Source organism: Dermochelys coriacea, chromosome 27, assembly GCF_009764565.3.
Source record: "Dermochelys coriacea isolate rDerCor1 chromosome 27, rDerCor1.pri.v4, whole genome shotgun sequence".
In the NCBI taxonomy this organism is placed as follows: domain Eukaryota; kingdom Metazoa; phylum Chordata; order Testudines; family Dermochelyidae; genus Dermochelys; species Dermochelys coriacea.
Window position 1 is genome coordinate 7601981 of NC_050094.1, and position 67604 is coordinate 7669584.

The window sequence follows — 67604 nt, forward strand, 5'->3', positions numbered from 1 at the left end:
ATTACATCCCATGGATCTTCATATCTTAACAAAAGCTAAATGCCCCGACCTATCATGGCCCAAGATCCCTGCAGAAGGACACCGAAAAGGCATTTGGGCCTCTGTTAAATTTGAATCTGAAAATGATATGAGCTGTGCCTGCACTGAGTTTAAGGAAGCTGTCCAAGAAGCCTTGGGAAACGGAGCCGGTAATTGGGGACTGATCGTGTTCTGCTTACAAGGCAAGGACGAGCCTGCCTCTCAATACTGTGAGAGAAAGTGGGAGATGTATTCCAGCAATGCAGGTATTGCAGACCCAAAGAAAACAGATCAGGCATTTTTAAAGGCATCTTAATTTGGGAGTGAACCCAGGCTTTGATTATGAATCCATCTGTACGAAGCCAGACATGCCAAAGAGATAAAAAGCCCAGTCAGGGGCAGAATCATGGCCAGTTGAATCCCTGCAGTATCTCACTGCCCTTTCAATCTGGTCCTGATCCCTACCTCACAGTGTTTTGTATGTGGGGAAATCGGACATTGGGCAGCTGGATGCTCAAGCCGAGGAGCCCTGTGCAACCAGCCTCAACTGGTATCTCAACCAGCTGCCAACCCTTACTCACACCTAAGCAAAGAGGAAATGGCCAGGCTTTTAAATTCCATAACCCGCTAGGATCCAGCAGCCCCCCACTTGCCTGTCAGTATTGATGATGCAGATATAAATTCGAGGCCACACATACAGGCATAGCTAAGGGGCCAGCTATGCACAATTCTTGTGGACACAGAAGCATCTGTTTCCATTACTGACCTCTCCCTCCCCACTACTAAATAGTATATTACTATTTCAGGGGTAGGAGGTGCACAACTCATGGTTTACAAAAACTATCCTATCCTTGTTAGTCTCCAAGGTGCCACAAGTACTCCTTTTCTTAAAAGTTATCCTGTTCTTGTAGAATCTAATCCATTCTTTTGGACCCAATCCTTTTATGTAGCTCCAAATGCAGAGCGGACTATTTTGGGCATGGATGCCCCCTGCGACCTTGCAGCAACTCTCAATCTTGCTCAAGGTAGTGACATTTACTGATAAACTTATGCAAAAAGAACAGGAGTACTTATAGCACCTTAGAGACTAACAAATTTATTTGAGCATAAGCTTTCGTGAGCTACAGCTCACTTCATCGGATGCATCACGAAAGCTTATGCTCAAGTAAATTTTAGTCTCTAAGGTGCCACAAGTCGTCCTTTTCTTTTTGCGAATACAGACTAACACAGCTGCTACTCTGAAACCTGATAAACTTATGCACACTCTTACCATTCCCCTCCGCAATGATACATCCCTCTCTTCGGTTGCAACTGCCAAATCTGTGGCTCTTACTTGGGATACACCTAACCCTCTTCAAGACTTATGTTCCAGATTTCCGTTTGGGCAGAAAATAAGCTGTTTTGCAGTTCAATGCCTGCTCATCTTTGTCCACCCATCCAGGTTACCAGTCAACTCCCTCCACCTACCAAGCAATACCCTCTCGAACCTGAGGCCGTGGATGCGGTAGGTAACATTATTTACTCTTTACTTCAGCAAGGCATACTGGTTTCTTGTGGAAATGCACCCTCTTAAGCCCAGGACCCTCCAGAGACCCCCTCTTGGGCGGACGTACAGGAGGGATATCAGGTCCTGGTAAGAACATACAACCCTGGGGTACTTCAGTCAAAATACTCTGGCCCGCACCTGGTGTTGGCCCATACAAATACCTCTGTGAAAGTGCAAGGAATTCCAACATGGGTCCGTAAAACCAGAATTAAAATGTATAAATAAATTCATTCTGTTTATATTGTATCCTTTCAGGTAACAACTGTGACTCCCCACGTTAATCCTCCTGGCAAACCTACCTGATGCAGCCTCCTGGGACTCGCCCTTGGTGCATATCACACAAGATACCTGCTTCAAAGCTGGCCAGTACATGCAACTTCCTGCAGGAGGCAGCGCAAATGGGTAAAGAAACCGGACACTTGGCTTACCCCCAGACCAGGCCACCTGGTTACATGGTGGTTTCATCTCACCTTCAGAAACACCCAGGCTCCAAAACCTTGATCCGACTACCGCAGCCGGGAGCAGCCTTCGGCTCCCCCCATGCGTTTCGCCAAATTGGGACTGTAACTGGGTTTTTGGCCTTACGGGATGTGGGCCCACACACATAGGACCCCCCAATTCCAGGGTGCCCTAGCACAAAGTGTTGGGAACAGGACCATGGGACACAGTGTCCGTTTGAGAACACCCCGCTAGAATACTTAACAAATTATTCTATTTCCAGGGCCTTGGATAGATCAGTTGAAATTCACAATATTTATGAGACTGCAAATGGGTTGAGAGAATATAGGTGTCAATGTGAGCAAGAGAACCTGGTTATCAATGGCATGACAACCAATATAACCGCTATTAGTATGACAGTATCTGTACATGCAGGATGGATGGACATTCCTCCTCTGTTATGGGAGCCTGGGATGGAGAGGCACTACAGTCAGGAACACTGTGTACACCCCGTTAGATGTTTACATTGTATTGCTATACGATGGTATAGTCTGACCACTTGTGGATACTCCCTGCCTACTACCTGTCCAATATTGTACCCTACCCCCTCAGACGGCATTATTCAAGTAGGCCCCAACAGAACACTTCTGCATGATGTTCTCATGGTCTCTGTTCCAGTTATATAGGATTTGTCCAATTTTTCAGCACCCTTGCAAAATGTACGTTCAGATCACCCTAGCTCCCTGCGATGGCTGCAGAACCAGCTACAGTTTTTTAATGCACCAATGCACTATTCGAGCCCATACAGCCAAAAGGATGGAACGTAGCATTCTAGGGGATGTTGGAGGACTTTTTGGAAGCTTCAACTCTATAATTAATACAATTTAAATTCTGAGAGATTATACAACTCTTGGGTCAAGGGCCAAATCACCCAAGCCCTTAGACATACCAACACTGGGTTATCTTATGCTCTGACTGCAATAGAGGATTTTTACGAAATCATTGAGAAAAACCTCAGATGCTATAGTCAACCTGGCCAAGTCACAGGCTAAAGGTCATGCTTGTAGTATACTGGCTTGTGATTTGCTTAACATTGCAAAAGAAGGTATGTTAGATGTATGCCTGGGTTTTCCTCTGTCCCATACCCTTTCCTCCCCCACTCTTGTCCACATTGCAGGTATTCCTACACAACTAATAGTAGCCTCTCTACTTTCTCCAGACTCACCCTTCACCTTCAATTTCCTTCTTGTGTATCCCTCTGTTGTTCCTACTCACGTGTTTCCTTCTTCTTTTTGTTTTAAGTCAGTTGGATATGTGGCCAATAATATGGTATATAAAGTAGGGCTGTCTGGATACTGGACACAATCCCCTGACAATGCTACCCAGATAACAACCTCTGACTGTTGCACAGAAACAGACAATTACATTCTGTGCTCCTGTTCTACCCTTTGCCCTTCTCCTCTTCTGTGGTTGTGAATGTCCTTCCTCTCGCAGATGGTGAAGTTGCTATACGAGTATCCGCTTCTCTGTGGTGTTTCCTCACCGCTGCATCTTATTACATGTACAGACCATTATTACAGCGCCAGGCAAACGCTTCCATGTGCCTGCAGATTACTGACTCATTTACCCTAGGGGATGTGCGCTTCCCCGGCTGTGTGTCACTGGAATGTCAACAGCTCCTCGGTGGTAGAACAATCTATACCTGGACAATACACCAGTTCAACTGGCCAAGAAGCTACTTCTCAAAGTGGTCCTGGCTGCTGTGTCTGCGTTTACCACTGTTCATAACCACGTCACTAAAGGTAGCATTCAAGTCCAGCTCTCCAATCAAACCATCACCCCACTGAAAGATACTGTTCGTAATGCATCTGTGACGAAGTGAGACTGTTCTTAATGTTTCCTCTGAATACTGTAGGTGTGCCTCAGTTTTCCCTATGCATTTCTTAAGTCTCTAGGTAGTGGGATAAGGGGGTGTAATTGTTGCAGAGCAAAGGGCCAGTGTACATAAATGGCTGACAGTCTGTCTCCTGGCAACTGATGGCCTGGGCCCTTTCCCCCTGCAAGGTGATAGCTAAAGGGTTGGAGAACAAAGGAATCAGGAAAAGAATGGGGAAAATCTTTTTGCCTAACAGTACAGTATTTGTTTCCTGTCCTTCACACTGCTATGTTGTTAAATGACTACATTTCAGTGGTGGGCAAAGTTAGCCTTTCCAAGTACTTTACATATACTAAACACCTCACTTTTGCTGGGTAAAGTACCTAACAAAAACGAGAATCTCTAGCTCTTTTATAGCACTTATCGGTCTCTCTCTCAGCGCTTTGCAAAGGAAGGTCAGTGTCATGATCCTCATTTTAATATGTTGCCAAATATAATGGCAATATCCGCCCACCATCACCCACCGCATTTCATTGCAACTTGCTCCTTCAGACCAGCACAATTCACAGATTAAGGCCAGAAGGGACCATTGTGATCATCTTTTGGGACGACCTGCATAACACAGGCCAAGTTGGGCTGGTCAAGGAGGACAGGGACTCTTCAGCACCTGCACAGAGCTAGGGAAATAAAAGAAATACTTCAGAAATACTTACATTTTTATTTGTTTTGGCAACAAAACTAGAGTAACAAACTTTATTTGGGTTCAAGTACAGTTTATACACACAAAAATGACCTGTCACCAGCACCACTGCTCTTGGTGACCACCAGTACAGGACCGGATTCTCAGTACTTCATTGAGAAGGAAGATCGATGATGCACATGGTGCTTAGAAAGGATGAACAAAAGGCCTTAAATTGCAGTCTGGAGAACCTGAACACCACAGTGAAGGGAGAGCTGCCACAGCAGCAGAGAGTTCTGCCAATGGCAGGGCACAGAGAGAGCGCAAGCTCCAAACTTACCTTTCCCCCTCCCATGGTAGGTTCTCGAAACAGAAACTGGCCAGCACGTTCCATGCAGTGACATTAGCCTTGCTGCAGGATGGGACCAGCCAGATAAATGGCATTTATTGTAAAATATAGTATGGTGCAGTTTCAAAGACTTTCAAAACTACATCTTACTTTTAAAAAAAATGCAGCTGGTGGCTGAGATGGCTACATGGAGAGACAGGAACAGCTGGTTAGTTCCAGAAAATTGGGGTGCCCTGCTGACCTGCACTTCAGGGCATTCAGCACCACATGGCAAGAGTTTTTTAAAAAAACAAATATCTACGGGTCTCCTTGAAGAGACGAATGCAGCCTTGCAGAGAAATCTCCTAACCTCTGAGCATGCCTGGAATAGAAGAGGACCCCTTTTTCCAGTGCTGTCTGATCTTCCATTTTCCTCTCAATAAAGCAGCAGGCTAAATCTGTTATTGCCAAAAAAGAGTGACCCCATGAGAGGAATGCCACAGTCAGAACCTGGCGGTCTAGAAGAGAATGTCCAAGTCTAAGAAGAGTTGCATTCCTTCTCCCCTCCTTTACATTTGTCTCAAGGCACCCTTGTAAAGGAACAAAACAAAGGGTCTATCTAAACAGACACACAGAACCCTCTAAACTAGGGACATTAGAGAGTCAGTAATAGGGGGAAACAATGTGTATGGAGACCAACAAATCGGGACTGACTCAGCTCTGGTGAACAAAACTCCTAATGCAGCCTATACCTGGTGCTCAACAGCAAGAGCTGGGGGGCTCCTGGCACCAAGGAGGAAACATTCAGCATTTCCTACAAACAGATCCCTTTTTCCAGCTAATTTCTGTCCAAGAGTGATTCCAGGCTCTGCTCAAGTAAACGACCAGGTGAAGTTCCTTACCATAGTCATGTAAACTCTTCTGCATGTAACATTCATCCCAGCTTCATTTGAGAGGGGCCAATAAATTACTATGTCCAGAAAGCTCCTTCAAGAGCTTTAGAACCATATATTTGCCACATTGCTCTAGAATTCCCAGTCATCCACCTCTAGCTGTTCCAGACTGGATACCAGTCCAAAAATGCCACTGGGATCCTGTGGCCGCGTACCTTCAAAGTTGGTGATTGGTGTGACAGGGCGCAGTAGTTCAGGAAGTGCTTCGGATGCACGGCGTTTGATCTGGGGGCAGAGGGAGAGTTAGTTTTGGTTTGAGCTATTCTCACATGGGGAGGTTTTATGGCATTAGTAACGTTCGACCACATGTATGACGTCACAATATAGACTGGGCTAATAGCGGCAGCAGGCCCGGGACGTCAGCAGACCCGGGACGTCAGTCAGTCTAACCCAATCTTCTGTTGTCCAAGTTAGGAGTGCTGCAGGGTTTGGCACTGTGCCTTCTAAACTTGGTGATAAATCTCCTAAGTCTTATTCTAGTGACACCTCTCTGCCAATTCAGAAACAGTGCTGGTGGCACTCTGCCACTAGGAGAGGCTGGCAGAGTTTGGGGGAGGGCAAGATCTTTGGCACTGCTGCCAGAATACCCCATCTTCCACTGACCTCAGGACTTAATGAAATCGAAAAAAGTCTTTAGGAAAGTGAGGGTAGGGGGAAGTAGGGAAATCTAATGAGATTTCTTTTGAGTATAGGTTGTAACTGGAGAAAAAAGCTAAGAAGATTTTGTGCAATAGTAGGCTGTCCCCAAACATACCCATGCAAGCCAAGCTCTTTGAAACTTGGTCCTTCCTGGCTATAGGCATTTAGCCAGAACCCCCAGTCTAAATGGTGCTTTCAGTGCTGAGCTATCCAGAGGTGAGGAGTCAATAGCAACATCTTCCCACCCCCGTCCTCAGAACTCTGCTCCCCACAGCTGAGGAAGCAGCAAGGGGGTTACCATGGGAAGGCCACTGCCCTCTATCAGAAGATTAAATGAACCACTTTACCTGCTTGAAAAAGGAATGATTCAGCAGGGTGCTTGCACTTGGCCTGTACAAAAGAGAATGAGAAGGGAATGAATCATCATACAAGAGATCTGAGTGTGATTAGCGTAAACGACACTGACTTTCTAACAGCTTTTCTGTGTGTCTTTACAAGCTCTTAAACACTCACCACCCTGTGAGATATAGGTCAAGATGATTCTTATTTTACTGAGGGGGGAAACTGAGGCACAGACAGGGGAAGTGACTTAACCAAGGTCACATAGCAAATGAGTGAAGGTGGGAACAGAATCCCAGTCTCAGGACTGTACCTCAGCCAGGGGCCTCACCCTTTTATCCACCGTAGTAGCAACTTTTATCCTCTAGGCATCCCCAGGGGGGGTTGACGAAGGAGTTAAGCGCCTTTGCCATTAGAATCTGCTTCACAAGAGGCAAAGTTGTTGGCCAGAATGACCAGGTTATCCCCTAAAGATTTCTCAAAGTGCCATGGGATCTGTAGCTCCTTTCGTGAGACAGCAGCATGAATCATAGAATCAAAGAATATCAGGGTTGGAAGGGACCTCAGGAGGTCATCTAGTCCAACCCGCTGCTCAAAGCAGGACCAATCCCCCCACTAAATCATCCCAGCATGATTGAAGATAGCGTAATCAATTAACTGAGAAGCCGTGTGATGCAGTTATCACAGGGACAATCATTGTCCTGTATACTCTTCTCCCCTGGACAGTGAAAGAAGCTATACACGGGGACACAGCAAAAACTTCTGCTAGCCCAATTATGAATAGCCTATTATAGGTACAGAGATGTTTACCACGGAGTAAGATGACAATACATGGTCCTGGCAAACTAGAAAAGGAAATGCTGTTCTTGCTCTGTTCTCAGCATTTATTCATTGAAGTCTCAAGATGAGCTCTCCTGGTTGGAGAATGAAACTGCTTCTGGGACAATGTGGTCTAGTGAGAATGGGAGTTGCCAGTCCTGAGTTAGTTTCCCCAACATGCCACAGACTCGAAGTGTGGCATTGGGCAAGACATTTAACCTCTCTGCCTCAGTTTCTCCACCTGTAAAATGAGGATATCACCTCCCAAGAAGCTTGTGAAGCTTAATAACTGAAATTCTTGCATCAGAGAACCCAAAGGTCCTATCAAAATGCTACATATTCTTACAGCTTTCAGGCTATATATTTATAGCTGTTCTGGACAGCTCTTTTGCTGTACATATGGGGCACCTCTTAACGCAGCCATGCTTTTAATCAGAGATCACTGGACAAAACGCCAATACTGAGATACAACTCAAAAGCCATGGTGAGAGATCGGGATTAAAACAATCTTTAAACCACACAGAATCCATAGTTACAGTACCCAGGCCCCAAATGGCGTTTAGAGCAGATCTGTAAACAAGCATTCCCATTATGGCTGTACCTCAAGTCAGAGTTACGCTGCAGGCACTGCTCCACAAAGTGATGGAAGTGGGATGAGAAGGTCCGATGGTAAGGGTGCAGTGTTGACTCCCCATTGGCTGCCCTCACATTGCTAACTGCCATCCCTTCACCAATCCCAGAGTTAGCACATGAGCGGGATGTTTTCATGGTCAGCTCCTCAGCTGGGATCGTGGTGGTGTCTAGCAGGCATGGAACAGTTCCGTTCAGCTTCTCCAACAGCATCTGAAATGGAATTGGATGAAATGACTCACATGCATGATACAGACTAGACACATTTAAGAGAGCAGGCAGGACTCTCTACAACAAATGTATCTGAAGTTTAAATACTCTATGCAACAATCTTCAGTTGTGTCCTGCAAGTGGTCCAGGTTCTGCATGTGTTGTATGTTCATTCAGCATTACTCTTCGTGCAGGACTTAGATACCAGTGTCCTTAGTTGCTATTCTAACATAGATTGTATTACGTGAACTCTATGGGCCAAATTCCCTTCTCACACAGGGCCCGATCGTGAACGTTCCAGAGCGCTCTCAACTTGTCAGCAATTCACAGCATCAGGCCTTTAACTGCTGCGTGGTTCCATTAAGTCACAGCAGTTACACACACGTTACAGTGCAGCATTTGGCCCCTTGCGGCAGTCATACTTGATGGCAAGTCTGTAGGTCTCCTAATCCAAGAGGCAGGCAAAGTTCTTAATTCTTTGTTATAACCTGGAATGACGCCACATCCAGTTTGTCAGGGCAAGGGCTAAGGTGGCTGTAGGGAGATCAGGGCACCTCTGCTTTCATATTAGATTCCCCTGATTTTGGATAGTTGTTCTCCCGGAGGACCTGTTGGATCCTGGTTCCCACAGCAGCATTTAGACCCTTTCATTCCTGCACCAAGGTTTCATGACGTGGCTCAATGTGAAAGTTGATTTGGGTTAAAAAGCAGAAAGGGGAGAGTAGATCAGGTGGAAGCAGCATGTCCAGGCCCCCTTTACATAACAAACCTCCAATAACCCTTCACTTATCTAGGAATGCACAGAACAATGCTTTCTGTTTGGGAGTGATGTTATAATCTGGACTGGACAGCAGAGCTCAGGAAGCGTGAATGCTCTAACTTGGCACAGATGACATGTAGCAACCCATGCACCACTGCTCTCAGTAACCTGTGTGCAGAAGGTTGTTATAAAATGTTAATCAAGTTCTGTACCTGGACTTTTGTAGCAGTAGGATGGAACATTTCTAATCTGTCTTTCAAGGTGTGCCCCAGAACCCTACTAGTGTTAAAATGTATCCCTGGGAGGATGACACCAAGATGCTCTGGTCAATCTGCAAAGGAGGACTGACTTATTTTGAACTGAATGGTCCTGCTCCTGCTCCCACTGAAACCAGTAAGAGATTTGATAAAGACCTCAATGGCAGCAGGATTTTGACTGGTATTGGAGGAGACTAACTGTAACGGTCTTCAATTCTCCGTCTCCTGCACTGTTTGTAATATCAGATTCTCAGGTTTTATAGAAATCCACACAACATGTGGAGAGAGGTATCCCTTCGAGTTATGGATTTGATTAAGATTAAAGGAATGGCTCTAGGAAAGAAAGGCAGCCCCAGGAGGGGAAAAAAGGGAAGGTTTTATTACACATTAAAAAACTCCAAAAGGTGTCAAGTCAATCAATAATAATCCTACAACAGAGGCCTTCAGAAGAAACTCCATATTTTGGAACATTTAAAAGACGACTGGAGACAGAGCACTAGAAAATTTACTGAAGGGAACAATTCTGCGCTGGTGAAGAGATAATCTAATAGATCTTTTCCAATGGCAATTTCTATGTATGCCTTTATGTACCTCAGAGATGCAGCCTCTGGTAGAGTGGAAGTCAGCAGTAGTTTAACAGGTAAGAAAGGAAAGAAAAGAGGCGAGGGTTATTACCCTTACTTTTATGCAAAGAGTGCCATTAGAGATCTTTCATCACCTCAAGAGCTCAGAATCTGTCACATCTCATTACAAACACAGCTGCCGCCAATAATTCAGTTCCTTGCTTTTAAGTATTATTGACAGATACAGAACTCAATTTCCTAACTGCACAGCATGCAGTTATAAGGCTGGCGTGGAAGGAGCGCCCAAGCAGCTTGTAAACCCTACCTGAGTAGCAGGCATATCCTTAAATGGGACGTGTCCATTTGCCAGTTCACAGGCGGTTATCCCCACACTGTAAATGTCGGATTTTGCATCATAACCCTGGAGATTCTAGAACCAAAGAGCAGGATGGAGAGAATTAGCTATAAAGTCAGTAATGTGTTATGCTTATCCTTGCAGGAATCTGATCAGGTACCTGAAGGGGAAGGACAAAAACCAACCAAACAATTAAACCAAAGTGTCCTAGTGCCCACAACGGAGTACTTGTAGATGTTTCACTACCAAGGCAACAAGGTTTGAGGTTGTTTGTTTTTAAAAGAAAATGCATCTGTCTCAGTGTTGGTGATCAGTTTCTTTGGAAGAAGACAGAAGGACTGCCCAGTGGTTAGGGCGCTAGCCTGCAACTCAGGAGATCCAGGTTTAGTTCCCTACTCTTCCATTGACTTCATGTGTGAACTGGGACAAGTTACTTAATCTTTCTATGCTTTAGCTCCCCATCTGTAAAATGGGGATAATAGCACTGCCCTACCTCACAAGGAGTTTGCAAGGACAATTAGACTGTGAGGTAATAGGGGCCAGAAAAACACCCAAGATACATTCTATTAGATACACAAAGAGAATGACCATTTAATGTAAACCGTAACACAGAAACTAGTATTTGGGGAGTGCTCCATGCAGTTCCCCTCCATGTCACACAACTACGCAGACTCCCCTCTGGAGCTTAGCCTCTGCACAGGTGCAAAACTCCAAACCCAGTGCTCTAGTACAGACCTTTCTGAAGATTTATTTTGCCCCCATTGAACACCCACTTCCCCCTTAGGCCGGGGGAGAAGAAAAATGACGCTAAAAGTCTCTACGGGTTTAACTTAGCATAGCGGCTTTAAACAGTGAGCAGCCAGAAACCCACTTATCACTGAGCAGTGTCACAGAGAGCCATAGGAACAGACTGACAACATAAGGGAATGCGTATAACGAGATCAGAGACGAGCATTATTACACTCATTAACATGCTATGGTGACAGCATTAGTGTTGTTAGCAAGGGCTCAGCGACAGACCTGGCATTCAAGATTCCACCCAGCTTTAAGAAGTCTATTTTAGCTGCTCTCCTTCCACCCTGCATGCCTATCTGTGGGAGAATAAACAGTCTTACTCCCAGTTGCCATGGAGAGACCACTGAATACAATGTCCTAGGGCAGGGGTTCTCAACCTTTTTCTTTCTGAGGCCCCCACAATATGCTATAAAAACTCCATGGCCCAACCATGCCACAACAACTGGCTTTCTGCATATAAAATCCAGAGCCGGCATTAGGGGGTTGCAAGCAGGGCAATTGCCTGGGGCCCCATGCCACAGGGGCCCCCACTAAGCTACGTTCGGCTTCAGCCTCGGGTGGCGGGACTCAGGACCCCAGACTTCAGCCCTATGTGGTGGGTCTTTGGCTTTTTTCCCTGGGCCCCAGTGAGTCTAACACTAGCCCCGTTTGGCAGACCCCCTGAAACCTGCTCACAGCCCCCTCAGGGGGCCCCAGACCCCTGGTTGAGAACCACTGCCCTATAGAATGAAAAGATGCCTCTGGGTGCAACACAGAAGGCTCACGTTCAGTGTTATGGGGGCAGTACAGCTAACGGACTGCGCTTGCCACCAGGATATGAAATGTTAAGTTGACATGAATGGGTGTCTGGCATGGGGGTCCAGAGCAGTATGACTCACTCAGGACAATAGGCCAGTTTTGTCATTAAAATGCCATTCTCCTGCTTGCTGAATCAGAGTAGCTCCCATTGAAACCCATGGTGTGGGAGAATCAGGCTCCAAGAAGATCTGTGCTGCCTTTTCCAAGAACCAAGGTACAAGTTTTGTTACACGATCAGATGCTCTCCTCAGGCTACAGAATTAGCCTGAAAATAGTTCCTTGCTTCTTGGCAAGAAATTCCAGCAACAGTGAAGGACGGGGGGGTGTGTCTGTCCACAAAAGTGAGAAAGTCAACAATGAGGAAGAAGAGGAGAGTGACCCATAAAATGACAGTAGTTCTATCCCATACCTGCTGTAAGACTTCTGGACTGAGCCATGGTAGGACCTTGATACTATACTTGGGGAAGTCGTGGACAACTCTGAGCCGCTGCCCGTGGTTGATCATGCTTAGGTTACTGCGCAGGCCTGAGAGGTACACCTTTCCATCCACAGAGATCAGGATGTGGCTGGCTTTCACACTCCTTAAAGCAAAGGGGATCAGAAGTAGGAGGTCAACACATGGTCAAGGATCATCTACCTTAGAAGGACTTTAAATTCCTTCCCAGCATCCATGTGAGAAGGTTATTTTATACAGGATTTAAGGAAGGCATATTCTGAAGCCTAGGCACTTTGAGCATCCAGTGAAAATATGTGACAGAGTACCAATAGCCTAGAATAATCAGGTTTTGAAACTTACGTCCAAGTACGTGTGGCAGCCATGTTAGTGTTTATCAGAAAAAACAAACCTGATTAAGGGTCTGGAGGCACTGATTTTAGAGGAGAGATTAAAACATCTGCTGCTTGGCCAAGTGATATTTGCATAAGTATAAATAAAGCCACACCTCTTAAAAAAAATAAATGCAACTCTGTACCATTAATCTAAAAAAGCTAGGAGAGAGAATTAAAAGTGAAAGTACCTGGAAAGTATGAAACTGTAATTTATTGGCCATTCCACTGATGAAGGAATAGGCTATCACCTCCCTAAAATGACACTGGGACTGTACAGCGAACAATGATGGAAGGATAGGAATAATGCAACCGGTTCATTCCCTTAGAGGTTGCGCTTGGATATTGTGTGATGTCATTACAACCACCTAAGATACAGATGGACCTGCTTCACTGAAGCCTCAACAAAGAGGTGTAAACTACATCAGAAAGACCCCTCTGCATGCCAGGGATAGAGAAGAATATTCACCCAAGGGAGGGCAGAGGGTTGCCTATCCACTGGAAGGGGCAGCTTTAATTCCAGTCTGGGGCTCCATGGAAGTTAGTATATCCCTTGAGTATGCCCTCTTCCCAGCCCCTTCCAACTTCCCTGGCAAAAAGGAAGATGCAGCTGTTTTCTGCTGTCAACCTCCCTCCTCTCATCTTCCCACCTTGGGGACCCCGTGGAAGGATTTACTTCAGCAAAAGCTTAACCTAGCCCTAAGTTACTACTACACTTTGCCTCAGGAACATTTTGCGATTTGTTTTTTTAAAGTACTACTTCTGTGGTATTGAGAAGTCCAGGACCGAGGCCATGGACAATGAAGCTCTCTACAGCAGCAGCAGCGCAAGCTAGATGCAAACCATATTCTTATTCCAAATCCCTTGAGATACCTAGTTCCATCTGGATGAATATTGTTTGTAAACATTTCTTACAGAAAGCAGGATAAGTGATAAAGAGAGCGATTTCCTTTTTACCTATGTACATAGCCCATATGGTGAATGTAGTCAAGAGCCTTCAGAATGCCCTGGAGGATATAAGCAATAGCCAGTTCACTCATTCCGTCCATGAAATGGGTACAGATTAAATCCTTTGCAGAACCTAGAGACAAAAACGTTTTTTGATGGAGCGGGAAAAACAGAGGACACTTCACCTAAATAAAGATGATTTCACAGAAGCTAAAGCAGCCTGGTCAGATAGCAGATGTATTCTCCTCTCTACCTACCATAAGCCATGAAGGAGGTCACTACCCATAGTTCATTGTCAGCTATGAAGGTCGCTTTATATGGCACAATGTTGGGGTGGTTGAAGAGTTTGGACACATGAAGTTCACCCTAAAAGCAAAAGGATATTTTGAATCAATACAAAATAAAAAAATACAAAACTCCAGATATGGTACAGAGGGTCAGCGCTCTAGGAAGGTTAGACTGGACAAAAGGTAGCACTTTAAGGATTGTCTGCCAAAACACTGACTTGAACCTTCTCTTCATCTGAGAAGTTCTTGTCTCTCCTTCTGCAGATAAAATGGGAAGATATGACAGCTAAAATAATCTCTCAGCAGAGTTAGATTTTCCTGGCATGAGGTCTGTGCACAGGCAATAGTTGCTTAGCACTGAATTCAGGAGCTCTTATGTCAGTGCAACATCTCTGGCAATCCCAACTTCCAGCAAAAGGGAATGGTCATGCAGGGACATTTTACATAAATTCAAAGAACACACATACTAAACCCCCACCCCAAATAGCTGTTCTGACTATCTCTGCACAAGGGCTACTTGGTGTTTACATCATGATGTGTCAACATTAATACCTATTTGAAAGAATTTACTGGAGAAGGATAAACAAATTATGGCAACAGAGCACCTGTGTTTGGAACTTGATACACTATTTCCTTGCACTAATCTTATTTTGAAACTGAGGAGCTCCTAGGATGCTATTACAGCAGTTTGGTATGGAAAGATCATTGGGTTCTTCCTCTTCAAGTGCATCCTTTAGAAGAGAAAGGATTAGATGCAAGTCTTGATTTTAACCAGAAGAACAATCCCCTTAGAACAGTGGTTATCAGTCAGGGATACACATACCCCAGGGGGACGCAGAGGTCTTCCAGGAGGTACATCAACTCATCTAGATATTTGTCGAGTTTTATAACAGGCTACATAAAAAGCACTAGCGAAGTCAGTACAAACTAAAATTTAATAAAGACAATGATTTGTTTATACTGCTCGATATACACACACACATATCTATATATCTATACACACATATCTATATATCTATACACACATATCTATCTATCTATCTATCTATCTCCCAACTGATTTACATTTCTATGGTAAAAATGAGAACATAAGCAATTTTTCAGTGCGCTGTGACACTTTTGTGCTTTTATGTCTGATTTTGTAAGCAAGTAATTTAAGTGAGGTGAAACTTGGGGGTATGCAAGACAAATCAGACTCCTGAAAGGGGTAGAATAGTCTGGAAAGGTTGAGAGCTACTGCCTTAAAATAATACTCTGCTTTCATAGCACTTTCCACCTTGGACCTCAAAGTACTTTACTAACATGAATCACCTCACAACATGCTCATGAGGTGGGCAAAGATCTCCATTTCACAGTTCAAAAAACAGGAATAGAGAAGTGACTTGCTCATGACCAGACAGCGGCTGAGCTGGTTCCAGAGAACCCAGAATACTAGAAACTCAGTCCAGTGCTCTAATCCCTAGACACTCCACCATCAGCTTCAAAATAATTTTAGAAGTATCAGCCAACTAACATTTACAAAACTATAACTCAGTCTGAAGGAGCATCTACTACCAGCACCTTACAATGGTTTATTTTTTAATTTGACCATTTCTTCATTAGAATAATTGATCTTTGTGGACCAGTAATGCAACTACTATGTTAAAACTGTACAGCATCCTAGATGCTTAGCAACAGGCACCTTAGAAAACATTAAATAACCTGCAGCTGAGATTCTAGGAGTCTTGTTCTTTCAATGTACATGAAAGATGCTGTGCCCCATTCTAAAGACTGTAGCATCACCTGCAAAAATGTCACCATCTCATTGGTGCAAGCTTCCAAGTTAATCCTTCTGACTGTGACATACTCTCCTGATGGTTTATACCTGGCCAGGTTCACAGTCATCAGCTCCTCAAAGCCATGACCTGAAAAAGAGAGAGTGAGATTAACCCCATAAGCGCGAATACAATTGACTGTGTGTTGTGGGAGAGCTTCCATCAACACTTCCTCCTTAGCAATTACCCTTATTCCCTCTCTCACCTTAATTGTTGTTGATGGTCTTGTCCAATACAAAAATTTGCCTATTCTACGTCACTTTCCAATTTCAAGTACTCTACATACAAAACCAATTACTTAAAAACCTCCTGGGAGATAGGTCAGTAATATTCCTATTTTACAGATTTGGAAACTGAAGCCCAGAGAGATGCAGTGACCTGCCAAGAGCTATGCAGGGAACAAATGGCAAAGCCAGGTATGAGACTCAAGAGTCCTAGCTGATACCCTTTTGCTTCAAGCTCAAAACCACGCCTCCTCTCATCTAGTATTTATCTTTTACTTGGATTGTAAGAGCTTCAGGACAAGAAACCCACCTTACTTTACTTTTTAGACAGTAATTTTACTACTACTAAAACAAAACAAGAAAGAAAGGATATTTTGCATTTTACATTTCAGAAAACCACCATACTAGAAAAATTCAGTACCTTACAAAGGAAACATACATGGAGAATGAAAATTAGGTGTTTTTCTGGGAACATTACCTATTATGGTGAGCAACTCATAACAGCTGCTGTCTGGTAAAAAGCTGCTCATGGTGTCCCTTTTAGGGGAAGATGCTATCGACTCGGAGCTCGCATCATTGGTCTAGAAAAGCAAGATAAAAATCAGAAACGGATATTAATTATATCTAGTAGAGAGATCATCTGTTCCACATTATATTTTTGCACATGCTCATAATATCAGGACATATTTGAGTATAAAAGCTAGCTGTGTCTGCTGTAAATATCTTAATACAAACTGAAACCTAGGAGATGTCTGGATTTTCTGGAACAAGGTATCTGCTTTCTATGACATGTAACCAAACAAGGTAATTTACCATCTACTATAAACCAGGTGGTCTTTTTTAAGACACATGACAACACTACTCTACCCCTTTGCAACGGCCACCTTTCTCCCACTCTTCACTAACTTCTGCATCATAATGTTTGCTTGTGCAGGAATGACAAACTGAAGGCCTGTCTATGGTGGGTTTTTTGCACTCTGGCAATAAGATTTTCCTGGCTGAAGTTGCTACTTTTCAGCCACTTATCCATTCATGCTATCTCTGTGGCAAAGGCTGACAAAGTTGAACTTGTTTTGCTGCAGGAAGAAGTGATGAACCAACTAAGAAAAGCCTAAGATGCATAGTCAGACACACATGGAAAGAAGCTCCAAATGGGAGCAAGAGTTTAGCTGCAGCAAAGAGCTAGTACAAATGAATACAGGAGCAGCACTCCCAAGTCTGCCAGCCTGCTTGAGAGAGGCTGTATCTTTTCATTACAACTGAGAGAGCTCCCTGCTGTATCCACATGCACAAGCTGAAAAGAGAAATGTTCTTCTCTGTTCATGCTGACTCATGCTTAAAACTGATTAAAAACAAGCTGTGCAATTCAATACACAGGCATTACCACCCAAGTTGCATTACAGGAGCTGTCACAAAAACTGACATATGATTTGATATGCACAAAAAGAGGCCACAATTTCTGGCAGCATTAGAAGCACAGTTGAACTCCAATTCTCCTTGGTGGGAGGTTTCAGAAGAGCAAGAAAAGTCTATACATAGTGTTCAGGCATGTTCCATTATTGCAGTGTATTTTGTCCTTCAGTTATGCTTATAGTTAGATGAGTGACACAGGGAGGCTCCAGATTTCTCTCTCTGCAACAGACAGACCAAATCTGTTCATTTTATGTCAACTTTGAATTAGGTGAATTTTTCTTAATCTGCCAGAAACACTAACGTCATCTGGGAACTGGAAACCCAGGTGTGTTCTTTCTGTCTCAGATCACCAGCCATAAACATTCTACAATCAGACTTTCCTGACAATTTTGCTATTGATGCATGCAGCAGGGAAAAAAACAAAAACAAAAAACAAAACACAACTCACTTTCTTGTAGCTGCAATGGAAGTGGAAACACACACTTGTTTCTGTCATTGAAGGAAGGAGGTATGATGCAATGACAAAGAGCTATTAAGTAACAAGAGGCTATTCTAACCATACCCACACTATGGCTTGATCTACACTACAAAGTTCTATTGGCATAACTATGTCAGCTAGGAGTGTGAAAAAAATTTCACACCCTAGTCAATACAGCCGTGCCAGCAAAACCCCTGGTGTAGATGCAATTACATTGGCAGAAGCGTACTTTTGGTCAGCACAGCTAATGTCCTTTGGGGAAATGGTGCAGCTATGCTGGCAGAACTCCTTTGGCTGGTATATGCTGCATCTCCACTAGGGGGCTTTTGCAAGCATACTGTAGCTAGTCTGACAAAAAAGCTCCATAATGTAGACAAGCCCTAACTGTTTCTCCAACTGGGGTCTGCGGGCCCCTGCAAGTGTACTCCAGGGGGTCTGCAGGCCTCGCTGATCAACTCAACTCCTCCCACACCCTCCCTGCATCACAGGAGCAGCTGTTCAGCGGCATGCAGGAGGTGCTGGTTGAGGGAGGAGCAGGGATGGAGCGTGCTTGGGGGAGGGGGGCAGAATCATATCCAGGGTCGCCAGCCCACTAATCAATTCCTCCCCCTCTCTCCCAGTGCCTCCTGCACACCAGGGTACAGCTGTTCAGCGGAGTGCAGGAAGCGCTGGGAGGGAGGGGGAGGAGCGGGGATGGGGTGTGCTCCAGGGAGGTGCAGAAAGAGGTGGGGAAGAGGAGGGCAGTGGTGGGGCAGGGGCGGGAAGAGGTGGGGTGGGGGTGGGGCCTGGAGCTGAACGGGAGGCTTCAGGGTCCACAAAAATTTTTAAATCAAAATGGGGATCCTTGGGTTGCTAAAGTTAGAGAACCGCTGCTAAAATATATTCTGAACACTTTAGTTATAACTTATTTAAAACAAAATTTACTCCATCTCCCAATGATTGGTTTGAAAGCATTCTTGATGCAAATATTAAATACACGCTTCTTTAAGCAACAGCTGATAAGTACACCACTGAGAAGTAAAGGGGTCCTAGAAGCATTCTGAATCCACTGGTTCTAAAGACCAAACCAAAGTTTTTTTCAACACCTTAACATTAACAGCTGACACCACTTATGCATTAGAAAATGGAGTTCTCTTTAAAATGTTATGCATAAATTTGGCAAATGATTTTAAGTTATGAAACTGGATACATAAGCTTCCCAACTCCATCAACATACCTTAGTTCTAATCCACAATGCCCTCTGTTATTCCAGTCCTGGCCTCACTTCCCACAGCTCTACAAGGCCACCTCATTACTGAGTGCCGCATTCTTTAATATTACAGTTCTAGGCTCTGTTAATGCGCCTCCATCCTGAGCCGCAGCTCCACCACCTATTCCAGTTCTGGAGATCCAGCTCACAATTCTATTAAACCTGCAGTGCTCATGTTCCAATTGTGGGACTCTCTTAAGCAGATAGCTAGAACCTGTGGAAAACTGACTGAAGCTTTGGCAATATGGATACGCGTCCACTAGAAATTAGGTTTAGACCAAACTTATCTTCATTTGTGGCTTAACGCAGTTTTAGACTAGAGTCTGAAGAAGTCTTAAGAAAATGCGATTTGGCTTAAAAACTTGCCTGGGACAAACTAGAGACTAACTGACAGTTTCTGAAACAATTATGCTGGCTAGCAAGGCAGAATCCCTAGAAAGTTGCAGGCAACAACACAGCTTTTGGAAAACTTCAACATTCTTTTATGATTATGTTAGTTACATGAGCATATGATCCCAATTTTTCTACCACAATTAAAGTACTGGGAGTCAAGGAAACCAGCAGTTTACTCTTAAGCGGGAAGAGACAGTTTAGCAAAAGGGTAAAAGTTTGCCAGAAGTCTCCAAGGGCATTGAAGAGAAATGAAAAAGAACGCATCTACTATGCACTCACTCATCTGTGTTTTGGCCACATGGCGAGTCAGTACATTTATATGTAAATGCACTCTTATTAGAGAAATGCTAAGGGCTCCAGTTCTAATTTTAGGAACATGGGTGAATAGTCTGTAGCTTGTAAAACCTACTGCAATGCATTCACAAGATGTAGGCTGACTGTATAGGTTATATACCCTGTGTGAGATCAGACACTGGGCCACTAGGTCTATATGAGATTATACTTCCAGCTGCTGATAAACTAACTGTCAAGAGGGGAAGCTACAGAACGGCAATTTCACACCTGCCATTCAAACAGGAAAAACAAATTGGGACTAAAACGTTTCAAAGGTTAAAGTCGTGTTTCAACCAAACCAGAACCAAACAGATTTGACACTTCAAATTAGAGTAAAGAGATCAGTGGTGGAAGTTTACTTGATATCAGGAACCAGACGAAGGGGGGGGGGGGGGGAAAGATGGTAGTGCGGTATTCAAGCTCTGCTCATAATTCCAGAATGGCAGGTTGTTTCTGCTAAGATGATCAACAGTGAAACAGTAGACAACAATGGCATTATTGGATATCAGAGTCAACACTCTGCTTGAGGGGAAGAGGAGAGTATAAACCTCAGAGAACTATCGTTTCAGTCAGCCTACATGCTCAAGACAACATTGTATCAAAGGTCTGGAAGCTTAGTTTAAAATAAAAAAAAGCTGAAATACTGAAGAAACTAATGGCACGACCAAATACTAGCTTGATCCAACACCTGCTTGGAACTCGAAACCTCACATCAATGAACAGGCCAAGAGTGACCGTCACTAATAGAAACTGAGGAATCTGAGTTGTTCAAATTATCTGCACATTTTAAAATGTAAGGTAACTAGAGTTATAAAAATACAAATTATTATTAGGGGCATTTAACCCTTAGATCATTTTAACTTTGAAAAATTAAAAAGGTATTCTTAAAATCTCTTATCCTCAGTGTCTAGGGCAATCAGTGCTGAATTAAGAAAAGGAGGACTTGTGGCACCTTAGAGACTAACAAATTTATTTGAGCATAAGCTTTCGTGAGCTACAGCTCACTTCATCGGATGCATCAAAATGATGGAAGATTTCCCCTATGTCAGGAATTGTAGAATCACTAAAGTTGGAGATGGGAAAGATCCATCAGGTCATCGAGTCCACTATCCTTGGCCACTGAAAGTTTGTTTCCTACCATAAATTAGCCTCAGTTCAGATGAAGCATCCAGTTTTCTATAAACTTTCTACTTTTCTCCTGAATGGAACTGGGAGTCAAGACTCCTGGGTTCTAATCCAAGCTCTGTAATACAGATACACTATACCTCCCTTTTCCCATCTGTAAAATCGGGATAATGCCTACCCCAATGAGAGAGAGGACAAGGTTTAATTTTTGTAATAACCTCAGTGAAAGGCACTATATTATTTCAGCTCATGCAAATGAAGCAAAGAGGTAAAAGCTAATCTTTGGTTCAGCCATGATTGGAATCTAGAATTCCAACAGTTCCAAATCTTTTGCTCTACCCACTATATCACACAACACTATAATTTGGCTATGAATTGAAGGCTGCTACCCATTCTTATTTCTAGATTTCCATTAAATATTCCTACCAATTCTGACTTTCACAGTTAATGCCCAGTTCATTACATTTTCCATCATCTCCACTCACCCCTGTCAATGGCAGGATTGACAGGAAAGAAACAGAGACAGATTGAGTCCCGTGAAGCAGAAAGGCACCACCAAGAAAATGAAAATTATTCTGCAGCAATGACAGCTGCTCTGAAACTGTACATTATGTAGGTGGTTTGCTTTAATACAATGCACTCCAAATTTAGCAGAAGCCAACAAAACAGATGCAAAAAAATGAAATAAATCTAACGCGTTATTTTTTAACTATGGTGCAGGCTGTTTCAAAAAATAGAATGCAACATCTGCTCCCCTTTAGAAATAATTCAGTACATTAGAGACCTTGATTCACCTCTCTGCAGATAAACATTGAGTTTGAAAACTCTACAACTAACCACATTATGCAGAAGGGGCTCTACTCAAAAGTTAAACACTGTATGAGATTGAAAAAAAAAAAGTTAAACTGAAATGTTATTTATGAAGTATTGCAAAAAAGCTCCCCGAGAGTTTCACACAGGATAACTTTTGGTGTACAGTTAAAAATAATGAAAGCTGTAAAATGAAGAAACGTGGGATTAGCTGCATGAAGTATAACATTCACTAAGGGCTAACATTTCAGGCCTTTTGGTTAGGTTTTAAATTGGACGTACGTTTAAGGAAATTAGTTTTTGAAAGATAATTGTACTGTCAATGCCATTAGGAAACCAGAGTTATACAATGGCAGCAATGATTTGTATTTGCAGAATCTAACCCCGGTGGATTAGATTTTGGATTCAATGCCTGGTGGAAGATAGGTGGTTTTGTTTTGTTTTTTACTTCCCAAGTTTCTCTTGCTCACTTTTGACTCAAACTACAAAAATTTCCTTTCCCCGATTAAGTGACTATTGCCTTGTTTCTACAACTATCTATGGGAATAAGACTTGTTTTAAATGAAAAAGTCAGCATCAATACTGCAAAGATGTCTAAAAGCCCGGAATAGCCTCCCATTTAGGCTATGTCTACACTGTACACCACTGGCGCTTTAATCGGGACCATGAATATGACAGATTACAGGTAAAGATTCAAACTGTCCTGTTTTGGATTACACTATGTATTTTTAGATGGCCATTTCACAGCTCTCTAGGGAATTAGTCCTCAAGCAGAAAAGATTTCTCTAAGCAGATAGCAGCACCTGTTGAAGGCTTAAGACTGTTACTGTGGGCTCTGAAGGGAGTCAAACAGCTATGCCAATGGGTTTTCAGCAGAAGGTGAATTCCCATTTGAAACTGAAGATTATCTAATTCTCAGTTTGATGCTGGGGTCTCTTTTGCAGATGTGGCATAGGGAAGAGAAAGGAAATCAAATTATTAAAAAAACTGGGCACTGGTTTTGAATACGAGAGCCTAAGGAATTAAATCTCAGATTTACAGCTAAAACGTCACATGCAACAGCTTCAAAACCACACACCAAAATCTCCTTTCCAGGGTGAAACTTGTTTTCAGACATGTAAAGCTAAATATACAGATGAAGTATAAATAAGGTAGAAAGAAAATCAAACTTCCACAAGGAATAATCTCCATGCAATGGATCACAGCACCACAGCCTGCAAAAATCACTTACTTTTCTCCGAGAGTCACCCAGAGGCTGCTCTGGAGTAAAGAAATTAATTGTTCACCATGTTTTCTTCAACAAGTACCCATTCAAAACATAGTTTGAATATATATATTTATGAAAATAAATAAATTAAATACTCTCAAAGCATAGTTTATGTACTGGATAGGTATAAGGATATATTCCCAGGCAAAATCTTTATCTTACAATTAACATCATAACAGTAAGTAACAGACATTAGGAAACATCAAGAAACCCAATTCTAAAAGTTACACAGATTCAAATTAGCCTTAGGTTAGGGAGATTTGTTTTGTTTTGTTTTTAGATTGTGAATTTAAACTCATTGATTAAAAAGAAATAGATTAATACATCTGATGGATTTAAATATTTGGGATAAATTATTTTGGAAGTTTAATGAGGAATGCAACCCGTGTAGAAAGTGGCAGTTAAATGCTACGTAATTCCAAATTTCCCAAGGTAACAAAAATCCACATTTCGACAAGGACACTTATAACAAGATTTCTGTTTAACTAGGGGCTTAGATAAAATGGTCTAAATTTAGCCCTGGTATAAGCAAAGTACAATTCACATTGAAATCAAATGAAACAGTGCTCTTAATATTGGGAAGAATTTTCGTTTAACAGCTTCATTTCAGGGCAAAGTTTCTAATCAGATTTGGACATTAAAACGTGACAGATAATTTTTAAATGTATTTTCTTCCTAGAAGTGCAGTTAAGTCAGAAAAACCATTGCAAAAAACCACCATCCACATCAGGAGCAAAAAGATACTAGCTACAGCTAGGTTTGAAAAAGATTCTGGTAGACCCATCCTTAAACACATCTGAAAACTGCTGCAGCTAAACTGTTTTCAGTGACTGGTTTTAGGCAGGGATTAATTTTAAAAAAACAGTGCTAGCCAAAACCATGCATAGCTTCCAAACATGGTAATAAGAAAAGGAGTACTTGTGGCACCTTAGAGACTAAGTTTGTAATCATGGTGAGAATGGACGTAGTGTAAAAAAGGTTTGATAGAAACCCCATCTGAAATGGTTTCAGAGTAGCAGCCGTGTTAGTCTGTATCCACAAAAAGAAAAGGAGTACTTGTGGCACCTGAGAGACTAACAAATTTATTTGAGCATAAGCTTTCGTGAGCAATAGCTCACTTCATCGGATGCATGCATCCGATGAAGTAAGCAGTAGCTCACGAAAGCTTATGCTCAAATAAATTTGTTAGTCTCTCAGGTGCCACAAGTACTCCTTTTCTTTTATCTGAAATGAGGTTCAACATAACTATGAAATCCAATGTGGAAAGGCAAATCTGCAGAATTTACAAGTCAAACGGAAGATTTTGCTAACTACTAATTCCACCTAGGATGTAATCATCTAGCTAGCTTCCTTTACATCATCTGTCACAAAGATTCTGCCATCAGAATTTAGCTGACAATTTTGCAAATGATGAAAGTAACAGATTAAAATCCAGTTTACACTGTTGTCTCAACCCTGGAAAGCTAAAGTGTTACTGTTTTAAAACTTTTTTTTTTTTTTTTTTGCCAGTGAAGTCAGCAGGCCAAATTCAAAGATACTCAAGGAGCAGATGTATTGTATAAGGTGGCACCATATTTACATAGTTACTTTACTGACCACAGTTACACTTAAAGGCTTCTCTTCTATCAGCTTTAATACCTTATTTTAACTAGACTCAGCAAGAAAACATTTGGAAAATTTGCAATTTCTGTAATTATCTTTTCCAAGTTCAAAATCTATATTTAACAGAGAAAAAAATGGTTATTCAGGAAAGACCAGACTGCACTAATTTACTGCATTACAAGGTTCTGAAGTTTGTACGACTACTGACTTTAAAATGAACAGCTGTACAAAATAAAAGTTTTTTCTTCTAAGTTTACTTTTGTTGGCCAATTTGAAGACACTGCTATAAACCAATTTGTTCATTCATGTAGCACATTTACTTATGCCACACTGATGGGTGCTTTCAAGTTTAAAGTAAAAGATTTCTACTGAAGCGTCTAAAGAATGGAGTACTTACCTCCAAACAGTTCAAATTCTCTCAAGCCTTCTACAATGAACTTTTCAGACACCCACCGCTAGAGAAGAAAGTCCAAAGCCAATTAGTTATTTCTTCTAGACATATTCCACAGCTCATCCATTTTTATTTTATGTCAACCAAAACAGAATCATATAGATACCTCCAACCATTCTAACATGCGTCTCCTTTGCAATGAGGGGAAATGAGCTAAAATTAATTCAGCAGCTGTAAATATTAATATTTAAACAGTAACAGACAACTGATAAACTGTTATTCTTTCATGTTCTGGAAGAAACTAAGTCAAACTATGTTTAAAACTCAGAGCAGCCATAAAGGCTGCTAGTGACATAATCTCTATCCACTCAGTTCAATTTTCGATTCACATCAAGATAGATTAGATATTAGAAATAAACTAAAATCCTGGGGGCAAGGACTATGTCATCATAAGCTTGTATAGTACTGAGTACACTGTTAACGCTCAGTAAATATTAGTCATTTTACTACTCATTTATGGCAAAAATCTTGGTCAGCTTGCTGAAGCAATCAACAGGTTTACTTACATTTATGTTAAACTACCTCTATTTGAAGCAGGCTGGTAGGAGAAAGAGTCCATATTCAATTGAAAAGTAAGCAGGATTTCATTGTATCACTATTTAGCACAATGTGAATGATGTTAAAATTTCAAAAGGGTCATTTTTACACCATTCACAGTGATCATGTCAGAGATTCTCTTCTGTCACACACACACTTTGCTGCTGACTTATGAAAACACATTCTAACCTTAAGGGACACCAGGTTTCCAGTCATAAATAAATACATTTCCTTAACTGCGTTACTGTTGCTTTATATTAAAAAGCCTTTTTAAAGTGTATTTTCATCTCTGCACATTTCATTCTCAACAATGTATCTTCACTACGTAGTTTACTTCCTGTTTAAGTGCTATACACAACAGCTTTTTTGTGGAATTCCAGCATTTAAAAGGAGCCATTAAAAAAAAAAAAGGACTTCACTTTAAGTTTAAAAGACACATTAATATATACAAAATATAAATTAAAAGACACTGTCAATTTAATTAAGTTTCAAGACATTTCCTCCATTTCTCTTTCAAACTCAGTTAAGTTTCAGCATTTGTTTTTTCTGCAATTTCTGTACATTATAAAACAATAAGTGATAAAATCATTTTGTACAATATATAAACAGAAAAAAGATGTAGTCAACAATTAGCACTATCTAAAGAGAATGAACTCTGAGCAAAATGCACATAATAAGCATTTGGCAACACATCTAGCTCACAGATACCTACATTTTAAAAGTAATTCTCTCTCATAAATCAAAATAATTGTATTTAATTAAAAATCTAGTTCTCCAGCAACAAGATAGAGTATGGTCCCAATCCTGCAACAAGAACTGTGCAGGCAGGCCCCTTTGGAGCTCCAAGGAAGTCAATGGGATGGGCTCCACCCCACACAAACTGTTGCAGAATCAGGGCTTATCTCTGTGTGTATGGAAAGATTTACAAAACCAGTTGCTTTTTGGAATAATGCTAGAAGCAAACACTCACCCTAATTCGTTCTGGGTTACTTACAAGAAAAGACATGGAATCCAGATTTGTAATGCTACTCCAAGTTCGTGAAATTAAAAATATCCTGAAAATGAGAGCAAGACAATTGTTTTAAGAAGGCAAAGCAAATGAGCTGTCTCCACAATAAGCCTTTCCCGCAAATGAGTTACTGCTCTGTTTATCTTGTTCATTCTATAAAGCATGTCTCCAGTTGCACACATCAAAACCTAGGTAGCTCTGCTGACGGTTGAAAGATTAGAGCACAAAGGTTTTGTATGAATTAACTTTAAGAAGCTCCGCCAGAGTGATGGCAAGTTTTGCAAGGTGAATTTTCCCAAACAGGTTCAGAAATATCTGAACAAACCATTTAAAAAAAAACAAACAAAACTTTAGAAAACACATTTCACAGAGGTGGATATGCAGTACAATATTTGGTAGACTACAAGTTCCACAGGGCAAGGACCCTTACCCTACATCTGTACTACAGCTGTACAAACAACAGATTACTGTTCTCTGGCGATTCAGAAAAATAGGGAAAAATCATTTCTGGTCAAACAAAACATTTAGTTTTGATTTCAAGATTTTAAATTTAAAAAAAATAAAATTAGAGGAAATTTCTAAAAGAAAAAAGTAATTTTAAATACAAAATCAAAACATTTCATTTAAAAAAAATGTCAAAACAAAACATTCTGATTTTGAGTTTTTGGTTTTTTTTAAAAGGCTTCCCACCCACCGCCACTGAAACAAGTAAGTGAAATCCACATAAATTTGCAAAATGTTTCTATGTAACCTGCATTTTTCACCAGTTTTGTTCAAATATTTCATCCAGCTCTAGCTGTACAGAACCTCACATAATGGGGCCCCAATGCTGTTTAGTGTGTCTAGGTCCTACCATAATACAAATGTTTAATAATTTCCCAGAAAGAATAGCAACAGAAAGGTACACAGCATGTTACACAACTGTTAAGAAAGGGGTTGGGAATCGGAATATCTGAGTCTTAATTCTTCTGATTGAGTCCTAATTCTGCTACTGATTTGGTGCATGACCTTGGGCAACTCGCTCACTTGCCCTGATCCTCAGTTTTCCCATCAGTAAAATGGGGATAAAAACACTTACCCACCTTTGTAAGGCCCCTCAGATTAAAGATGCTGTATAAGTATCATCATCTTGCAGGGGATACACAAAGGAAGCTTTATAAAAATAGAACTGCTGAAGCATTATATATCGTCCCCACTGACAGTTACAAGAAAAAAGTCTGGCCACTCCCCAGTGGACAAAACCACACAAGCTTACTTAATCATAACATCAACTGCTCCAGGGGGAAAAAGAAATCGAGTGAAATCCTTAAACATGACATCCATCACAATCTCTTCACCACCGAGAGGAGAGCTATACACTCTCTGAAATCCATTTCATCCTCACCCATAATATCTTTACATTAACACTTTGATGAAACCATGGGAACAGCCGTGGGTACTAGGATGGCTCTCCAATATGCCAACCTCTCCCTGGGCCACACTGAGGACGAATTTCTGGAAAAATTCACCGCAAAACTAATGATAATGATACTTCATCCTCTGGATCGATGGCCTAAACTCCCTCATAGATTTCTATCACCACTTCAACAACCAACACCCAACCATCAGACTCTCTCTAGAACATGTCAGTCTCAACTTTCTGAACACCATGATCAGCTTCAACAATGGAAACCTACAGAAAACTATATACAAGACTCCCACAGATCACCACATTTACCTCCACAGATTCAGTTATCATCCCAGACAAAACAAGAAATTTGTTATCTACAGCCAGGCGCCCAGATACCATACAATATGCACCAAAGTCCAGAATACATATCTTAACACAGAGGTTCTCAACCAGTGGTCTGGGGCCTCCTGTGGAGCCATAAGCAGGTTTCAGAGGGTTCACCAAGGAGGGCCTGTATTAGACTTGCAGGGGCTCAAGGTAGAAAGCCGAAACCCACCGAATGGGGCTGAAGCCTGGGGCTTCAAGCCCTGCCACCCAGGGCTGAAGCCAAAGCCTGAGCAACTTAGCTTTGTGGAGCCCCCTGTGTCATGGGGCTCTTGGAAAATGCCCTGATTGCTACCTCCTAACACTGGCCCTGGCTTTTAGATGCAGAAAAACAGTTGTTGTGGCAAAGGTGGACCATGGAGTTTTTTTGGCATGTTGCGGGGGGAGAGGGTTGTCTCTGAAAGAAAAAGGTTAAGAACCCCTGACTTAACACACTTAAAACAGCCTTCACTAAACAAGGACGCTCCACCAGAGAAGCAGATGACTTCATGGAATGGCCAGTCCAAATACCAGGGAGAACCTGCTTCAAACTCAGGGGGAAAAAACCCTCCACTGATCACACACTCCTAGCTGTCATCTACCACCCCACGCAAGATACAGGGTATCATCAAATAACTACAACGCATAATTAATGGAGGCCACATCCTGCATGAAATCTTTCCCAACCCCCCTCTTCTGGCCTTCAGACAACCCTCCAACCTTGCCAAGCTCAGTCATCAGAAGCAAGCTCCTCACAGACCAGAACACACCAACTAAAAACAGCACCATACCCTGCCAGAACATATGCAAAACCTACAGATATATCTTCACTTCTACAATGATCAACGCCCCCTGCCAAAACACACCTTTCAGGACCCATGAGTCCTACCCAGGCCTATCACAACATGTGGTATACCTCATCCAGTGCATCAAATGCCCCATCAACAACATGGGTGAAAAAAGACTTTGCTCTCACATGAACTCACACAGAAAAATGATAAAAGACAATAACACCCTATGACCCACAGGCAAACACTTTTCACAAAGACAGGTTTCAGAGTAGCAGCCGTGGTAGTCTGTATTCGCAAAAAGAAAAGGAGGACTTGTGGCACCTTAGAGACTAACAAATTTATTTGAGCATAAGCTTTTGTGAGCTACAGCTCACTTCATTGGTTGCATCTGATGAAGTGAGCTGTAGCTCATGAAAGCTTATGCTCAAATAAATTTGTTAGTCTCTAAGGTGCCACAGGTACTCCTTTTCTTTTCATAAAGTGATCATGTGATATCAGCTCTCTCAGTCCTCATCCTTTAAGGAAACCCGCACAACACCTTCACAAGATGAGCCTGGGAACTTAAATTCATAACTCTGCTGGACGCTTAAAAACCCTGGACAGACCAGAAACATTGGTGTTATGGCCCATTACAACAATTTGTAACACGCTATGCCGCCTACTAACCCTCCTTTGTCCTATAACTGCAAAGATGTTAATTATTCACTTCACTTTAAGTAGTCTCCTATACCACCTGTGAATCCCCTATGCTTAACAACCTGGCCTACCTTATATTTAGCTTAGGGCTTGCCTACACCAGCACTTTACAGTGCTGCAACTTTCTCGCTCAGGGGTGTGAAAAAACACCCCCCTGAGCGCTACAAGTTTCAGGGCTGTAAAGTGGCAGTGTAGACAGCGCTCCCAGCGCTGGTAGCCACAACTACACAAGCCACATTGAAGAGCTGCAGCTGCAGTGCTTTAAAGTTGCTAGTGAAGACATGCCCTTAAACATTGTGGCTACCTTTTCCAGACCTGAAGAAGAGCTCTATGAAGCGCAAAAGCTTGTCCCTTCCACCAACAGAAGTTGGTCCAATATAAGAGATTACCTCACTCGCCTTGTCTCTCTAGAATAAAAGGGGACAGGCAGAAGCTTCCCTCAATCAAAAAGAGGGAGATGGGGTGAGAGGCCCATGACAGCAATGGCTCACACTGTCCAACCCTGCAAAAGCAAGCTGGGCTCCAAGCAGGGGTAGGAGCCCGGGGGACAGCACTGAGCGGGATGCACTATGCGCTCTGGGCAAGGGGCAGCAGTGGGCAGGAGAGGTATAGGGGGCAGGGGGCACCCAGTGCAGGGGAGAAGGGACAATTATGGGCAGGGAAAGAATAAGGGGAAGATGCACACAACAGGCTGCGGGGAGAGGGGCAGGGACAGCTATGGGCAGGGAAAGGGCAGAGGGCATCCAGCACACGGGGAAGAGGTAGAGAGGGGGGGCACCCAGCACGCTGAAGGGGAGAAAGGAAAGGGGCAGGGACAACGGGGCACACAACGGGGGGGGAGGGAGAAGGAAAGGGGGCAGGGGCACCCAGCAAGAAGAAGGGGGCGGGGAAACGACAGGGGGGCACACAACAGGGGAGAAGGGGAAGGGACAAGGGGGCACACAACGGGGGGGCGGGGCACCCAGTGGGCTGAGGGGGGAGGGGCAGGGACAAGGGGGCAGGAAAAGGACAGGGAGGCACATAAGGGGGGAAGGGGCAGGGACAAGGGGGTGCACAATGTGGGGGCGGGGCACCCAGCACACGGAGGGGGGAGAGGCGGGGAAAGGAGCGGGGACACATGGGCGCACGATGTGGGGGCGGGGCACCCAGCGGGCTGAGGGGGGAGGGGCAGGGAAAGGACAGAGGGGCACACAAGGGGGGGAAGGGGCAGGGACAAGGGGATGCACAATGTGGGGGCGGGGCACCCAGCGGGCTGAGGGGGGGAGGGGCGGGGAAAGGATGGGGGCATGCAAGGGAGGAAGGGGCAGGGACAAAGGGATGCACAATGTGGGGGCGGGGCACCCAGCGGGCTGAGGGGGGAGGGGCGGGGATAAGGGGGCGGGGAAAGAATGGGGGCACACAAGGGGGGAGGGGGCGGACGATGTGGGGGCGGGGCACCCAGCGGGCTGAGGGGGGAGGGGCGGGGAAAGGATGGGGGCACACAAGGGGGGAGGGGGCGGACGATGTGGGGGCGGGGCACCCAGCGGGCTGAGGGGGGAGGGGCGGGGAAAGGATGGGGGCACACAAGGGGGGAGGGGGCGGACGATGTGGGGGCGGGGCACCCAGCGGGCTGAGGGGGGAGGGGCGGGGAAAGGATGGGGGCACACAAGGGGGGAGGGGGCACACAAGGGGGGAGGGGACCCAGCGGGCTGAGGGGGGAGGGGCGGGGAAAGGATGGGGGCACACAAGGGGGGAGGGGGCGCACGATGTGGGGGCGGGGACCCAGCGGGCTGAGGGGGGAGGGGCGGGGAAAGGATGGGGGCACACAAGGGGGGAGGGGGCGCACGATGTGGGGGCGGGGACCCAGCGGGCTGAGGGGGGAGGGGCGGGGAAAGGATGGGGGCACACAAGGGGGGAGGGGGCGGACGATGTGGGGGCGGGGCACCCAGCGGGCTGAGGGGGGAGGGGCGGGGAAAGGATGGGGGCACACAAGGGGGGAGGGGGCGCACGATGTGGGGGCGGGGCACCCAGCGCGCTGAGGGGGGACGAGGGGGTCGGAGATGAAGCGCAGGCGGCCGGGGGGAGGGGGCAACCCGCCCCGCAGGGAACACGGCAGGGGGGGCCTGTGCGGAGACGACCCCGCCGCCGCCGCCTCACTCACTCACTCACTCGCTCGCTCGCTCCTCCGGCTCCAGGGGCCGCTGCCGCTTCCCCGGATCCGCGGTTACCTGGCGAAGCGGAGACGCAGGGTGCGTGACGGGATGACGTCACCGCGCTGCTACGTGGCCTGCGCACTGGGCCTCTGACCCACCCCCGGGGGTGGATGGGGGAGGGGACAATCCCCAACCCCCGCCCCCCCCGGGTAAATAAGGGGGCCCAATCCCTGAGTCAGGCCCATAGCCACCCCCTCCTGCACAGGGTGTATGGGGGGAGGGGTGCACTCTCTGAAGCAGCCACATAACTAACCCCCCCAGTGGGGAAATGCGGGGGGGGGGAATCTTTGAGTCAGCCCTATAGGAACGCCCCCCCCCCCACACACACACACAGTGGGTAAATGGGGGGAGGGGGGCAAGTCTCTGAGCTACCCCATAACACTCGTGCCCACGCTCAGGCTGAATGGGGATGGGGGGGTGACAAGTCCTCAATGAAGGGGGTGAAGAGAACCCCTGAGCCAGTTAAATACTCTACCCCCCTTGGCAGGAGGGACGGCTCAGTGGTTTGAGCACTGGCCTGCTAGGTATAGGGTTGTGAGCTCAATCCTTGAGGGGGCCATTTAGGGATCTGGGGCAAAAATTGGGGATCGGTCCTGCTTTGGGCAGAGGCTTGTTAGACCCAATGTCCTGCCGAGGTCCCTTCCACCCCTGCTATTCTGCGATATCCCTGCTCCAGTGGAGTGAAAGGAAGAAACCCAAACTTCACCCGTAATTGGGGAATCCTTTCAGTGAAGCTCCAAGGGAGATCTGGCATTTTGCCTCAGAAAGGATTGCAGCATTGTCCAGTCTCCTATGTCTGAAACCAAATATTGCAGCCACTGGAGGTTGAAAAAGAAAAGGAGAACTTACGGCACCTTGGATATGAACACATTTATTTGAGCATAAGCTTTCATGAGCTACAGCTCAAAGTCGTCTCAGGCTTATATGGATGGGATAATAAACGTTCTCTACCCACTTTTGTACAGTAGTAGTCAAAAATAATGCAATAATTGCAAAACTAATGTTTTTCAGTATTACTAACTTTTCTTATAGCCCTAGCTTCTAGAGGCGTATGGGAGAATTTTCAGTTCCCTTTAAAATAAATTTCCAGCCCCGCTGAGGGCAGAGTAAACAAAAAACTGGAAAATGTGAGTTCATTGAGTTTATCTAAAAGCACATAAAAAGAATCCCCAACCTATTATTTTTAATCTTGTGATGTTCAAGCCAACCATGATTTTAGGTGGCCTGATGCATGCTTTTGAAGGTGTGGACTATGACATCAGAGTATGCTACGAACTTTTGTAAAAGAGATAACAATTTACAAAATCATGTTCATGAATGCAAGTTTCAACTATACAAAATTTATTCAAAGTAATTGTGGATGAGAAAATGAGCACTGGCTAGTTGGGATTATTAAAATCTCGTACTTCAAAAGTACATAGAAGAACACTCCACGCTGCAGTCAAAATTCCAACTTGAGTAGTTATTTCCTATAGTAGTACCCTGGTACCTATGGCCTGGAGGCCTTATTGGGCCCTTCAGACGTTTTAATCTGGCTCTCGGGCTCCTGCCAGGGAGTGGGGTCGGAGGCACTGTTCCCTCTAAGCTGTGTGCATGTACACAGATCCCAAACCCTGTGCACATGGTAAACACCGCACACAAAAATTTGTGGAAGAAATTTTTTGCACACAGGGCCTGTCAAAAATTAGAGGGAACATTGGTCGGAAGCTTGCTCTGCACAGCTCCCGGCAGCAGCGTCACATCCCCACTCCAGCTCCTATGTGCAAGGACAGTCAGGGGACTCTGCACACTGCCCCCGCCCCAAGCACCACCCCTGCAGCTCCCATTGGCCAGCAAATGGGGCCAATGGGAACTGCAGGGATGGCACTCACGGACAGGACAGTGCAGAGCCACCTGGCTGTGCCTCCATGTAGGAGCCAGAAGGACATGCTGCTGCTTCCAGGAGCTGCTTGAGGTAAGTGCTGCCAGAGCCTGCACACCAGACCTCCTCCTGCCCTCCGAACCCCTTGGTCCCACCCTCCTGCACCCCAGAGCCTGCATCCCCAGCCAGAGCCCTCACCCCCCCTACCCACACCCCAACCTGCTGCCCCAGCCCGGAGGCCCCCCCCCCATACCCTGAACTCATTTCTGGACCCACCTCACAGCCCATACCCTCAGCTGAAGCCCTCACTCCCAAACTCCCAATTTTGTAGGCATTCATGGCCCACCATACAATTTCCATACCCAGATGTGGCCCTCAGGCCAAAAAGTTTGCCCACCCCCGATTTACAGTATTCAGTATTATTCTCTTCCCCTCAAACTATATTCTTGATGCTATGAGGTATTAAATACCTCAACAGCTGCCACATTCACTAGAGGGGGTGGTATTATGGGACCAGGCAATGACCTTTATACCCTCATAACACATTCCATTGAAGGATCTCAATGTACTTTACAAACAAGAGGAGGAGGTAAGAATTTGCTCTAATTTTACGAAGAGGTTAAATTTCTTATCCAAGATTACATGGTCTGCATCCAGGGCTCCTGCCTCCTAGTCCCTTTCTTCAGCACAGGCTCTCCTTCATGTTAATAGTAAAACTTGTAAAGGGCTGCAAGGACCTTTTAGAGGAAAGATGTAGAGAAAATGCAACTGACTGCAAACCAAAGTACTTAGAAAATAAAAACAACAAGACACCAATGTGACTGTAGAGGTTCGTAATGCAAGAAAGCCCCTCTGTGATTCAAGAACCCATCAACTTACCGCAGCTCTCTCTTCCAAAAAGCTGGTAGGGCCACAGTACATGAAAGACATAACCCATACCTAGGGGTTGAGGGTGAGGGCATAAAAGGGATAAAAGACCTGCGGGACAGCTACAGTTGGCACAGGTCAGCTGACAGGCTCACAGGGCTCAAGTTCTGGGGCAGAAAAATCACCCCACCTTTGCAGGGTCCCAGAGCTTAGGCTCCAGTCCAAGCCCAAATGCCCTCACCAGTTCTTATGTTCCCCTGCCCCCCACCCATTGTTTAGTCTTGAGAAAAGACATGACCAGTTTTTTTTTTTTAATCCTTTCCTCATAGATCAGGTATTCTAAACAGTTTTTATTGTTCTCCTCTGGACTCTCCAGTTTATCCACATCTTTCCTAAAGTCTGGTGCCCAGAAATAGGCACAGTACTCCAGCTGAGGCCTAACCAGTGCCGAATGGAACAGGACAATTATCGCCCACATTTTACATACAACATTCCCCTTAATAAACCCCCAGAATGACTGTAGCCTTTTTCACAGCAGCATCACATTGTAGACTCATTCAATATGTGATCTACTATAACCCCCAGATCCTTTTCACCAGTACTCAGCCCATCTTGTAGTTGTACATTTGATTTTTTCCTCCCTAAGTGAAGTATTTTGCACTTCTCCTTAATGAATTTCATCTGGTTGAATTCAGACCAATTCTCCAACTTGTCAAGGTCATTTTGAATTCTAATCTGGTCTTCCAAAGTACTTGCAACCCCCCTCCCAACTTCGTATCATTTGCAAATTTTAACAGCATACTCTCCACTTTATTATCCAAGCCATTAATGAAAACAGAACCAGACCCAGGACTGACCCCCTGTGGAACCCCACTAGCTATGTTCTCCCAGTTTGACATCAAAATATTGGAAACTACTCTTTGAATACCATCTTTCACCCAGTTGGGCACCCACCTTACAGTAATTTCATATAGACCACATTGCCTTAGTTTGCTTATGAGAATATTGAAATATACAAAAATATTCCAAGAAGCAGGAAATTCAAATCCTCCAATTCTCTGCCTATTTACAAGAGTAGCCTGGTTTGCACCCAGAGATCAGCACATGGGGGTATGTCTAATTGTAGGCCTTTGATTCTTGGCTTCTTACAAGGTCCTAAAGCTCCTGATGTTCGAAAGGCTACAGCTTACGTTCTCTTCCCCACATCTGGAGAACAGGAGAATTGAACCTGTGTTTAGAGGGCATGTAAGATACTCCACCTGCCTAACTATTTTAAAATCAGATTTATCACAATAGATAAATCTTGAGATATGGGTGGGCCTACATATGGACCGTGGGATTGGGTATGGGAAGCAGAGTTAAACTGGTGTCAGAATCGCAGCTGAGATGAATTCCCTGACTCAAATACTCAATTGCGAACCCAAAAAAAAATTTGAAGGGGAGTTCAACTTAAACAGAATATGAACCACCTTCCCTGCATCCCTCCCCTCCCCACTTTGGGAGTACTAGCACCATTTTTAATTTAATGCAAATGGATTTTAGATTTGGGGTCATCAACCCTTCATTTTGCAGTGTTCTGGCCTATCCTCAGAACTACTCAAACTTCTTGAAAGTTTAGACACAACCTCTTGGGATGCTACATATATTTCTTTAATAAAATACTGTTATTTTTTCCAAGATCTATACTCCATGACTAATGAAACTGGAAAGATTTAAGATATCTAGTGACTAAAGAGAGATGCATTAAACTGTCCTGTGACTAGTCTTACCTCCCGAGATTTCACCCATGCCCTTGTCATCCAAAGATGGGCTGTTGCCTAATGCTCTAAATTCTAGAATCTCATTTTCCCCTGCAAGGTCTCAGCACTACCAAGTGGAAAGGGCTAGGACACTGATATTTCATCTATGGCAAGCAGGGTTATATACTGCAAGGATGACAAAAAGGTAATAGCTTCTCTTAGGAGACAGCACTCTTGACAATGACAAGTTTACTGGAGCAGAATGAAAAACTAGAACTCTAATAAGCTGGTTCAATGTAAATTTTTTAACATAATAGGAGTACTCATAGAAGATACGAGGGTTTAATAGAGGCTATACTCAAAAGGAACACGGAGTCCACCAAAGTAAAGAAGGCAGTTAGAATGTTTCAGTTATATTTTACTCTTTTCATAGATAGTTTGTATGAATGTTCATATTACAAAATTAGCTGCCATGGCCCAAAAGTGTATGGAACTTCAGCAAAGCATTGTATTTACTCAAAAGAGCACAAATACTTTCTTTAAAAAGAATTTTGTGAAATTGTATGACTTGCACCCTCTCAAGCTAAATAGAGCTAAAAGAGTAAAATTATACATAATTTTACGCTATTTTTGGCTTTAAATTACTTTTCAATCAGCTGTTATAAAATGATTATATTTGTATGTCTATCACATTACAGATTTTTGCATTCAAATCATTGTAAAATGTCTCATGCTGTAACAAAGGCTTTTAGTACATACTGTTTCAACAGCAGCTCATTGTTATTGCCTCAGAACAGTTATTTACACAAAGCATCAAACAAGAAAATGCAAGAGAAAGACATCCAAATTATTTCCCCAGAAAATCAACTGCAGAAAGTAGGTTACCAAAAAAAAAAAACCCTAATAAAATGCTTTCTAGGTAGGAAACATCAATAAAATGCAGTGCTTAGACAGCAGCATACTTGTACAATTGTGTCCATTTCTTCCCCCTACCTCCACACGCATCTCTCCCTCCACTTCAATCTTAAAATCCTGAAATAAATAACTATTTCAACAGATCAAAAAACTATATAACCTCTAAACATTTTTTTCCTTGCTTAGGGAAAAGGGAAGTTGCACAGTCATTTAATTGCAAATCTAGCCCCTTGCTGAACATTAAATAGGCAGCAGCTGTTATCAAAAAGAGGAAAATATTTAAGAGGCAACTTTGTACAGTTAAGAGTATTCAAATCTAGATGAAGTTGCCAACTCACCATGCATTCGCTTCTGAAGAAGAAACACAAAGTACAGAATTCACATTGTATTACGCTTTCAACATTCACAACTACAGATAAGAAACGGTACTCATGTATGCCATTCCCTGATATCTAACCGATCTACAGCTTTTATCTTTATGCCAACCATAGCATAGAATGTGCAATACTGTTTCAGTGCCCTGTGTTTGCAAAAAAAAAAAAAAAAAAAAAAAAAAGTTATCTTTCTGAACTATACTGGTTTTAAATCCCTGAAATATCCATACCGTATGTGGAAGGAACTATGTTTTGCACCTTTACAAGCTTGGTGCAGATATAGAAACACACCAATATTTATTGTGCAATTTCACTAACATGGGGGAGCTATCTTCCTCCCCCTAAATTAAGTGGAAAAAATTACTTGCAACATTAAAAATCTAAATCAAAGCACTGATGTAAAGTTACTGGTAAAGATTAAAAGTTTTATAATCTTTTTTTGTTTTAAAAATCATAAAAGGCATTCAAGGGATATTGCAAGTTTGAGTTTTTTGTTTTTTTTTTTTTAAAGCATCAGAAGTAGCAAAATAATCAAACTACCTGGAAGAAAGTTGCAGAGACAAACACCCTCTGTACATATCTGTATGTTGCTGTAATACCCAAATTAATTGTTAAGTAGTGTGGATGCAAAGAGCATTTCTCTTAATGGCCAATAGCGTTTGAAGAAGTGTAAGGTTATGAAATTAACTAGTTCTTTGTACCCTGTGAATTAAAAGTCTACACATGGCACTGAGAGATAGTTTCCCACAACGGTTTCACATGGCTTTCACTTTTATTTGCTTCATCTTCATCTGCTTCTTCTCAAGTTTTTTCTGCTCACGTCGCAAAGCAGCTTCCTGGAGAAAAGGATACAGAGAACTGAATGAACATCAGTATTCTCACTCAAAAAGCAAGCTGACAATTTGAGAAGGTCAAGATAACACAGCTAATTAACAGGTTTCAGAGTAGCAGCCGTGTCAGTCTGTATTCGCAAAAAGAAAACGAGTACTTGTGGCACCTTAGAGACTAACAAATTTATTAGAGCATAAGCTTTCATGAGCTACAGCTCACTTCATCGAATGCATCCGATGAAGTGAGCTGTAGCTCACGAAAGCTTATGCTCTAATAAATTTGTTAGTCTCTAAGGTGCCACAAGTACTCGTTTTCTTACAGCTAATTAAGGTATTGTGTTCAGGATGCAGCCTCCTCTAGAGAGTCAGACTGGCAAACAATTAACAAATCAATAAATAAGTGAAAACCAGCTGCACTTTTATGCCAGATCTCCAGCAGGAGAGAAGATAATACACTGCCATGCTTCTGGAATACCTACACGTAGCCTCAATGTATGGGAGACACTTGCTGTTAGTTCTTTAGCGGTTCTGAAAATCCATTATACCTCCAGCCGGCGCTGTTTCTCCGGATCTTCCTCGTTCATAATTCGCTCCTTCTCTGCCCGTTTCTTCTCTTCCCGGCGGGACTGGGCAGCCTCCTGCCTTTGCACGTGAGTCAATTTAAGGAAGTTCTCTTCTACTCTGGCCCTGTTCTTATCAGCTTTTTGTTTACCCTTTCCCCCAAGAGACAGAAATAAAAACAGTTAATACAGATAAATGATTGGCACTAAGGCAACAAGCAAAAAGAGGGACAATGTCTGGAATAGCTACAGACACTAAAAATAGCTCCTCCTCAGTATTTAAATGGCAGTTCTACTCTGAAAGTGATTCCACATGTATTGCCTCCAGATTAAAACCTGTCTGGTTTATGTGTTCCCCCACCCTTCTCCAATATTGGTCAGCTATACAAACTCAGGACCTAAGTATTAAACTGGATTCTTTCCTCATTATTTCAACAGCAATAAAGGTTCTGCAAGTCAAGTTAGGCCCACAGTCACACAAATACAGTCCCATTGCACCAGTGTAATTGACTGGAACCTAGTTCTGTGGGCCTTATACATGAAGGAAGAGAAGCCAGTTCACTCTCAGCTGTACTGCTTTGCAGAGCTAACAAGTGTGAAAAGCAATTACAAAAATTCTGTTACTAAAGTAAGCGAGTCTGACTAATACATGTATGGAGCAGATCTGCTGCTGAATAAAATGGGGCTACTTTTCTTTTTTTTAATATAGTAACTTTTCAGAGTGGAATCACACATTAGTAAGATATGGGCAAGTATATTGTCTCTTACTTCAAAAAAAGCTTTAAAAAGTTTAAGAGGAATTTTCCTTACGACTATGCATCCCAGATATGGAGGTTTATCATCTAAAGGCAATAAATGCAAGATCCTTAAATATCGCCTTACATCTAATTACCTCAAAATTATTTGCAAATACCCTTTCCTATGGCCTTTGTGTGCATTAGTTCTTGATCATCTGAACTCATTACCTTCTCTTCAGACTGAACTACCTCTTTTTTTTTTTTTGCAGATACTCAACTCTACACAACTGTTGCCATCTCTAATCACCCCTCTCTGCCTCCCATGGCCAAGACAGACTGTGGCTGTATCAGCTTCCTTGAGTTAAGTGTGCAATAGTTTGAATGCTTTTCTTATGCAAGAAGTAGCAGAGAATACCAAATCCAACTGATATTCCCCATATGATTTAAGGCAAGCAGACTAATCACCATAGATGTTACAGTTGAATTTTAAGGCTCCTCACCTTACAAAAGTTACCACGGGACCTTTAACCATAAGTAGTTTTATATCTTATCTGACAGCAACACACACAGGAGCATGCGACTTACTTCTCTATTTAGACGGAACTTTTTCGCTTTGTCAATAGAATAAATAACCATGTTCATCAAAGGCAGCAAAGCCTCCATATCCTTTGGGGAAGTGTTGCCTGAACCAGGCACTGTAAAGCAAAGACATTTTCAGCAGATTAATTCAGGGACATTGGCAGGGCTTTTGCTATTAATTAGAATGCCCTCTCCATATTGCTCAGCCTGCTTATAAAAGCCTGCAAAGAAAGATGCTCTAATCCTCCTTTTAAAAATGAGTTAATTAACAGAAGTATTTGCTTTGGAGATTAAATTCAGATTCTTCAGATGGCAGCAGGCACAATTCTCTCAGACGATACTTCCAGATTGATTAAGAATACAGGCTGCAACCATGTTTTTATACTGGTATGAAATTCCTGCTTTGATCATTGCAAAATACAATTTAAAGGCCACAGCTTTGCCCTCTGACAGGCCCACAGCTTCCTCTGTAGTCAATGGGAGATGTGTGTATGCATTTGAAGGAAAAATGTGGTCTTTGCTGAAAATAACTGGAAGCCCTGTGGGTTAGTTTTTAATTTAAAAGGTGCTAAGCCTGGCAGCCCTGACAGCTTCTATTAATCAAAAAACAAAAACAAAAAACCCCACACCACAAGCACAGCACAGATAGCAACAGGCATGACCATAAGCTGTCCCTCACTGTCCCAGTGCTGACCTACTGGGATCACCATTAGGGATGATATTCCATTCTTGACTTGTGGCAAGTTGGTTGTTTAGCCCTCATCGCCGTTTGTGGGATATGGACATCTGCCCACAAAAAGTGGACAGAAAACAAATTCCTTCCCCAAATACCATAAAACTGCAGTCAGACCAGAATGACTTTTGATCATTATTGACTTGGGCTGAATTTGAACTGGTGACCTAGAGAACCGAAGCTCCATTATCAATGCCATATACCACTCAGTCCCTTACGGTGCATTATTGCATCCCTTGTACTTGTTACTCAGGGATCCTGTACCTTTATCTACTTGCATTTAAGTCACTAGAAATACTGTCTACTATCCCAAAAGTGACATGCCTTGGGCACTGTGATCAGACTTTGCACAGATAAGTTATTGGAAATCTTTCCTTACCATTAAATGTAAACAATAGTGTCCTTTTAGTGTCGGGCAGTTTTAAAGGCTGACCCTCCCTGGCAGAAGAGAGGAAATAAAGGAGTAGTTGGATTAATAGGATACGGACATAACAAAATATGGACATAACATTGTACTGTGTATTTCTTAACACACACTAGACTACCGCAGAACTGATAGCCACTTGCAAACAGCTGGTAGCATTTAAAAATAATATAACTGATATTCAATTATTTTTTCATTGAAACAAAACAAGGTTTCAAACAATAGTTTCCCTGAAATGAATTTTTCCCCCCAACCAGAAGACATTCATAAAATAAGTGTTAATGTTTAAGTAAGTAGGCAGCACCACCCCACTCAGTAACTGATGGAGGCAATCCAAGATCTGATGTGCTACTGAGAAGATTCATACATTTGCTCCATTTCTGGGCTCTATGACTCATGTCACAATCGAACACGAGAGACATAGGTGCCAGAAAATTAGAAGTGAGCAGCTCCTATAAAATCCAAGTCCCGTCTATCACATAACCACCCTCTCTTCATTCAAAGCACCCCTTAAGGCCAGCTTCTCCAGCAAAATCCAGATGCCAATCCACCACAGAAAGATACTTCATTCCTGTATGGAATACTGGATCTCCAAAGGGCATTCCTTTGGAGGCATTCCAAAGGATCCTGACGCAGGGAAGAAAGGTAAGCAGCAGGATACGGACCCTGGACTTCAGGAAAGCAGACTTTGACTCCCTCAGGGAACAGATGGCCAGGATCCCCTGGGGGACTAACATGAAAGGGAAGGGAGTCCAGGAGAGCTGGCTGTATTTCAAGGAATCCCTGTTGAGGTTACAGGGACAAACCATCCCGATGAGTCGAAAGAATAGTAAATATGGCAGGCGACCAGCTTGGCTTAATGGTGAAATCCTAGCGGATCTTAAACATAAAAAAGAAGCTTACAAGAAGTGGAAGGTTGGACATATGACCAGGGAAGAGTATAAAAATATTGCTCGGGCATGTAGGAAAGATATCAGGAGGGCCAAATCGCACCTGGAGCTGCAGCTAGCAAGAGATGTCAAGAGTAACAAGAAGGGTTTCTTCAGGTATGTTGGCAACAAGAAGAAAGCCAAGGAAAGTGTGGGCCCCTTACTGAATGAGGGAGGCAAGCTAGTGACAGAGGATGTGGAAAAAGCTAATGTACTCAATGCTTTTTTTGCCTCTGTTTTCACTAACAAGGTCAGCTCCCAGACTGCTATGCTGGGCATCACAAAATGGGGAAGAGATGGCCAGCCCTCTGTAGAGATAGAGGTGGTTAGGGACTATTTAGAAAAGCTGGATGTGCACAAGTCCATGGGGCCGGACGAATTGCATCCGAGAGTGCTGAAGGAATTGGCGACTGTGATTGCAGAGCCCTTGGCCATTATCTTTGAAAACTCGTGGCGAACGGGGGAAGTCCCGGATGACTGGAAAAAGGCTAATGTAGTGCCCATCTTTAAAAAAGGGAAGAAGGAGGATCCTGGGAACTACAGGCCGGTCAGCCTCACCTCAGTCCCTGGAAAAATCATGGAGCAGGTCCTCAAAGAATCAATCCTGAAGCACTTAGAGGAGAGGAAAGTGATCAGGAACAGTCAGCATGGATTCACCAAGGGAAGGTCATGCCTGACTAATCTAATCGCCTTTTATGATGAGATTACTGGTTCTGTGGATGAAGGGAAAGCAGTGGATGTATTGTTTCTTGACTTTAGCAAAGCTTTTGACACGGTCTCCCACAGCATTCTTGTCAGCAAGTTAAGGAAGTATGGGCTGGATGAATGCACTATAAGGTGGGTAGAAAGCTGGCTAGATTGTCGGGCTCAACGGGTAGTGATCAATGGCTCCATGTCTAGTTGGCAGCCGGTGTCAAGTGGAGTGCCCCAGGGGTCGGTCCTGGGGCCCGTTTTGTTCAATATCTTCATAAATGATCTGGAGGATGGTGTGGATTGCACTCTCAGCAAATTTGCGGATGATACTAAACTGGGAGGAGTGGTAGATACGCTGGAGGGGAGGGATAGGATACAGAAGGACCTAGACAAATTGGAAGATTGGGCCAAAAGAAATCTAATGAGGTTCAATAAGGATAAGTGCAGGGTCCTGCACTTAGGATGGAAGAATCCAATGCACCGCTACAGACTAGGGACCGAATGGCTCGGCAGCAGTTCTGCGGAAAAGGACCTAGGGGTGACAGTGGACGAGAAGCTGGATATGAGTCAGCAGTGTGCCCTTGTTGCCAAGAAGGCCAATGGCATTTTGGGATGTATAAGTAGGGGCATAGCGAGCAGATCGAGGGACGTGATCGTTCCCCTCTATTCGACACTGGTGAGGCCTCATCTGGAGTACTGTGTCCAGTTTTGGGCCCCACACTACAAGAAGGATGTGGATAAATTGGAAAGAGTACAGCGAAGGGCAACAAAAATGATTAGGGGTCTAGAGCACATGACTTATGAGGAGAGGCTGAGGGAGCTGGGATTGTTTAGTCTGCAGAAGAGAAGAATGAGGGGGGATTTGATAGCTGCTTTCAACTACCTGAAAGGGGGTTTCAAAGAGGATGGCTCTAGACTGTTCTCAATGGTAGCAGATGACAGAACGAGGAGTAATGGTCTCAAGTTGCAATGGGGGAGGTTTAGATTGGATATTAGGAAAAACTTTTTCACTAAGAGGGTGGTGAAACACTGGAATGCGTTACCTAGGGAGGTGGTAGAATCTCCTTCCTTAGAGGTTTTTAAGGTCAGGCTTGACAAAGCCCTGGCTAGGATGATTTAACTGGGACTTGGTCCTGCTTTGAGCAGGGGGTTGGACTAGATGACCTTCTGGGGTCCCTTCCAACCCTGATATTCTATGATTCTATGATTCCATCTGTGTACTCCTCACCTCATGCCTTTGGGGTATCATCGGCCTAACTTTAATTTGGTAGCCCCTGGGCACAGGGAGCTTGTCTTCATATTTATCGAGTACATACACCCCATGATACTATGAAAACCAAGTCCCTAAATTTCTGGAGGACGCTCAGGAGCCTAGTGCTTTCAGTATTTTGCACACTTGCTGGTTTATACTTGCATCAGATAAAGTTGTTAGTTCTCTTATTGCAATGTGGGAATTATATGGGCTTCATAATAAATTATTCACAGCATATCGGGCTCGTGTATTGGGACAGCGTTAGCTTCAGATTATTAGATATATTGTTAGCAGGTGCCCCAAGTGACATCACTTTGAAAAAGGAGGCCTGAAGCTTTGAAAAAGTCAGCGAGTCTGTACTTCTACAACACAGGTGAGAACCATGGAGGAAAGACAAAGCTAAGATAAGAAACCAAGGGCAGAACAGTAAAGACAGCTTCATGTGAGAAAGGGTAAGTGACCCTTGGTTTTCTTAGAATTGTCAACCTCAATGAAACAAAAAGATGCAATATCATTTCTACGATTCACAATGCATGCAAACCATAGTTTTCCAGCCACGGTGTACGTGGTTTGTGATTGGTATTTCTAGGTTCTTCATCTTTACTTGACTGAGACCCTTTGCTGGCAGTTGGTCACTTCCCAAGCAGCGGTGCATGCTATACCTGGCAATTGTTAAACTGGGTGGAGCAGCCCAAGTTCCAATGAAATCAGATCACACAACTGATCAACAGACATCCCGATCTTAGAAAACTAAGAAAGCATCTGAAAATACTGGGAACTTCTGGTTACCTGCTTCACCTTTACGTCCTATTCCTATACATCTCCCCCAATGCAACAGGTAGCCTGCTATAATACTCACACAAGTATGTCAGTCTATACTTTGTCTGCTGCTCTGTTATAAAGCTATTAGAAGAGGTCTAGTTTCATACATACTCTTGCATAAGTTTTGGACCGGAGAACTGGTCTGAAAAATGGACGGACTCTATCTTGTCAGCATAGTGTGTGAGGAAATGTACCATCTGAAAGAGAAATAGAGGTTAGTTTTTTGTATAACCAATTCATCTCCAACCTGTCCCCTGAAATGGTTTGCTTATAGTGTCTCTGCGTCCTGCTTTTTGACAATTCTTGTGCTCAAGTTACCACCCTGATTTAAGTGACTCTTGCTAGAGAAGAGCTCCATGCAGATAAACTAGATCCCAGTCCTGAGTGAATGTTAGCAACTCAAGGATGCAAGATGGAAAGTTCTCATTTGGGGCATGACATTTCATCCAATGATCAGCCACAACTTCGAAGGTGTATACTGAAGGTCTTTAACACTCCACCACTTTGGCATCGCTTCTCTGCCTACTTCTGCATTGCAAATGACAGCTTAAGTCCCAAGTTTACAATTGATATGCTAATATATAAAAGTGAATACAGATGTGTTCTCCATTGACAACAGTATCCATTTTCTGTCTCTTGCATTTGCTTTGGAATCTTTGTTTCTCAGGGTTCTCTAAGGGAGAGAACTATGTGGCATTCAATTCCCTGCTGTATCATCTGTGGGAGATTCCACACTGAATTCCAGCCTTAAAATGGCCAAGCCCATCAAGAAAATGCCTGAGAGTTTCTACTGGTTCTTTCAAAGTTACCTTTGTGTCCATCATTCCCTCCGTGATCTCTCCCATCTCTGACAGGATAGCCAGCGACTCTGGAAGCCCATACTTTGCCCCAGACTTGGGTTTGTCACTGCAGAACTCACTCTATTGGAAGGAGGAGAGAAAAAAAAAAAAAAGTCTTATTGGGTTTGAATGGCGCCTAGCACAATGGGGATCCTGGACAGTACTGAAATACAAATAAACATGATTTACTGTTTCTTAATTCCATCTGACCGAGGACAGACATTTTCAGCATGAAGTACACTCCCACTATATATATATATATTTTATAGTATTCTTAATTTAGTATCTTTTTTTAAGTTTTGAGAGGTTACTTGCAGTTGATTTTTACAGATGAGATGAAAACTGACTGCAAGGATATGTGGCACCTTAGAGACTAACAAATTTATTTGAGTATAAGCTTTCGTGATAAATAAATTTGTTAGTCTCCAAGGTGCCACAAGTACTCCTTTTCTTTTTGCGAATACAGACTAACACGGCTGCTATTCTGAAACCTGTAAGGACATGCTGATATGGATATATCAGGGAACTGATCCATCTTACATTGGTTTTGGCAATATAGCAAAGCCTGTACAATGAAGTGGGTGGGTGAGATTCTGTGGCCTGCGTTGTGCAGAAGGTCAGAATAGATGATCAGAATGGTCCCTTCTGACCTTAGTACGTATGTATCTATGTAAGTGCAGCAGAAAAAACTGACCCACATCTTGCAATTTCACTTTGCTGCTGCTGTTTGGGGAAAGTTAAAAGCAGCAACAGTGGCTCTAGAGCAGTCTAGAGAGTTGGTCACATCAGGAAAGATTCTTTGAAAGTATCAAGATTTGAGAGTGGATTTTTTTTTTTTTTTTTTTTTTTTAAAAAGAGGGGATTTGTTAGTGAAAATTTAAATTCTGCAGAAATTAAAAGGTTAGGTTAGCTGACTTGTCAGAGAAAGTTCCCCATTCATCAGCAGTGAGTAGATTTTTTTGAAATTGGACAAAGTAATTGGTGCTGGATTAAGAGAGATCAAGCAAAAATTTAGAGCACCTGTCGACACATCCAAAACTCCATTTCGAGAGACCCCTTGTAAAGGTGACAAAAAGTTTCCTTTCCCTTCTGCTAAAATTGCCAATATAGAAGCAAATCAGTGCCAGTTTTAGGATGTGGATACTTGTCCACTGGGAACAAGACTGAGAATGCACTTCCCAAATTAATTCTAATAGGCCACTTAACTTTCAGTTATTCTGTACTGGCCCTGGACTTGAGCAAGCAACCTAGAGATGAAAGACTTTATACCTCATTACCAGTCACCTGAACTATCCATTTACTTCCAACTTGACCACACACATACCAGGTCCTGCATTTCCTTCTGAAGTCGCACTAAGGCTTTTCTTGTTCCAACAGCAAACACATAGGTATCCATATCTTCATCATTCATTGTTACTTTTATTTGCTGAGAAAAAAAAAAAGAAACCAGTAGTGACTGGATTTATACTATTAATTATTTGTATTAGCATGGCACCTAGGAGCCATAATCATGGACTAGGCCCTGACAATAGACTCCCCCAGCCATGGAGCACTTGCAATGGACAGATCCAAATCTTATTGTGGAACAAATGTTTTCACTCCAAAAAGTTAGCTGTACATTTTCTTTTGAAATATCCAGGTGTTCTTTCAACAGGGATAAAGCTATTCAGTTTATGTCTGGACTTAATGGCTTCTTTTCTCACTCCTAAAACTATACAGTAACTGTCCAACAAAATTAGAAAGCAGAGTTCCCAATCTCAGGGTTTATTGGCAATGGGCAAAATAGAGCTGAAGGAGGACTCAGTTTGAGCGCATACTAGATAGCCAATAGCAGACTTTGCATGCATTTGCCACTTCTGAACGAGATAGAATAAAGAATACATCAACAATAAAAAACTAAAATATAACAGAAAATATATGAAAAAGTAAAACCTAACAAGTACTACCAGAGCATACCCCCCTCACTTTTCCTTACAGCATGCCTCATGGATACTGTGTCCTCTGTATGGATGCTGGCATTTATACTTTGACATGGTGATATAGGCTCCCATTGTCCCTAACACTAACAGCTGTTTGACACCAATTAGCTTTACCAGATGCACAATACCAGGCAGATAACAGATTACCGAATGCGATTAGGCTGCACTCATAAAAGGGTTCAGAAGACAGAACAACTGTTTGAGAGGGCAAGTCACAAAAGCAAGTTTTGTCAAGATGAAGTCGAAGCATGACAGACTTGGTTCACAAAACCACATGAACAGTAAAACCCACAGATACACAAACAAATCACCAGTCATCAGAAGTTTGGTGCATCATAAAAAAGAAAGAAAAACGTGAATGGTGTTTGCAGATCGTTTCACAGAGTTACTTTGTTTGAAGGAAGAAAGCTGCGTTTCTCTCTGAAGCCACTGTCCGGCTAGTTGTGGGAAAGACCAAAAGCCTAGTAGAGTTGAAGGAATGCAACAGGAACTATGCACAGTAAATCTAAAGAACTGAGTGCATACCACTTGGTCACAGACTGGCCTCATCATACGAGCAAGTACATTCAGAAGGTCTTGCCTCTTGAGAAACTGAAAGAGAGAATGTTTTAGTACAGTAGACAGTGCTGCAGTTTTTGCATATTTAGCAATTTACTGGAGGGTAGTAGCATCTACTGGCGGGCTAAGGTCTTGTCTGCATACACAAAGATTCACTAGATCAACTTAAATATGCTTAGTTAAACTGGGGCCACTTTGTATGGACTGTTGATTTAAAAAACGGGTTATATCAGTTTAGCTTGAGCCACACTGAAGTTGCACCAGTTTAACTAATTGGTATAAAAATCAGCTTTAATTGAACTGGCACCACTTTGTGCAGAGACCAGGTCTTAGAAATCTACAAAGCTTTCCATTCTGCATTTGCTCCAGTGATCACAAAAAGCATGTATTTAGTACTACATTTATGAATCAAATATTCAGCTTAATATGGAAGACATCTGAGTTTCTTCATTTTTCATTGGAATCTGTTTCTATAATACTAAGAGCTCCTTCTGCTAAGATAGAAGTAAATGGACATTAAGATAAATAAATGTAGTTGTCAAAGTTGCAAAGGGACAGAATTTGGGACTGGCTATCCTATTGTGTCTGATGGGAAGTTTGTGGAGGTATTAGTTAGAAGTTCAAAGGTTAAAAAAAAATTGGCAAAGGCAATTAAAATGAAATTTTAAATACCAGTTTACTTTTGACCATTTTATGCTATTTTTTCATTCTCCAAGCTAAACGTAAATACTGCAAACACTTACTACTGGGGCACAGCATGGTGCTTATTATTAGTCTCATGGTTTCATTTTTTGTTTCTCAGGTGCTAGCTCAAATCTGTAGTGTTCAGTTTGTAAACACTGCAGGGAAATATTTACATCCAAGCACAAAACTTTTTTTTTTTTTTTTTCATTGAAATAGGGGAAAAAATCATGGAAATATTTCTACTTATCTTAGGTTGGACTGGCTCTGCCAAGCTAATAGGAAAAAGACAAGTTCTCCCCACCACAAGTGATGAGTACTTCACTGGTTCAAAACCCAGGACTTGATATATTCAGTGACCAAAAAAAGCACTACTAGACTAAAGGATCACTAACAGTTTTCTAGTCCAATCTCTTATCCACCATCATGACCAGGAACAATTGCCCCACACCACCAGACAGTGGGAGTTCTCCACTTTCCAGAAGTATTCATTGGTACTCGTCTCAGATCACGACAGATTGAACATTGGACAGATCTTAAAATGCTGGTATAATAATAAAAGTGACTATGTAAAAATGGCCACTACTCATTCAGCATAGCTGCTTCCTGAGTGTATTCAGAATCCAGTCTGCTGACCAGAACTTCCACATGTTAGTTAGTGGAACAATATTGCAAGATTCCCCCACCCTTACCTTTAGCTGAATAAGCATTCCCTCACAGCACACCCTGCCAGAGCACCATAAGTTATATATGTGTTCGTTTTCTTGGTTGAGCTTCCCTGTGCTTGTGGCCTCTTTATTTGTCCCATCATCCCCTGAAAGTAAGAATATATTAGTTAATAAAAGGAAGTGTAATCTAATGGTCGGTGACAAATAGTGAAATGGCAACATTAGGATTAGAATTCATGTATTCCTGGGTTATTCTATTGGACTACAGTGCCATCTTAATGCTCTCTTATGCAACTTATTCTTCACCATTATGGTCGCTGCATTTAGATAGCATTTCACCATTGGAGGGGTGGTATATCACTTCACAACATGCAGAACTGCCATTAATATTAACAAGTACGGCCAGAGGAAAGGCTATTTCTCTCCCCAGCCCATTCTCATCAGTAATATAAACCAGTCACTTTCAAAGCAGTGAACAGTTGGGCGTAGAAACTGCAAATACTAACCAACAAGGGCGAAGTTACTTTCCAGCAACTCCTTGTGAGTGTTGAACCAGGCCTGAGCTAGCCGGTTGTTTTTATTCTTCCCAATGATGTAGTTCATGATGTAAGCAAGAAGACCAGTTACCATCAAGATCTCCATGTAGTAACTCTCCCAACTGTTTTGAAGATGTGCAGGGACCTGTGGTGAGCGAATGAAGTAATTTTATTACTGGATGTAATGGATTCTACACAATCATGTGTTTTGAAACGTGTAAGTTACCAGAGAAGCTTCATCCCTGAATGACAGTGATAAGCTTTGCTAAAGCTATGCTATAGACTAGAGCCTACTTAGGGCCAACTTCATTAGTGACAACGGCTTATTTTGTACGAGCAGCAATCATGCTGGAAGATAGTTGATACAGTATTCTGTGACCTTAGGCTCCAAGCATTCACACTCTATAAACACTACTGCAATAATATTTGTACAAAATATGCCTTGTGTGGTACCATATGAAAGCTAACACCATTCTGGTTATTAATATAACTGTAAAATGCTATAATGTTATATGTGAAGTTATGAATTCCCTCTGTATGATGTTTGTAAAATGTGTTTGAACCAGACAAGACTGGGGAATAGGTAAACAGGTTTTCCCCCCCAAAGGAAAAGCCTCAATCCAGGTGCAATCATAGACAATTGGCCATCACAGTCAAGTGATCCTCCACTGGCATATTGGAAGGTGAAGGGACAGATCAATTTACATTGCAGAAAGTACCTCTGGGCAAGAAACAGCATGGAAAGTTCTCCATCAGACTCCATTGCACTTTTTGTCACAGGAGGGGCACTGAACTTTGAGAAAGATACATTTCAAAAGTTCACCGGACTATAAAAGAGGGGCAAAGAACCCCAAAATGATCTTTCAACTCTGCCGACAAAGGAATCGAGCACACTGTATTTTGTGGGAGATCCTGACGAAGCTGATAATCAGCCATCTTGCTGGAAGGAAGTGTGGTAAGAACCTTACCTTGAACCAAGACTGTAGCCTGTTAAGTTTTAGTCACTAGAAAGCGTTTTTACTTTTGTTTGTAACCATATCTGACGTTATCCCTTATACCTGACCTCACGTAAAATCTCTCCCTGATTAAATAAACCTGTTTTATTCTTAAATCTACTGAGTATTATGTTTGATTTGAAGTGATTAACTCTAGTTAAAGCAACAAGCTGCTGTGCTTTGGTCTCTTTAGAAGAGCAACGGAGCTTATTACTCCTGTGAATATTCCAGAACAGGGCTGGACATTTCTGGGTACACAGCTTTGGGGTCATTTGGCTAGTAGCAACCAAAGCTAGGAGACCAGACCGTGACTTTGGTATAACAACCAGGCTGCTGATATCAGAGTCGCTGAACAAGAACTGCTCAACACACAGACACTCAGTGCATGCTTGTACACTGGCTAGAAGCGTCTAGACATGGAGCTACAGAAGCAGACCAAGGCACACAGGATTACAAGACAAGCGGTGACACCATCTCTCGCTGGTCTGAATTGCACCCTAGAACATAGCATATGCCTAACACAAGCTCCCTAACCAGTGTGGAGAAAAGATTTCTTTTCCAAGAGCCAGACTGTGCTAACTAATAATCTCCAGTGTAGTCAGCCTAACACCTCATCGCAATCGTAACACTACTCTGTTCAGCTTCTTACACTATGCCCATCACTGCATTATCTGAGCACCACCAAGAGTATGACTGAAAGCATACAACTGTGCTGTAACCAACTTTTGAAAGCGTTTTCAGAACACAGTTAGGAGCCCTAGTGCAAATAGTGACCAAAATCTAATAGGAAGATCCTGCTGTCTTTGTGGAGTTCTCTTTTTGAAGTCATTAGAGGGTGGTTATTAGTTTTACTGCCAAGATATTGCCCCTCAGTCAAAAGAGATGATGAGGTATTTCCCACTGGCACATTTGATTACAACATTTTAGAAAAATGTAACTCTGCCCTTTTTGTCTTTTAACTGCTTTATAAAAGCCTCAGGTTTTTTTGGAATCAAGAGGACTCAATATTGTACATTTCAAATTTGCAATGTTCAACCCCCGTTACACTTAAAACGCCCAACAATTTAAATACAGTTGTTATAACTATCATTAGAACATGTTCTTTTGTTGCCTGTGTAATCAAGATACACAAACATGTTAGAGAACCATGTTTGCTGTGGTACACACTAACTAAAACGTGATTTATGATGGTTATAGCATGTTTTCTCTCTCTAACATAAGGATAAACCATATTCTAAGATGCTTTGGCCAAAACCCATGTTTAAAACACAGTTACTTTTGTTGCTGAGACATTTACTGATCACGGGCATAATATTAAGGCAATCTGTATTCCATGTGATAATAATAAACTAGATCAGAAGACACCAATTCAGTTTGAGTGCACACGAGCGGGAAGTACTAGCAGTTTTACATAGTTGTTAACACATTAAGGAACAAGCCATCTACAGTTGAATACATCAGTTTCAAATGTCATGATATTACAATCTGTGACAATCAGCATAATCCAGTGCATAGGAGCACTGGAATGGGACTCAGGAGACCTGATTCCAATTCTGCTACTAACTGTCTATGTGATGTTGGACATGTAACGTCTCTGAGCAGTTTCCTTTCCCACCCTTTTTCTTGTCAATTCAGATTGTAATTTTTTCAGGACAAAAGACTACCTTTAACTACGTCTGTACAGCAGCTGGAACAATAATGCCTTGTTCTCTGCAGGGCCCTCTAGGCATTACAATACTACAAATAAATCAGAGTGCTGAAAGGAAAGACACTCAGACATTTATACCTACATCAACAATTGTTATGGGGTCTTTGCTTTTGCTGGGAGATGCATCTGTTTTTTCTTCATAGCCTTCAAATTCCTCATCATCATATGGCTCACTCTCAGTATCTCCTTCCTAAGGGATAAGAGCACAAGCAGCCTCAACATCTCAAGCCTGAGAAGCAAGTGGCAAACACAACTGAAGTGGGACAGAAAATAAAGGGATATGCATCGTCCCTCTAAAGCAGCAGTCTCTTTTACAATGTTACAGCTGAGATTTTAAAGTTAAGAAATGAAAATTGCTGGGGTACAAGTGTTTTGTTTTTAATTTGGGACATCTCTGAAATAAAATGTTTATTCACAATTTTATGAAGATTTAACAGCCATTTTCTTACATGCATAAGGTGCCTTTCAACCCCAAGGACATCAAAGTGCTTTATAAACCAATACCCAAATGATTCTCAAAAGACTTATATTTATCACTGAAATGCACCTACCTCTGCAGTGAATCATAGCAACCTCTCAACAGGACACAGCAAAGCCTTACAAAGTTTATGATGGGAAGAGACGATGACTACATGCAATTGAAACTGTATGGGACATTTAGGGTGATTATATATTGCCTCCCAAGTTAGACCAGGACACAGAAGTTACTTTACTTCTGCAGAAGTGCCATGGGATCTTTAATGACTGCAACTGGTTGGATCTCTGTTTTAAAGTTCACTAGGAAGATGTTCTATCCAGCAGCAGAGCTCTCCCTAGCACCACAATGGGTTCACTATCTACTCTAAAGGAGGAGTACCACTTTCTGAATACCTTAGGTGCTCCTTTGAAATATTCCATCTAAGTATTGACCCTGCCAGACTCCACATAGCTTGGAAGATCTGATAGGATCACAGCATAAGCACTGCAGTGGGGTATAGTACAAGAACAATCATGGATCTTGGTTTGAAACTGAAAGGGCATTTCAAACAAGAGGCAACAAGGGGCAAAGGCATGAATTTGACATTACCTGTGCATCTGCATCATCAAAGTCCTCCTGATTTTCATCTTGACCTTCAAGCTCCACAGTGGCCTCCTCCTCATCATCTTCTGTGGTTATGATCCTCTGGGGAGATTCTGTGGTTACATCTTCAGTAACATCTTCAAACTCAGCAAAGTCATTATCATCGTACTCCACAACGTCATCTCCGTCCTCAAATTCATCGAATTTGGCCAAAGAAAAGCCCCATGGGACGAATAAAACAGCAAGGAAGATCCACAAGCTCTTCATTGTCACTGCAAAAAATTCAAATACAAAACGATCAGGTTAAAAGGGGGAATTTATTTAGTTCTCCTAAGGTTTAAACATTAAACATCTGCGCAATTATGGGAATGCAGAAGGACGGTACAATTATAAGACATTGTCTAATCAATTTCTGAGCTCAGGCTCCGTAAAAGGCAAAGGGGGGTGGATTGTGAAAAATCTAATGATTAGCACAAGAGACAGAGACAGAGACAGGACTCCTGGGTTCTTTCCCAGCTCTATCAAAGATTTTGGGATAAGTTACTTACCTATCAAAGATGGGTGAACTGAGACTTAGAGAATGTACCTCATATCATACTTACATCACATAGAGGCTCATTTGTAAAATGCTTTGAGATCCTGGCATGAAACACTATAGAACTGACAAGTCTTAAATTAAGAGGCATTAGCCCCAAGGAAAGAGATACATTCTCATACTCCTATTCCTCCCCACAACTAAGAGGAGTTCTAGAGATTTCCCCCTCCCAGCTTTTCTTAAAAAATAAACAATAATAACGCAATTCTTTCTCTACTCAAGTTTTCCAACATGCAACTCACACCTCTCAAGTTTGAGACAGGGGTCTTTGCAGTTCAGGACAAATGACACTGACATCCTAGTCCCTATATACTAAAGGCACTTAAAAAGTATACAATGGATCACATTAGCAAGTTACCATGAGCCTGAAGGCTGCATCCAATTTGCATGGCATGTAGCAGACCCTCTCACTTAATATGGAAGAGATTCCCTCCCAGACAATCATAGCAAGTAACTAGGACTGACAGAGCACTGAATTCTGAGAACTGTGGTCCCAAAGATCACAGTCTGGCTTCTCCTGCTAAAGTCTCTCACCAAGTGTTCAAAGAGACAAAATTCCTTTTTATCTTCTCTCTCACACACACACACAGGGTCGAATAATGAAATGGAGGATGTACAGGTGTCTGAGCCAAGTATGCATGCTTCTGGTACCTTTATCAAGTTTTTGCTTAACACCCAAGTATGGGTTCCCTATCTGCGTTGGTATGGAACATCATTTAAATACACACCTGATAAAGAAATAAAAACATTTGTACAAACAATGCCTAGCCAATTGGGAAGCAGTCTGATTTTAATCAAGTCAGTTTGCTTACTAAACAGTGGTGACTTATACTGAAAAACCTTCCCGCACCAGATTCCTGATTTAAAAGACACACAGCAAGGGAATGTGCACATTAAAATTAAATAGAGAAATCAACACAGACCATTGAAGCTAAAGGTGGAGTATTTGCTACTGTTTATTTAGCAAACTTGCCTATCACGGTGTCCTTAGGAACATATACAATATGTAAGTTAGCTATCATTTTATCCATGTTCGGATAAAAAGATGGACTCCCAATAAGACACTCTCTACAACAGAATCACTCATCAAATGTCCAAGTGATCAACTCTCTCCATTTTTTGTTCATTTTAAAGAACATAAAAGAGACTGCACCTGCAATGGTTATTACCCATGTACTCAGGTCACTACATGGAATAATTAGGTAGCAATAGCACCATCAATGTCACAAAATACACTTGATCTAATCATTTGAAACAGCAGAGCAGCAATCGTGTTCTGTTACTTTCAAACAACATATCCTTGATCATTCTCAGATGTGCGTACAGGAATGGGTCCTGCTGAGCAGTTTCTGCTTTTATTCTGGACCCATTTGTTATGTGTTTAACAAAGAAAACTGGGAAGAGTATGGCTGTTTCACTGGGACGGCAGTGTGGGCCATTGAATAGAAGACTGGACTGGGACTCAGGAAACTTGAGCTTTGTTCCCAGCTCTGCCACTAGCCTGTGGTGTGACCATGGGCAAGTCACTTCACTTTCAGTTTCCCCAGTCTCTACTTTGTTTTGTCTACTGATCATAAACTCTTAAAATAGTACAGTACCTAGCATAATGAGGTCTCAACTGAGGCCTCTAAGAGCAATACTAAGTCAATCACAGCACTTCAGACACTTGAAGGATTACCACTGAGTTTGATGGAAGCAAAGCTCATCTTCTTATTCTCACTGTGATGCTGTTTTAGTTACCCGAAACTAACAGAAACCATTTTTTGTTACCATAATGTGATATACCTCTGAGTACTATTTGTATGGCACCCAGAGCATTCAAAGTATTTTAGAGATAACAAATGAGTCCCTTTCTTGAAGGCCTTCTACTCTAGACAGACAGCCTAAATAAGAAGCGTACAAGGGTGCGCATGAGCAAGATACAATGCAGCTAGATGAAGCACTGAAGTTCCTTAGGAGCTCCACAAATTTTATGTAAATTGAATGAAAGAGATGATACTACTTATGAAGAGAGAATGAGCATTATAAGGGTAGAAACATTAACTCAGCCGGGCTATATGATCAGCTGAACATCCCCCATTCCTCTGGAATAGGGAATCCTGAGACTACTAAAGCAGATCCAATTACCAATTACCCTGCCACTTCTGTAAAGCCATATGAAAAATGGATTATGACTGTGATTCCCAAGAGGTATCTAACCTAATAGATTTGGGTGTCACAGTGAACATATTTTCAGCAATGGAGACCTAAGCACAAAACTGCTTGAAGCGCCGTACTTCATAGTGCTTCCTGTGTGGTCACCACAATTCATATGGTGCACCGTTTCCCCCCTCAGAGGGGACAATTCACCAGTTGATCTGCCTCTGGTAGCAAGAACAGAGGTGGCAATAACTCACAGCTTCCACCACTGAAAAATGACTCATAGCAATGCCCTGCGCCACAGGGCACAAAGCCACACTGCTATCTGGAATTTAGGACCATATATTATGGGGTGGCACTGTTTCTTGTAGGGAGCACTTACTGCTCCGGGATTAAACCTTTTCCCTTCCAAACAAGACAAGTTTCCAGGATCTCGTGAAAAGTCCTTAAACACACACAGTCACGGTTAGAGTACCTAAAATTAGCGCTGTAGCTCATGAAAGCTTATGCTCTAATAAATTTGTTAGTCTCTAAGGTGCCACAAGTCCTCCTTTTCTTTTTGCGAATACAGACTAACACGGCTGCTACTCTGAAACCTAAAATTAGCTGTGTCCCAGTTCTTAGGTGCACATCACACTCTGCTCCACCTGTCAGCTTTGTTCTTGGGAGCAGGCAGGGTCCCAAAAGACATTGCTGGCTCACCCCAATGGAGCAGCTGGGCAGAGCAAAGCTCCACATGCCCAGGGCACACCCACCATGGCTCAGAACCCCAGCACCCTTAAGGGGGTGGAGGAGTACTGCCACACACGGCCCAGCAAGAGAAATCAGGAGTTTGGAAGTCATTATCATTGGAAGTGGTGGGGGAAGGGGAAGAGATTTCTCCAGAGCAGTGTTTTTCAAACTGTGGATCATGACCCAGAACTCTAAGGCACTAAGTCACCTTGCCCTGGTCAGCACCGCCAACCTGGACGTTTAAAATCCCATCGGCCGTGCTGCCCAGCTAAGACAGGCTAGTGCCTACCTGTTCTGACACCGTGCTACACCCCGGAAGCAGCCAATAGCAGGTCCAGCTTCTAGGCAGGGGGGCCACAGGGCTCCACGTGCTGCCCACGCCCTGAGCACCGGCTCCGCACTCCTATTGGCTGGAAACCAGCCAATGGGAGTGGAGAAAAGCAGTACCTGCAGGTGAGAGTTACATGAAGCCACTTGCGCGCCTCCACCTAGAAGTTGAACCTGTTGCTGGCTGCTTCCCTGGCGCAGTGCGGTCCACGGTGCCGGGAGAGGCGGGAAGCCTGCCTCTGCCCCCTAGCTGTACCGCTGACCGGGAGCTGCGGGAAGCAAGTCCACGCCCCAATCCCCTGCCCCAGCCCCAACTTCCCCCCCCCCACCTGGAATCCCCTCCTGTACCCCAAACCCCTCATCTCCAGCTCCACCCCAGAGCCTGCATCCCCACCCCAGAGCCCCCTCCCATGCCCTAAACCCCTCATTCCCACCTCCACCCCACAGCCACACCCCTCTGCCCCGGCCCTGAGCCCCTCCCACGCCCCTGTGCCCCGGCCCTGAGCCCCTCCCACGCCCCACACCCCTCTGCCCCGGCCCTGAGCCCCTCCCACGCCCCTGTGCCCCGGCCCTGAGCCCCTCCCACGCCCCACGCCCCTGTGCCCCGGCCCTGAGCCCCTCCCACGCCCCTGTGCCCCGGCCCTGAGCCCCTCCCACGCCCCACGCCCCTGTGCCCCGGCCCTGAGCCCCTCCCACGCCCCACACCCCTCTGCCCCGGCCCTGAGCCCCTCCCACGCCCCACGCCCCTGTGCCCCGGCCCTGAGCCCCTCCCACGCCCCTGTGCCCCGGCCCTGAGCCCCTCCCACGCCCCACGCCCCTGTGCCCCGGCCCTGAGCCCCTCCCACGCCCCTGTGCCCCGGCCCTGAGCCCCTCCCACGCCCCACACCCCTCTGCCCCAGCTCCACTGGGTCGCGAGCATCAACCATTTTGTTCAACTGGGTCCCCTGAAAATAAGTTCAGAAAACCACCTGCCCCCGAGGAGAGCGCAACTGGCGTCAACATGGGGCCTGTCGACCCCGCCTGGCGGGGGACACCGAGGCGGGGGAGGGGCGGGGGGGTCCCCACTGGAACCCACAGGCCTCATGCAAGTGCAAAGGGCTCCCCCGGCAGGGAGGGGGCCCAGAGCCGCTCCGGGGTCAACGCCCGCGGCCGATTCCCAGGGCGGGGGAGCCGCGCCAGCCAGTCCCCGCCGCCGCAGCCTTTACCCGAGTCCGGCCGGCGCGCGCGCCACCTAGGCCCAGCCTCGCGGCGCTCAGCTCCCCGCCGCCAGCTGCGCAGCCTGCGCGCTTTGCGTAAGTGAGCGCAGGCGCAGAGCGAGCGGGGAGGCGGGGTTCCGGGTCGGCCGGGGCACAGCTGCCTCCAGGGAGCGGGGGCCGGTGGCTGCGGGGGCCGGGTGACCTGCTGCCCGCCGCGCGCGCTGCAGCCGGCCCCCCCTTCAGGTTGCCAGGCAACGGCGCGGCAACACAGGAGGTCACGTCGCAGCCCCTTGACATCAGTGCCACCCCCAATCCCCACGCTCCGGAAACCCCGTGGCGCTATGACGTCACCTCAAGGCCGGGCTGTGACGTAAGGGAATGCGGTGACGTCCCATCCGTGCCATACCTTGTCACCCGCGATGTCACTTTGAAACGTCACCAGGTTGCAGGGAAGCTTCGTCACGCGGTGACGCAGCCTCGCAGCAGGTCGTAGGCCCCACGCTGACTTTGTCGCACGTGAACCCATTCAGAAGATACTGGGTGGGCCAGGCCGTTGGTCCAGCTAGCCTGGCTCCGACACTGGCCAGTGCCAGATGCATCACAGGGAACGAACAGAACAGGGCAAGTGCGTGTGAGCCATGCCCTGTCATCCAGGACCAGCTTCCGGCACTTGGAGGTTGAGGGACCTGTGGAGCATGAGGTTGCGTCCCTGACTATCTTGGTTAATTGCCATTGATGAACCCGTCTTCCATGAATTTCTCCAATTCTTTTGTGAACCCAGTTATGCTTTTGACATTCATGACATCCCCGGCACTGAGTTCCACAGGTTGACTGTTAGTTGTGTGAAGAAGTACTTCCTTTTGTTTGTTTTAAACCTGTTGCCTGTTCATTTCATTAAGTGACCCCTTAGTTCTTGTGTTACGTGAAGGGGAAAGAACACTTCCCTATTCACTTTCTCCATACCATTTATGATTCTAGAGGCCTTTTATCGTAACCCCCTGTAATGAGGCGTTCGCTTGCCTTCTTAATTGGAGCTGGGCTAACAGGGGCCTGGCTCAGGATTTCCTGGCCAGCACCCGTTACCCGCCTCCCCACTTAAGAACCGCAAGGTCCGGCCGACCTCGACCCCTCTGCCTGGGGGGCTCCTCCAGGGAAGTTCCCCACTCTTGGCCAGGTGATCCCCCGGCATTCTCTCCTGCGGTTTTCTCCATCCCCCTCCCGCAAAGTGTACACTGCTCGGGGAGTGGCTGCCCCCATAACGTACACGGCTTGGAGTGGCTGCCCCCATAGTTCCACCTCTGCCTGCAGGTTGTCACACTAGTCGCACCCCCATACACCCTTCCCGTGGGTCTGCTTGCTCTGGGCTCTGTTGTCTAGGGTTCACTTCTTTGTTATTTCTGGGACTTTGCTCGTGTTCCCCATTTGGGATCCTTGGTTTAGGGATATCTGCCCCCTCCTTCAGGGCACCCCTCCACTTCTTTCTAGGTAGTGGGGTCCAGTCCCTACCTAACACCACTGTGTATGGTAGCCCCTCCAGCACCCAAACCACTTCCATTTGAAGCGGCCCCTCACTTCGGCCCGGGGAGGATCTCTTGTCCCCATGGATACACTCAAGGGCCATCCTTGCCCCCGCAATCAGCAAGTGCGGCTTCACCAGCCCCCTCTGTACAAGCGAACAGGCTGCCGCAGTATTTATCAGGCCTGTTTGGGGGTTCCGCCCAATCCTCACTGGGATGGTGTACAGTTTCTGCCCCCCTTTTGGCTCCCCAACTTGAGTCTAGCCACAAAACTCAGCCCACCCACACTCCATATCAAGGCAGTCACGTTTTGTGTGTCCAGCTCTCCCACACTGCCAGCAAACAAGCTTGGCAGGCCTCTCAGGTGCTTTTTGGGGCTCCCCTTTCTCTCTGGGCCTTTCCCGGAAAAAGGTTCCACCAGTTTCTTCCCCAACTCCTTGTCTTTCTGGGGTCCAGCCTCCCTCCAGGGACCCTCTGCCTTGATATATTCCTCAGTTAACCTGATGGCTGCCTCGACGGTGAGAGGCTGGTGACGCCTCACCCAGACGCATATGTTCTTGGGGAAACTCTGCAGCAATTGTTCTAGGACCAATGTGTCCATCATTTCTCCCACCGTGTGAATTTCTGGCCTCAGCCAGCGTGTGGCTCAGTCCATTAGTCTCTGGGCGTACACCTGGAGCCACACTGTCGCCATCCATTGGGCCGCCCGGAACTTTTGGCGGTACCGCTCCGTCGACAGGCCCACCCAGTCTAGCATGGCCGCTCGCACCGCCTCATAGTTCTGGGCTTGCTCATCGCTCAAGGCCATATAGGCCACTTGAGCCTCTCCTGTCAGGTATGGAGCCAGTTGGAGGGCCCACGTTGCCCTCTCTCACCTGGCGCCTGTGGCTACCTGCTTGAAGGTCCTGAGAAAGGCGTCCGGATCATCCGCTAGGCTCATTTTACAAAGTTCACAGCCCGGCAGCCAGGTGCAATCCCCTCCCGCAGGACTCACCACTCATTGCAGGAGCTGTTGTTGCACGCCAGTCTGCTCCCGTATGAATTCTCGCAGACTCTGCTGTTGCTCAGTTTACCAGGTCAGTAAGGCCTGTCTCTCGGCCTGGTGGGACTGCTGAAAACTTTGCAGGATCTGCTGCATCTGCTCCTGCTGTTTGACCAGCCATTGCAGGGTCTCCTCCATATCCGGGCTGCTAACCACGTTTGCTGGCTCTTGGATCCTGCACAAGCCCCCACGTGTAACGAGGTGTTTGCTTGCCCTCACAACAAATCCACCAGCAACTCCTTCTGAGTGCAATCACCAGTGCTTTTTATTTTCAGTGTTAGCTTCCACCATCTTCTATTTACAGTCTGCTCCAAACCAGCAACCTGGGGGACAGCTAGCGCCCCCCCCCCCCGCCTGCCTTCCTTATATAGCCCCCTAGCTAATAAGGCCCGCAGGTGCTTCTCTTCTAGCAATTAGGTGTGGCATACTCAGCCAGGCCCAATGAATGCTTATTAATTGGAGCTGGGCTAACAGGGGCCTGGCTCAGGACATTCTGGCCAGCACCCTGTTACACCCCCACTTAGTCATCTCTGAAGATCCTTGAGGGACCTAACTATTTACCTTTTTCATTGTGAAAACTGACCCTTTATTTCCCTTATTGACCTTTGTTTCCTATCTTGTAACCAGTTATTAATTCATGAGAGGACCTTCCCTCCTATCTCATAGAATCGGAGGACTGAAAGGGACCTTGAGAGGTCATCTAGTCCAGTCCTCTGCACTCATGGCAGGACTAAGTATAATCTAGACCATTCCTGACAGGTGTTTGTCTAACCTGCTCTTAAAAATCTCTAATGATGGAGATTCTATGACCTCCCTAGACAATTTATTCCAGTGCTTAACCACCCTGACAGGAAGTTTTTCCTACTGTCCAACCTAAACCTCCCTTGCCGCAATTTAAGCCCATTGCTTCTTGTCCTATCCTTGGAGGTTAAGAAAAACAATTATTCTCCCTCCTGCTTGTAACAACCTTTTGACTCGTGACTGCTTAGTTAGGCTTTCTGAAAGTCCAAACACACTATATCAACTGGATCACCCTTGTCCACATGCTTGTTGACTCCCTCATTGATCAGGGAATGTGATATATCCCCAGGGAGAAGTATGATGACACCCACCAGCAGCAAGATAGGTGGTAGCCTTACCATGCAGAATCCAGCTCATCATGTATTAAAATCTCACAGTTACATTTTCTGTTCAGATTAATTAGGTAAAGTTTGTAAAAACACTTGGAAAATCTATAGGACAGCATAATAAATCACTATGATTTTAATTTATTTTCACTGTTTTTTGTGGTACAGCCAGGCAGAATTTATTCCTGCAACATAATTGCTCCTCATCACTCCTATTTTTGGTTAGGAGTGTGTGTGTGTAGGGATCCTAATCTGACTATAACAGCTAAGTGTTAATTTGTATTGTTTATTCTAATTAATTCATTATTTATTAATGTTGTTGGCTTGCCCTGCGATAATCATATCGGGCCATAAAGGGAAGTTAATATTATTATTATTTAAGTCAAGGCTGAATGACAGAGTCTTGTGGTTCTCCTACTCTCATTATGTAAAAAACAACAATATTCAGTACTGCCTACCTGTCAAATATCATGAGTCAGGCCTCAAAAAATTAAGAATTTTTTTTTAATCGCTTTTGTGTCTTTTTATTTGCCTTCTAGTTTTAAGCCTTTAGGGTTCACAATTCTTTGCAATCATGAGGGATAAGAACTTCTTTAAAACAAAAGCTGAGATTCTCACATATTTACAAAAACAACGAGGAGTCTGGTGGCACCTTAAAGACTAACAGATTTATCTATTTGGGCATAAGCTTTCTTGGGTAAAAAAACCCACTTCTTCAGGTGCATGGAGAAGTGGGGTTTTTACCCATGAAAGCTTATACCCAAATAAATCTGTTAGTCTTTAATGTGCCACCGGATTCCTCATTGTTTTTGTGGATACAGACTAACACGGCTACCCCTCTGATATTTGGTCACAGATTTACGTAATTTCAGGATCTGGGGCTGTGAGAAAAATGCTAAATCTCGTGACACTCAAGATAAATTGAGATTTGGACATACTATGTTACTGCCCTATTTTGGGCCAGGGCAGTAAGGGCAGCAGCAAGCCTCCCAGCATGGGTCCACAGACTCAGGCTCCTACTAGTGCTCTAAAAATAGCTGTATAGACAGTACTGAGAAGTTGCAGCTGAGGCTGAAGCTCGAGCTCTAAAGCCCACTCCCTTCCCTAGGCTGCAGAGCCAAAATGGCCATGTCTACATAGCTATTTTAGCACAGTAGTGCAAGCCCAGCCTGCCAACCTCGGGCTAGGAGGCCCACTGCCACAGGCTGTGAAGACACACCCTAACACCACTGCAAATTAGCATAAGGCTACTACAGACTGGGACAATTGTTGTAGACTTGTCCAGCTTTTATATATAAGGCCAGGTCCAGCTCCTTTAACCAATATCTATAACAAGGCCTCACACTTCAGCTATATTCTACAGGCTGAGGGTCTAGTCAGGACTCCCTGAAACTGGCTTAATGTCACATCTGTTTGAGACCAGACACTGAGAGACATCCGGCTGCTGCAGAGATGAGGGGGAGAGGTTGATGTTTGTGTCCCACATTCACCCTGATGGGGGGGGTTTATAGGGTTTCTTAGGACTATAGCTCCCTCCCACTCACCCCAAAGGGAAGGGGGTGCTATAGGGCTGCCTCAAAGTTCATGCCTCACTCCCACTTATCCAGGAGGCTCTCTGGGTTTGCTTCAGGGCCTGTGCCTGCCTCCTCATCCAACCTAATAGAGCAGTGGTTCTCAAACTTTTGTACTGGTGATCACTGTTCCCTCTAAGCTGTGCGCATGTGCGTGCACACACAGATCCTGCGCACACGGCAAAACACCGCGTGCACATTTGTCCTGCGTCCCGACCACACATCGGTCGGGATGCCCTTTGTCCCGATACCGGGGACCCCTCACCATCACCACCAAAGTCCCAGGGCTGGTGTCGCGGCACTTCCTGGGGCAGCTCCTGGTGGCACACCTGCCCGCCAGCAAGAGCCCCTAGGCACAGATGCAGATGGGGTCTCAGTGTGCTGCACCGGCTCCCTCCTGCCCAATCAGAGCTGCGGGGACAGGGCTTGCAAGCACTGGCAGCGGGCCGAGAGCCCTCTGCGCCCCCCCCGACCCAACCCTAGGAGCCAGAGGGACCTGCTGGTTCCTAGGGTCTCTGTGCGCTGCCAGCGCCTGCAAGCCCCGCTCCGCGGCTCCAGCAGCTCCCATTGGCGCTTTTCCCGGCCAATGGGAACCACGGAGCTCACGCTTGTGGTGGGCGCAGCACGTGGGGAGTCTGGAGACACCCCCCCCACCCTCGCCACTCTGACCCTAGGAGCCAGAGACCTCAGCAGGGCTGGTGAGTGCGGCCAGGGAAGGGGGCACGGTGCGATAGAGTGAGTGTCTGGGAGGTATGTGCTGGGGTGCTGGGCTGTGAGGGTGTGGAGGGTGCTGAGCAGTGGGGAAGGTTTGTGTGTTTTGGGGTGCTATGCAGTAGGGGCCTGTTGGGGCGTGCTGGGCAGTGGGGGAGATCTGTGTGTGTCAGGGCATTGGGGGGTCTGTGTGGGGCACTGTTTAGTTGTGGTGGTGGGGCTGTGGGGAAGGGCACTGGGAGGGAGGGAGGAGAAATCTGTGTGTATTGGGAAACTAGTGAGTGAGGAGTTCTGTGTGGCGTGCTGGGTGGCTGTGGGCGGGGGTGGCGCTGGGCAGGGGTGGTGGTGTGCACAGCACTGTGCATTTGTGGTGGAAATGTGGGGGGGCTCTGGGCATAGTGGGTTCAGGGAGTGCAGGGCAGGGGAGCTGTGTGGCTCTCTTCCCCCCCCACCCACCCACCCAATGTGTCCTGATATTTCATTCTTGCTATCGGGTCACCCTATTTACCTGCCATCTATCAACACAGCCAGATTCTACTAGCTGGCAAGATGGGGACAGGGAAAGGAGGGCAATGAATCATACCCCTTCCCGCCAGCATTTTGAACATAGAACGTTGATCATGTCGAGACCCACACATCTCCTTGTAGTCTGTTCATTTGGCTGTGTACAAACTCAAGTACGTACGAATAAGTCAAAATGCTTGGCCGTAGTTGCTCAGGAATTGCAAAGATTTCCCAGAAATGAACAAATGTAAGTGTTGTTTTCGTGATTGAAATCTTTCAAAGGCATTGGACTTCATACATTTACTTGTGATGTTTTTCCATTTTCCCGTGGTTTTTTGCCACAGATGCATGGACGTGATCGGAGCTATGCACAAACTTCCCGTTTGCCGTTTTGTCGAGTCATGCTGTTAAGCGCATTGAAATAGTAGCCATATAATAAATAAATAAACCAATCTGGTAAAAAAATTAATCCCAAAATGTCACTGTCTAGAGGTCTAAAGCGTAAAAGAACAGCGACTTCATTTAAATCTGGATGGCTGGATGAGACTATAGAGACAGTTACACCGAGGTCACATAGTGTAATGCTTCGATGAAGTGAGCTGTAGCTCACGAAAGCTTATGCTCTAATAAATTTGTTAGTCTCTAAGGTGCCACAAGTACTCCTTTTCTTTTTGCTTCATGAAATATTCACCTATGATGAGGACAACAGAGTGGTTTGTGTATATTGTTGAGATGCCAGAGCTTCAGGAGACTTTTCAACAGGAAGAACGTGGAACAATGTACGGAAGTTGGATTTCTTAAAGCGTCATCTGTCCAGTAAGTCTCATATAGAGGGTGTAACAAGACGTAGAAACAAAAACCCGTCCTCACGGAGCGGGTTGCTGAGCATGATTCTTGAACGTCCAGCTAAAAAGCAGAGGAGGCAAATTAACCTTGAACACAAGCGCTCAAACCCAGAAGAAATCAAAGTACTTATTGACCGTGTGTTGTTGGCTATTAAAATGAACAGCTCAGTGCTTTCTGTTCAGGATATTAATGACCATATGGAAAAGTATGTGCGCATACCAGCGAGCTGAAGAAGTAAAAATTATGCTTTTGAATTTCTTGAAATTATCAACTGCATTGTTCAAAATGAACTCATGCATGAAATAGCATCGGCAACGTTTCATACTCTAGCTGTTGATGAAAGCACTGCTATATCCATTAACAGATACTTGATACTCTACTTTAAATATAGATCCATAAATTCTGCAGACTATAAAACTTTGTTTGGTGGACTATTACGATTGCAAGAATGTGATGCTGTTTCAATAGTGTCTGCAATCAAAGAGTTTTATAAAAAACAACTTGATCTAATGAAAATGGTGGTGATCACATCGGATGGTGCCTCTGTGATGTTGGGCAAACTCAATGGTGTGGCAGCTCAGCTGAAATGTGATATTCCACACTTAGTCCAGCAACATTGAGTTGCACACCGGGAAGACTTGGGGATTTCCGATGCATTGAAAGAGGTCAAGCTGATAAGAGACATCGAAACCTTAATGAGAACTGTCAACATGGTGTTCTGTCAGTCATCCAGGAGAAAATGCAAATTTCAGAAAAAA

At 44.3% G+C, this 67604-nt stretch overlaps 2 protein-coding genes and 2 long non-coding RNA genes across 32 annotated transcripts; 2 read left to right on the top strand and 2 right to left on the bottom strand.

Moving 5' to 3' along the window:
- The first annotated feature begins 1457 nt into the window (after positions 1-1457).
- On the top strand, positions 1458-16270 carry LOC119848979. Its single transcript, XR_005290388.1, has 3 exons — positions 1458-1522; positions 1820-1966; positions 16222-16270. It is a non-coding gene; the product is annotated as an uncharacterized LOC119848979 (long non-coding RNA).
- STRADA (STE20 related adaptor alpha) lies at positions 4577-32293 on the bottom strand. 24 transcript variants are annotated; one of them, XM_043503578.1, is made up of 13 exons: positions 32153-32293; positions 26730-26814; positions 25169-25226; positions 23134-23162; positions 16580-16682; positions 15846-15967; positions 14034-14142; positions 13786-13909; positions 12413-12584; positions 10381-10485; positions 8177-8478; positions 6825-6867; positions 4577-6063 (listed from the first exon to the last, which is right to left on the bottom strand). In XM_043503578.1, exons 2-13 carry the CDS (start codon positions 26763-26765, stop codon positions 5911-5913), a joined length of 1356 nt encoding a protein of 451 aa, XP_043359513.1. In that variant the 5' UTR covers positions 26766-26814; positions 32153-32293; the 3' UTR covers positions 4577-5910. The 24 variants fall into 24 exon arrangements, with proteins under 24 accessions (XP_043359513.1, XP_043359522.1, XP_038241404.1 ...); XM_043503587.1 differs by having other exon boundaries at positions 26754-26814; positions 32153-32292; XM_038385476.2 differs by having other exon boundaries at positions 8237-8478; positions 26754-26814; positions 32153-32290.
- On the top strand, positions 6523-15004 carry LOC122457691. Its single transcript, XR_006277366.1, has 3 exons — positions 6523-6533; positions 11741-11744; positions 14856-15004. It is a non-coding gene; the product is annotated as an uncharacterized LOC122457691 (long non-coding RNA).
- A 4775-nt stretch (positions 32294-37068) lies between the features above and the next one.
- CCDC47 (coiled-coil domain containing 47) lies at positions 37069-59866 on the bottom strand. Of its 6 annotated transcripts, none has more exons than XM_043503573.1 (14): positions 59538-59866; positions 55493-55862; positions 54546-54811; positions 53562-53669; positions 50747-50921; positions 50265-50386; positions 48859-48924; positions 47679-47780; positions 46325-46435; positions 45627-45712; positions 41775-41833; positions 40669-40778; positions 39332-39499; positions 37069-38792 (listed from the first exon to the last, which is right to left on the bottom strand). In XM_043503573.1, exons 2-14 carry the CDS (start codon positions 55521-55523, stop codon positions 38712-38714), a joined length of 1485 nt encoding a protein of 494 aa, XP_043359508.1. In that variant the 5' UTR covers positions 55524-55862; positions 59538-59866; the 3' UTR covers positions 37069-38711. The 6 variants fall into 6 exon arrangements, with proteins under 6 accessions (XP_043359508.1, XP_043359510.1, XP_043359511.1 ...); XM_043503575.1 differs by having other exon boundaries at positions 55786-55862; positions 59538-59645; XM_043503576.1 differs by lacking the exon at positions 55493-55862 and having other exon boundaries at positions 54546-54815; positions 59542-59822.
- Positions 59867-67604: the final 7738 nt, after the last annotated feature.

Excerpts from the sequence above, each read along its gene's own strand:
- CCDC47 (XM_043503573.1), bottom strand. The coding sequence starts at position 55,523 with ATGCAAATTGGATGCAGCCTTCAGGCTCATG. Across the intron at positions 53,670-54,545 it reads TTGATGATGCAGATGCACAG|GAAGGAGATACTGAGAGTGA; the intron begins GTAATGTCAAAT and ends CTTATCCCTTAG. Across the intron at positions 48,925-50,264 it reads GAATGCTTATTCAGCTAAAG|TTTCTCAAGAGGCAAGACCT; the intron begins GTAAGGGTGGGG and ends TCTCTCTTTCAG.
- STRADA (XM_043503578.1), bottom strand. The coding sequence starts at position 26,765 with ATGTCTTTTCTTGTAAGTAACCCAGAACGAATTAGG. Across the intron at positions 23,163-25,168 it reads AGAATTTGAACTGTTTGGAG|AGCAGCCTCTGGGTGACTCT; the intron begins GTAAGTACTCCA and ends TCTTTACTCCAG. Across the intron at positions 13,910-14,033 it reads GACCTCCTTCATGGCTTATG|GTTCTGCAAAGGATTTAATC; the intron begins GTAGGTAGAGAG and ends TTTTGTCTCTAG.